Source organism: Hibiscus syriacus, unplaced genomic scaffold (assembly GCF_006381635.1).
Source record: "Hibiscus syriacus cultivar Baekdansim isolate YM2019G1 unplaced genomic scaffold, ASM638163v2 tig00111057_pilon, whole genome shotgun sequence".
NCBI lineage: Eukaryota > Viridiplantae > Streptophyta > Magnoliopsida > Malvales > Malvaceae > Hibiscus > Hibiscus syriacus.
The window spans coordinates 760172-832260 of NW_024062965.1; the positions used below are offsets into that span (position 1 = coordinate 760172).

General features: G+C 37.0%; 2 protein-coding genes, 1 long non-coding RNA gene and 3 pseudogenes across 3 annotated transcripts; 3 read left to right on the plus strand and 3 right to left on the minus strand.

Moving 5' to 3' along the window:
- Nucleotides 1-6191: 6191 nt before the first annotated feature.
- On the minus strand, nt 6192-6934 carry LOC120151434 (nucleobase-ascorbate transporter 7-like). The gene is made up of 4 exons (XM_039163893.1): nt 6795-6934; nt 6654-6713; nt 6355-6539; nt 6192-6207 (listed from the first exon to the last, which is right to left on the minus strand). The coding sequence occupies exons 1-4, from the start codon at nt 6903-6905 to the stop codon at nt 6192-6194; spliced, it is 372 nt and encodes a 123-aa protein (XP_039019824.1). The 5' UTR covers nt 6906-6934.
- LOC120151404 (nucleobase-ascorbate transporter 7-like) lies at nt 6934-8144 on the minus strand. Its single transcript, XM_039163874.1, has 5 exons — nt 7955-8144; nt 7680-7841; nt 7416-7513; nt 7152-7328; nt 6934-7054 (listed from the first exon to the last, which is right to left on the minus strand). The coding sequence occupies exons 2-5, from the start codon at nt 7813-7815 to the stop codon at nt 6950-6952; spliced, it is 516 nt and encodes a 171-aa protein (XP_039019805.1). The 5' UTR covers nt 7816-7841; nt 7955-8144; the 3' UTR covers nt 6934-6949.
- On the plus strand, nt 8136-33724 carry LOC120151402 (annotated as a pseudogene).
- Nucleotides 33725-34502: 778 nt separating this feature from the next.
- Nucleotides 34503-37578, plus strand: LOC120151408 (annotated as a pseudogene).
- On the minus strand, nt 36712-38727 carry LOC120151409 (annotated as a pseudogene).
- Nucleotides 38086-38865, plus strand: LOC120151410. Its single transcript, XR_005518611.1, has 2 exons — nt 38086-38224; nt 38346-38865. It is a non-coding gene; the product is annotated as an uncharacterized LOC120151410 (long non-coding RNA).
- The last annotated feature ends 33224 nt before the right edge of the window (nt 38866-72089 follow it).

A 72089-nucleotide genomic window follows, 5' to 3' on the forward strand; every position in this document is an offset into this window, starting at 1 on the left:
GGGCAGAGCCAAAGATGCTGAAGAGGTGGAGGTTTTAGCTTCTGGTAGAGAGCGTGTTGAACAGGAACGATCTAAGAAATTTTCAGGCCCGATGGAGTCATCAGCACAGTCCGGGAAAAGGACTCGTACTTCAGTCCCTCAGAGAAGCAATACACGTTTCAGGCCTGCAGCATCCTCACCGTTAGTTGGCAGTCGAGGCGGTTCCTCGTCGTATTATCATGGGTTCCTCTGTGAGTTTTGTGGTAAACAACACACAAGAGAGTGTCGTAAGAAGATGGGTCTTTGCTATCAGTGTGGATCTAGTGGTCATTTTCGAAGGGATTGTCCTCAGCTAGCTTCGTTTGAGCAGACCGCTACTCAGACTCCTGTACGTTCTCAGACTACAGTACAGACTCCAATTAGAGATCGTAGCCAAGTAAAGGCTCATGGTTCAGCGTCCAGGACTGACAGTAGAGCCCGACCTCAGCAAAATAGAGGGCCAACAGTTTCTGAGGCTAGACAACCAACTTTGGTTTATGCCACTAGACGTCGGGATGACAGAGATGAGCATGAGGTTATTGCAGGTACATTTACTATTTATTCTATCACATACTTTGCATTACTGGACAATGGCTCCACTCACTCCTATGTATCGAGCTCAGTATCTCGAAACCTTCAGATTCCGATCGAGAACACTGAAAATACTGTTACAGTTACGAGTCCAGTAGGACAAGCGATATTAGTGAATAAAGTATTTCGGTGTTGTTCTCTCGAGGTTCAGGGAGAAATTTTTCTCACTGATCTTATGGAACTTCCTTTAGAGGAGTTCGATCTAATTCTTGGGATGGATTGGTTGAATAAACACAAGGTAAATCTGGATTGCGAATACAAGCGGGCTACTCTAAAGACTTCAGATGGTCGGACCGTTGTGTTAATTGGTGAACGACGTGGCTATCTCTCCATTATAGTTTCAGCGATGGAAATTGATCGTATAATACGGAAGGGGTATGAGACTTTCATTGCTTATATTTTGAACACTAAAGGTTCATTGTCCACGATCGAAGAGATCCGTACAGTTAGCGAGTTTCCTGATGTCTTTCCAGAGGAGTTGCCTGGTTTACCTCCTGATAGAGAGGTAGAGTTCGAGATAGAGACTTATCCGGGATCTGCACCTATTTCTATGGCACCTTATCGCATGGCTCCAAAAGAACTTAAGGAGTTGAAGGTCTAATTGCAAGAATTATTCGATCGAGGATTTATTTGGCATAATACTTCACCATGGGGAGCTCCACTTCTGTTCGTGAAAAAGAAGGATGGGTCGTTAAGATTATGTATTGACTATCGGAAGTTGAATCAGATGACGGTCAAGAATAAATATCCACTACCCAGGATTGATGACTTATTTGATCAGTTGCGAGGAGCTACTGTATTCTCTAAGATTGATCTTCGTTCGGGGTATTATCAATTGAAAGTTAAAGGATCTGATGTTGCAAAGACGGCCATTCGCACTAGATATGGTCATTATGAATTCTTAGTGATGCCTTTTGGTTTGATGAATGCTCCTGCAGCTTTCATGGATTTGATGAATCGGGTGTTCCGACCATATTTGGATCAATTTGTGGTGGACTTTGAGAGAGCATTGCCTATATGCCAAACTAAGCAAGTGTGAATTTTGGCTTCAAGAAGTGTCGTTTCTGGGGCATATTATTTCTGCGCGAGGTATTCAGGTCGATCCAAGCAAGATCCAGCCTATTGTGAATTGGAAACGACCCAAGAATATCTCTGAAATCCGCAGTTTCTTGGGCTTGGCTGGTTATTATCGACGTTTTGTTGAGGGCTTCTCGATCATTGCTTCTCTTTTGACAAAGTTGTTAAGGAAGAATGTGCCGTTTGACTGGGGTAAGGCACAACAGGAGAGCTTTGAGAAATTAAAGGCGGTATTGACTCAAGCACCAGTGTTGATTCAACCAGAGTCCGGGAAGGATTTTACAGTGTATAGTGATGCGTCACACTCAGGACTTGGTTGTGTTCTAATGCAGGAAGGTAAGGTAGTGGCTTATGCATCCCGTCAGCTGCGACCACATGAGGGTAATTATCCTACTCATGATTTGGAGTTAGCAACAGTGATTTTTGCCTTGAAGATTTGGAGACACTATATTTATGGAGAGAAGTGTTACATTTTCACGGATCATAAGAGTTTAAAGTATCTTCTGACCCAGAAGGAGCTTAATTTGAGACAGCGACGCTGGCTAGAGCTTCTAAAGGATTATGATTGCGTGATTGATTATCACCCTGGTAAAGCTAATTTTGTAGCAGATGCTTTGAGTTGAAAGAAGGTGACAGAGTTGAGATCTTTAATGGCCAGGATGAATTTATATGACTATGGCACTCTGTTAGCAGAATTACAAGTTAAGCCGACCTTGGTTGATAAGATCAAAGCTAAGTAGCCCCTTGATAGCTCCTTGCTTTCCATCTTTGAGCAAGTAGAGCAAGGGACAAGCTCAGATTACGCCCTTGATCAGGATGAAGTTTTATGCTTCAAAGGTTGGTATTGTGTGCCGGATGATGCTGAGTTGAGGCAGACTATCCTTACGGAGGCTCATAGTAGTCCATATGCTATGCACCCCGGTGGATATAAGATGTATCGGAATTTGAGAGAGAGGTATCATTGGGTCGGCATGAAGAAGGACATCTCGAATTTTGTGGCGAGGTGTTTGACTTGTCAGCAAGTTAAGGCGGAACATCAACACCCATCAGGTTTGTTACAACCTATCAAGATTCCTGAATGGAAATGGGATCGTATTACTATGGATTTTGTTACTGGTTTACCTATGACTCCTTCGAAAAAGGACTCAATTTGGGTGATTGTTGACAGACTTACAAAGTCAGCTCACTTCATTCTTGTACGGGTAAATTATACGTTGGATAAGTTGGCGAGGTTGTATATTTCAGAGATTGTTAGATTGTATGGTGTTCCGTTATCTATCATTTCAGATCGAGATCCGAGATTTACTTCGAGATTTTGGAAGGCGCTACATACGACTTTGGGTACGAGATTGGATTATAGTACCTCCTTCCACCCACAAACTGATGGTCAATCTGAGAGAGTAATTCAGATTCTGGAGGATATGATACGGGGTTATGTAATTGATTTTCATGGTAGCTGGGAGAACTTTTTGCCTTTGGCTGAATTCGCTTATAATAACAGTTACCAGACCAGCATTCGTATGGCACCCTATGAAGCACTCTATGGGCGTAGGTATCGCACCCCGATTTGTTGGACTAAGTTACGTGATAGGAAGACTTTGGGACCTGAGTTAGTGTGGGAGACAGAGGACACAGTCAGATTGATCCGTGACCGTCTGAAAGAGGCATTTGATAGGCAGAAATCTTATGCAGATCAAATGAGGAAGGATATACAGTTTGACGTTCAAGATCAGGTTTTTCTCAAGGTATCTCCATGGAAGAAAGTATTGAGATTTGGACGTAAGGGTAAACTGAGTCCGCGATTTATTGGGTCGTATCGTATTCTAAAGAAAGTTGGACCTGTTGCTTATCAGCTTGAGTTGCCTTCCCATCTTAGTCGTATTCATGATGTTTTTCATGTGTCTGTGTTAAGGCGATACCGTCCAGATCCAGATCACATCATTCAAGTTGATGAGGTAGAGCTGAGACCTGATTTGTCATATGAGGAAGAGCCCATCCAGATCTTAGAAAGAGATGAGGGAGTTCTTCGGAATAGGCGTATTTCAATGGTCAAAGTTCAATGGAGTAATAGAGGCCCCTCAGAAGCTACTTGGGAGATATTGGAGTCAATGGAGGCTCAGTTTCCTCAACTATTCTCATAAGGTAAATTTCGAGGACGAAATTTCTTGTAGAGGGGGAGAATTGTAATAACCCGAATATTTACAAAATAATATTTAATTGAAATTGGAGGTTAATTGTGAAAATTGGTGAAAATTGGGGGCTAAATTGAAAGATTTTAAAATTTGGAGCTTGTTTTAGAGTTAAAGGAAATTCAGGGACTAAGCCCTGAATATACCCAATAAAATTAGGTAAGTTTAGTTTTAGATGATATATACGTGGGGTGGTTTTCTGTTTCAAAACAGAAAACCACTCCCCAAATCCCCTTCCCCCTACGCCGATTTCCGACTTAGATCCCGACGCCGTCCGAATTCCGATCGTCTTTTTGAAATCACCATCGTGTTCGTTATTGAGTTAGGAACAATCCCCTTAAATTAATTGAAGTAAAACGCTGCCAAACGTTGGGAATTTCAAGTCAAAGCATCGACGTTTTTTTTAGCTCTATCGCCGGGAAAATCTCAAATTCACCGCCGATCGTTGCTCCGTTTACGACACCTCCTGCACCATCGTATTCCTTGTGCCATTTCGAGTCCGCCGGTGTCAACCTTGTTCGCCGTCGACGGCGGCGCGTGAGGAGGTGGAGCAGTCATAGATTCAGCCGAGTTAAAATCGAGCTCTCCGCCGTTCAAAAATTTGAAACGACTGTTGTAAGTATCTCGAAATCGCTCAAAATAATTTTTAGAAATTTTTTCGTAATTTTTAGGGCCCCGGAGGACGTCCCATGCGCCACACGCGCCGCCGTAGGGAGAGTGGAGGGCTAGAAAACCGGTCTGACCGGTTTTCAACCGATTTTGACTCGTTCGAACCGGTCTGACCCGACCCGACTCGATCGACCCGACCCGACCCGACCGCTGACCCGACCTGACTGTTGACCGTTGACTTTCTTTGACCAAAGCTTAAAATGGCATTGACCGACCCTTAAACGACCGTAAATATTTTCCGAGTATACCTATCCTGATAGTTTTCGACGTGCCAAATCCATTTCCGCAGTCCGTTTCACCAAATTCGAACCCGAAGGCCTCCAAATCGACGGTCAAAGTGGTTGACTTTGACTTTGACCAAGAATCTGAATTTTCAAAAAGTCATACTTTATGTTTTTCGACGTCCTGATTCCGATTCCACAATCCGTTTGGCTAAATTCAGACTCGAAATACCCCAAAATGATAGTCAAACCCGAAAAATGCTTATATACTTAAGAATTCTAGCTTTGAACAATTAAGTAAGATTTGGGGCTGATTAATTATTATTGTTTGAAGGTACAAGAGACTCTCCGGATCGTTCGACAGCTCGACCCAACTCTTCTAGATCAGTTAAACCACATATACCAGTATTCACCCGTTCGAAAACTGTAACAGAGCGTGGTGAAACCAACAATCAGTAGATTTACTATTTGAACCCATTATCGAGGTGTGTTCCTGTTTACTATATAATGGTATTATATGTTTTGAAATATAGTACATTGAAATCTATGGTTTATTATTGTTGGTACACCGATTTATTGTTAATGATTTATGGACTTTGATGACTGGTATATGGATATTGATTTTGGGATGGATTGAACTACAATTGTATAGCTCTGATCAAGCTAATAAACAGGCCTAATGTGACTCTTGAGGGCCCCAAGATGTTTCATTAGGTCGGCTTTCCTTTGCTGTGTGCTTAGGGTAAGCTATATGGACTTATTGACTTGGGGTTAAGGATACAAGCTTCATAGCCTATCCTTAAGTCGACTTTCTTTTTGCTATGTGCATAAAGTAAGCTATATGGAAAATAATTTTGGGAACCACTGATGGTGTACCAGAAAAGGGTTTAAACTATGATTTTCAAAAGTTAAACTCTTTTACGAATTTGTGAGATTTACTGGACTATGATTTGTTTAATGTACCTATTGTGATTTTATGGTAATGTTGGGACACACTGAGCCTAGCTCACCTTTCGAAAATGTTTTTCCTCTTTCAGATATTGTTGGTTAGATACATCGGTTCGAGCACTTGGAGGATCAACATATCTTTTGAAGTATATCTGATTGTAATGTTTTATCTTGCAAGTTGACTTTATTTTGGTGACATGGACCTTATTTTAAAATATCGGATTTTTATAACGATGACACTTTTGCTATTACTATTCGGTTTATCGTGATTTTGAATTTGAAGACATGTTTTAAATTAATTTATTATTTATTGGTACTATATTTACGAGTTGGATTTTGATAGTATAATTTGTTTATAATTTCATGTTATTTATAATGTGATTTTATATTGATTGAATAACGGTTTCGGAAAAATGTCTTTAATAATTATAATGTGATCCACTAGACTTAGTCGAAACGCATAGGCCGGGTCTAGGGGTTACAGAACTCTTATCCTGTCCAGAAAATGTAGTACTCAATTAATGAACATTATTGTTCTTATACAGAGAGCAAAACAATGAACTTTTGACTGTCCAATTACAAGAGTAATAGATCCCACAGAAAAAATCATATTGCCTTGCGAATGAAGAAAAGGGACTTACCAAGGAGAACCACCTATAATCCCAGCGCGATTGGTCCGGCAGGTCATTTGAGTTTTAGGTCCAGTGTTCTTATATGCTCCGCCAACAGTCAGCAGGTGAGCATATAGCCAGACAATCACAACAGAGAATACGACAGCAAAGCGCTCAAACATGTGCTGCTCCCCACTCGTAATATGAGGTATATACTGCAAAAAAACTCATAAGGTGACGGTTACAAATTTACAATTGAACAGAATGTTCTTGAATGATCAAGCATTAACCATCTTTTTCGGTATCTTTAAATGGACAACATAAATTACCTGTGCAAAAACTAAGAGAAGGACGATCTGTGGCAACTCGATCTCGATGCAATTAGCAAGCTACAAAAGAGATAACCAGACTTGAGAGACAAAGATGAAACAGTTTTATAACAAATGTTCCCACCGGCAGCTGATGCATACCACAGGAAAACCAAACTCATAGAGCCCAAAGCCAGAGAGAGCAACCAGGGGAACAGCAGATAAAGGACTCAAACACCTGGAAAAGCATTGAAACATATAAAAAACTTGCATAGAGCAGTTCCACTGGAGCTATAAACTAATCTCCAGGCCTTAACTTAGCTTGCAAGATTACGCCAAAGGCCACTAAATCCGAGTACGATCTGAAGGGTGGAGGCAACAATAAGGGCTCCCTGGATTCCGCGCATGATCCTCTCGAATTTCTGCATATCCAATAGAGAATCAACTTTTCAATTCTGGGACTCTGTTAACTTACGTCACAAGTAAGAAACAAAACTGTAGGGTCTTAGTGAAGCTAACCTCCTGAGGATTCACAATGTCAGTATAGCGACCTGCCAAGATGATCGAAATGGTGGTCGGCAAATAGGTATAGGAACCTCCAACCACAGCCGGTAGACGGGTACCGAACAATGTTTGGAACAATGTGTTCACCCCAGCCACAAATAGCAATGTCTGAATCATCTTTGCTTTCTCTTCCTAATGCAAGTGAAGCACATAAATAAATTTAGACAAAAATAAACATTAAAAGCATGAAGAACTAATTGGCTATTTGTGAAAACATACATTTCCACCTCCCATCTGGGGAACTAGAGAGGTTGGTATGAGAACAGTTGTCCCAAGCATCACCAAGTAATGTTGAAAACCCAATAATAGAGCCTCAGCTGCAAATGAAATGAGACATTCATAGACAAGAATGAATAAAGAATAATAGAAACTAAATGAGAATTGACATATTTTTATGAAAAAAGTTGGAAAGTTGACAAAGTTGGGATTTAAAACCAACAATAAGGAATCAAGATAAAGAGTTTTAAAATGAGAGAAACTCACGCCAAGGAGGAGGACTAGTCATGCAATAAGCAACGCCAGGCAGCTGCTCCTTCACTGGATGGGGCAGTAACTCGTCTTGCTTTGGTTTTGGTGCAGCTCCTCCACCACCACCTCCTCCTCCACCTTGTCCTGCCATTTCTCTCTCTTTTCTTAGTTCAAACCTTCTTTAAGAAAACAAAACTTTATATATTCCCCTAGATAAAAGAAAAACCAAATCGCCAAAACAAAGTCCTAATGGAAAATCTTTCAAAACCAACAACAAAGTTGTTTTTTTTAAATCCCCAGAAGAGCATAAAAGGAACTGGGAGAAACCCTTGCTTTGGAAGTTGTATTAACTGAGAGAAAAAAAAGAAAGGTGGTGACCAAGTGCACTGGAATGACAGTGAGAACGAATACGAAAGACAAAAGAGTTACGAGAAGATAAGCATTAACAGTGAAAAGGAGACCAACTTGGGGAGAAAGAAAGAAAGAATCATAACATAAAGAGAGAGTGAGAGCAAAAGGTGTGAAGCGTGAAGTGTGAAGGTGAAGAAAGGCACAAATTCGGCTGTGTGTCTGTGTGTAAACCGAAGGAATCTCTTTCACTTAGCATTGATTTTTTTTTTCTACAGATTCTTCCTTTTCGTTTTCTTTCCATCACGTAAAAGATAAATCCTTTCATAACGTGCATGATAAAAGCATCTTCGCATTATCTTTACCGAAGTTACTACTACAAAACATTCCACATTTCCACCAATTATTATAGTATATAAAGGAAAAGGAAAAGGAAGAAGAAGAAGAAGAAAGATTTATATTTGGCAAAGATCAACATGAATAAAACCCTCTTTTCTCACATCAAAGTAAAGCTGAAAGCTGGCATTGTAGCATGCCTTTTGCATTATCAGGTAAGATACCATTAATATATGATTACAATTTTTCCTTAATCGAGTCTGGAAATTCATAAAGCGAAATATTTTTGCTCTGCATATAGATTGGAAAAGGCACGATTTTATTTATTTTTAATTTGTACTGCTCGAATTTGTTGCGTTGCAGTGATTTTCTCTGAAGCTTCTGAATTCAAACAGTGGAAGAAAACTCCGTCCCTGTCTCACTGAAGATTTCCGTAAGCCGTGATGGCTTGTTCCTTGCATCGTCTTCGTGGACAATATGGTTCGAATACCGTACCAACAGAACAGGACGGGACAGATCATATGTTCAATCGACTTGATGTTCCACTCGGTATCAACCTATTGAGAATAGAGGTGTCTGCAGCCGGAGGCTCGGTTTCAAAAAGAAAAATCAAGCATATTTGTATGCTTTATAATTAAATTTAAATCTAATTTTTTAATTATCTGAATTATATACAAGTTAAATTAATACGTTCAATTGCTTCGAATTCAATTTTTTTTTTGGGATGAAATTGGGTGTTTACACAGACACAGCGAATATCAATGCAAAGAATGATTAATAACATATTCGGATCTCAGAACTCAAACACAAAAAGTTAAATAAACTTTTAACTATAAATTAAATTAGAAAAAACATAATTGAAAGAGAAAATATGAATAATAGAAAAATTATGGCCCTCCTCTCCGGGCTACGAAATAAATATAAGGGTGTAAATAAACAGAGCATTTGATGAATTGTTAGTAAATCATTCATATAACATTCATTTATATTTATTAAGCTAAATAAATGAGTGTGAATAAATTTTGGGTAAATTACGTGTTTGTATCTATGCTATTAGATTTGATCCATTTTAATATATAAACTTTCAATTTTTTCAAAATTATAATCGAAAGTTAAATTTTTGTTTCATTTTAGTACCCATGTTCAAAATATAATGTTAAGGTTTGAATTTTTTTAGAGTTTATGTACTAAGCGCATTAAATTTTTAACGGTGAGATGTATTAAAAATGAAACAAAAACTAAATGTTAGGTAGATTTTTTTAAATTGAAAGTTCAAGTACTAAAACGAACTAAAATTGATAGTTTAGGTACTAATGTGTATTTACCCATGATTTTTTATGTTTATTTGATAAATGAATGAATAGAAATGTGTTTGGTTCGACTATGTTCATGAATAAGTTCGTTTATTGACTCGTTTACTCGGTTCTTCTTTTCTTTTATTTTTTCTACATTTTAAATATTAAAATAGGGACTAAATTAACATAAGATGACCTTTGGAGTTCAAACTATGAAGCCTATAAACTTAAGGACTATTATCGTAATTCACTATTTTCTTTGACTTGCAAATAAAAAAAATAAAAAGATAGTGTTGGTCGTCAAATATTAAATGTACATTAAATGAGCATATTCACGAACATTAAACGAACAAACATAAATACTTACAAAATAAAAAACGAACATGCACATTATACTAAAAATTTAAACAAACACGAATTGAACATGTACACTTTAAAAAATAAACGAATAAATACAAAAATAATTTTATTCATTCAATTTTGGTTCATTTACGCCCTTAACGGAATATATAATAAAGAAATTTAACTAGAAGCTGGTAGAGAAACATGCATTTTCTACAATATTGCTGTCCATTATTTTTCACAAAAACTTTGCCATCATCCTTTTAAGGGAGCTGTCTCAGACATAAAGGAAGATTATTGCTTTACCAGTCCCAAATAAACCAAATAACCAACACAAGAATCACACACCCGTTAGGTACCTTGCAGCCTCCAACAATAAGTGATAGATTCAAAATTATGTTTTAAGATAGGTGTATATATATATTAATAATATAAATCTTTTAAATAAAATGAATATATAACATTTTAAAATAAATATTCAATTAAAATTTTAAATTTTAAAATATATATTTGTTATTATGCGCAGCCTAAAATAACTATGGATCCGCCAATGCTAACAAGTAACGAATGGTCATTACAAGATAGTTCATGTAGATGCTCGATTTGTCCGGGGCATTATTTAAATTCAATTGGGTTTTACTATTATCGTTATTAGGGTTATTAGCATAAGTTTGGTATTTGTTAGTTATTAACATGAAAATATATGACATAAAATTGCAATAAAAAATAATAATAATTTATAACATGGACTAAGTATATTTATTTTTACTATTACAGGGCCTACACCAGAGTTACAACTAAAACGGGCCAGACCAAACAGGCCCAAGCATAAGAGAACCCTAAAACCCGTTAGGGTTTCCAGCTTCTGTTTCCAGCCTGAAGAGTGCCAAGCGCCGCACTATGTGGACCACAGGATCTGAAGGCTCCCAATCTAACGGTTCAGGAAGGAGGATGATAACTTTAGGGTTTTTTTTAGACCCTAATATTCCACAACACCGCTGAGCCTCCTCCATTGGATCTGGCTCCACGATCCAACAGTCCCCAAATCACCGTGATCCCCGAGCCACCTGCAGACTCACGTGAAGCCACCACCACACTGCCAGATCACGCACGCCCAACCGAACAACAGCTCTACTCCCCACTGCTGCCGCCCGTGACTTACTCGTGCCAGTGCCCTGCAAACACACCAAACAAGAGCAGAAACGGACGAAAACAAAACTATAGAAGAGGAGATCAACTAGAAATAACGGAGGGGGAGGAAAAAAGAGGGAGCTCTCTCAGTGATCAGGAGGGGAAGAACGAAAAAACAAAAACAAAAATCTCTTAGACATCAGGAAAGAAAACAGAATAGAACCCAAAAAGAACAAAAAAAACGAAATACCCAGAAGATCATTCATCAACAACCAGAGAACAAAACGAAAACAAAAAGAAACTCACCCATCCAGAAACCTTCGTCGCCATTGCTAGGAACCCACGACCCGTCTGAGAGAAGGTAAACCCTTCGTTTCTTGTTCGTATCCAACAGAGCATGTCGGTTTTAAGCCACGTTCTTTAGGATTTTGAGGGGTTTTCTAGGTTTGTGTCAGGGTTAAGAGAGGAGGCCCGTGGTGGCCACAGGTTGGCTTGATTAGGTTTCAAATGTTTGATTATAACTTAGGTTTTGAGGTCGTGGTTTAGTCCGTGAGGGACTCAAGGAGAGGGTAGGGGTTTCGTCGGGGCATTTCACCGGAGTCATTTGTAGGTGGCAGCCACTGCGGCTGCCACAGTCGGGTTCTAAAGGCAGGGATGAATAAGGTAAAAGGAGGAGTTTTGAGAGGCTTGGCTTAGATCTAGGCCTAGGTGGTTACTCTTGAGTGGAGGAGAGAGCTCGGGCCGCCTTAGACTCCTCATCGGAGCGCTAAACGGCGACGGCTGCGGCGGCTGATAGGGTTTCTGTTAGGGGTGCGAAATCGAGGAAGAAGGTTGAGAGAGGGAGAGGGAAAATGACTGAGATGGGGGTTGTCTGGCTTAAGGCTAAGGAGAGAATGGATGAGGCTTAAGGTTTACCCTAATCACCGTGTGTCTAGTAACAGAAACGGCGTCGTTTAGATGTTTCCAAAACGGCAGCGTTTTGATGGGCAGGGGTGAACCGTGTTTTAGAAGATGGGCTAACATTGTATTAGGTCCTTCCTCCTTTGTTTCGTTCCGTTTCAGTCCCTGAATCGAGCTTTATTATTATTCTAATTTTGTCTCTCAATTTATAGAGCATTTTATTTTAGTCCAGTTACATGTTTTGGCCATTTTTGTGCAAATTTGACATTGGATATGTAATTTCGGAAATGTGCATTGTGATCCTGCATGGCACTTTTGTAATATTATGCTTGCAGTGCATGGAAATGAAATTTTTGTGAAATGAGCCTACTGTTTAGTTTCTTTATATTTTAACCCTTGTTTAACTTTTGATTAGTATGTTTAGTTTTGATTTTATTCATATTTAGTCACTTTTTTAAAATATGTATATATCTATATATATTTTAATTTTGTAGTTTTGCAAGTCATGTTTTTATTATTACGTTTAAGTCATGTTTGTACATTATATGTTAATATGTGTGGTTTATTTTTTTTTTGAAATTAAAATATATGTATATTTTTTCTTTGTATTTCAAATTACATGATATTTAATCATAATATTATTACTCTTTGCATGACATTCAATCAGCATAATTTGCATGATAGCCTCACGTGAATAACTCGATCTAATCACATAATCGGAATTAAGGGTAATGCCCTTTTAATCTAAAATTATCAGAATGGCTTTTCTTAACTTACAGGAAAGTTGTTTTGACGATTTTAAATTAAAATGGTATCCCGTCAGTAACGCCTAATTAAGTTTGGATATATCATTGTAAAATTTGGGAGCGAAAGAAAAGGAAATATTCGACTATTTAAACTTTTCGAGAAAGGTCGTTAGAACTGAACTAAAGATCTGGTCTCGATATTTTAAATAATCGAATATTCTTATCTTTCTAATGACTTGGTAATTTTAAATTAAATCTATTTTGTTGCTTTGAATGTTGCAAATTTGCATGTTTGTTGTTTAAAGGGATCATTGATCAAATTAAATTTGAACTTGCGAAATTCGTTGCAAAGAAATTAATTAATCAACTAGGTACCGATTTAGGGCGTTGTGGGGGTGCTAATCCTTCCCACGCGTAACCGACTCCCGAACTTGGATTTTGGTAACGTAGACCGTAAATTTGTCGTTTTAATTAGAATTAATTTTTATTTAAAATGACAATGTTTTTGGGTGCCCAATCACACCCTAATCAAAGATTGGCGGCGACTCCTCGAACCATATGTTTTTATCTTAAAGGAATTTCCAAATTTTCGAAACGAGAGGTTTTCTAAATATCGCATTGTTTTAATTAAAAATTCAATTGAAAAGAGAATAATTAAAGATGATGCGGTTTTCAAAAATCCCGCCCCGGTTTTAAAAATCGTTTCGACAGCTTGGAGACTCCGCTGGGGACTTTTTTAGAGAGTCAGACCTATAGTCGATTAATTAATTGTCTTTGCAAACGAAAGTTATAAGTTCGCTTTGATTTGGTTCTTGATCCCTTGTTTGTTTGAATTGTTTTGTTTGCATCTTAATTTGTAATTTGGGCTAGTGAATAAATAGTTGTACTAATGTGTTATCTACATGTTTCAGTTTTCTGACTTTCACTTTAGTCTATTGTTTCTCTTGGATCGAGGCAAAGGATTATGAGTTTCCCCACTATTGTTGTAAACCTTTAATATTTAGAGCCTTCTAACTGTGCTCTGTCCCGTTAGGTAGGGGTGAAAGCTACGCTTACGTGAGAAAAATTACTTTTCTCCGCATGGGCTTTAGCTAGTAACCTCTGGGGTACATGCCTTATGTTTACGAGTGAAACATTGAGTTTCCTCGCATGGACATAGGGAAATGTATCCTCTCGAAATTGAACTTGATCCGTTTTAAGCCTATAATGGGTGAGGATCGCGGGTCTGGCAAGCTCAATGGGGCACCAGCAAAGGACAATTCGAGGACCCTTTTAGTGATACCAAAACTCTGCCCGTCTTATGCTGAATCTCTGTCCGCAGACACAAAGGGGAAACTCATTCTAACTTTTCCCTCGAATTTATTTATTTTTGCAAAAAGTATGCGAACTAGAGATCATGTGGTTAGGTTTATTTTTTGAACAGGCATGTGAATTAGATACCACGCGGTTAGGATTTTTTATGAGTAACAAAGCATGTGGGTAAATATCATGTTGGGTAGGATCTACTAAAGCATGATTCGGTAGATGCCATGTTGGGTAGATACCATGTGAATAAGGTTTAGGATGTATATATTTTCTATCTTCATGTTGTTTGTTTATTCTTTGACTATTCATTGTATATACTAACACAGTTTTATTTTTGTTTGTGTTTTATGTTTTATTTATTATTGTTGCATTGCATCATCATTCATGAAGAAAGGTGTTGATTCACAAGGTGGTCATAAAAGTAGAAGGCGGTCATAAAATGGACAAGAGCTTTCATAACAAGGAAATGGATAACGCGGAAGTGAGGTCATGGTCCGAAGAAACTCAGAGGAAGAAAGGCGACAGTTTGACTGAAGATTACATATCAGTACTACCAGAGGTTGCTCTGGCCAGTCTAAAGCAAAACGATTTGCAAGAGTTACGTGAAATTTGGGAAAGTTGGAATTCTGATATGAAATACTCTTTCTGGCAAAAGTATGGTGACATCGCCCTTCTGTTGTATGTGAAAGTAAACGAACCCCTAATCAAAGCTCTCATCTAGTTTTGGAATCCCGCATATAGCTGCTTCACTTTCAACAAGGAAGACATGACTCCCACGTTAGAAGAATACACCTCCTTGTTTCATTTCGAGACGATACACTTGGACCGAATCTACTCAAAAGCCTCAAGGACACAATCCTTTAAGAGCAAGCTCGCAAGGATTACTGGGATGGGAGAGAAGTGGGTTGCTGATCGAATCCAAAAGAAGGGAGAGTCCAATTGCTTCCCTTGGTCATGCCTCAATGAGCTTATCGTCAAGCATAGCGATATCGAGAAGAGCATGGAGATGTTCGCCTTGGGAATTTATGGTTTGATGATTTTCCCGAAAGTTCTTTATCACGTGGAAGCCGCAGTGGTCGATTTATTCGAGCGTTTGGAAAGGAAGATAAACCTTGTTCCTGCGATTTTGGCCAAAATATTCAGAGCACTTAGCAGTTGCAGAAGAGCTGAGATTAGCCGCTTCACCGGGTGTGTCCAGTTGCTTACTGTTTGGATACGCAGTCACTTCTGGAAAATTGATCGAGAGTATAGTCGACGGTTTTCTACGGCCTATTCACCCTTAAACGATTTCCTCACTAAAGAGTGGCCAGAGCATCTCACCAGGAAGGATTGGGTTTCACTCTTCAGAAATTTACAGGAGCATGATATAGTGTGGCGTGTCCCCTGGTTAGCTTTTGTGGATATGTTGTACAAATGCGGGGATTCCGATTGGGTAACCCTATTAGGGTTATGGGGTGGAGTAGGCTATGCGCCACTGATGGTACTGAGGCAATTTGGGGCACGCCAATTCGTCCCAGCTACATCCGGTCTGAAAGCATCTGAATTTGTGTACTGTGGAGATCACTACAAGAAGACTGCTCGTGCAATGTCAGAGGTGTGGAAGTCAACCTTTAGAACTGATTTCATAGCAGCTGAGGTCATGCTGACGCCAGATTACGTGGCATGGAGGGCGGTGCGAAAGAATGATATCCTTCCGTTGGCGGATCGTGACCAAACAATTCCTTTGGAAGCACAGTTTAAATACGTACCGTCTAAGTTGGAGATACTGAAGAGTGAATTCGAAGCGGAAATCGCCAGGAAGGAAGCAGAGTGTGAGGCCCTTAGACAAAAGAATTTCATTTTGGACATCGATAGGGGGTTCTATAATACACAGTTTGAGCTTATGCGCAAGAGAAAGGATGAAGTGGAGGCCAATCTCACTAGTTTACAGAGCGATTACCAAAAGATGAGTCGAGCACGGGCAATTGCTGGCCTCGAGAGAACTTCAGAGCAGTGGCGGTTAGAGCTCCGGGCTGAGAGGGATCGTCGAGTTAGAGACGTCAGAGCCGAGAGAGCACGAGTCAGAGAAGTAGAGACAGAGAAGAAGAAAAGAAATCAAGAACTTGAGTCCGAGAGAAGGTCCTGGGTTAGGGCACTGAAGAGCGAAAGGACAGAGGCTAAAGAGTTAAGACAAATGTACACCTTGAGCAAGAAGCAAGAAGAAGAATTGCATGCTAATATTGAAGAACTCAGAATGAAGGCAAATAACATGCAACTTGAACTTGAGGTTAGAAAGCAAAGAATCAACGAGCTCGAAACTGAGAAGAGGCAAAGCAAAGAAGAGCTAAAATTAGAAAGGCAACATCGGGAGAGTGTGCTCCAAGGCTAACAGGATGAAGTATTCCTCTGGATACAGAGGTGCGGAGCAAAGAACGAACGGATAGAGGTACTCAATCAAGAGATGCATGAAATGGAATCAAGGCATGAGGAAGAGTTAGCTCGAGCCAAGGCAAAGAATGAAGAGTACAGTGCCTACGTTATGCAGCTTGAAAGTTCCTTATCTGCAGAAAACAGTCAGCGTTGCCTAGTGGATCAAAGGGTTAGCCTCGAGGAGAATGCTGCTTTGTAAAAGAAGATTCATGATTTAGAGGCTGCCTTACGAAGCTTCCAGACACAAATCGCTGGTCTCGAGCGCACCGTCCAAGGCACCAGACTGCAATGGCAAAACTCAAACGATCACTTTAGAGACTGGAAGACAAACGTGAATCACGTGATCCGAGAGACCATGAATCAGTTAAGCGGCGTTGCGAGGCAGTTGGGAGAGATGGACCTCTAAGCAAAAGTCATCCAGAGCTACACCAATCCAGCATCAGATGTAGGAAAGAGGGTCGATTGGCTTGTCAATCAGATAGTAGAGCTGAACATGAGAGCTAGGCCTTTTCTGTAATGGACTTTTCTTGTAAAGATGATGCTTTTGTCCTAAATGAAAGTTGTTCTAAGACTGATCGCTTCTTATGAATCAATGCCTTTCTGCATGCATTTGCATTTTATTTGCAATTTAAGTTTTGTGTTGCATTTTTTATCACACTTTACATAATTTGCATTCATCCTCAAAGCATTAAAATTAACAATAAGGGATACATTATAGAATACTGGGAAATTTCAAGCATCACTATAACACAAGGAAGGCCATGGATGATAAGATTGCTCAAATTGAAAGAACTCAACTGCAATTGCAAGATGATCTAAGGAAAATGCAAGAAGATATGCTTAAGGCTCAAGAGGATATGTTGTCTAAGTTGGCAAATATGCTGGGAGGGAGAAATCCATAGCACGGAAAGGCCCATGAGCAAACAAGTGAAGAACCACTTTACCCTCCAGGGTTTACCCCGGTACAGTCTCCGAATATCCAAGGAACATCTATCCATACCAAAGTACACATAAATCCTGACGGCATTGCACTTAATCCGCAACCGGGATCTTGTTCGCATCCCGAAGAAAGCCCATATCACCAGGTCCCGGACCTTGATGAAGAAGCAAAGAAGAGCGAAAACAAGTTTTTGCAGGAGCAATATAAGCAGCTAGCAAATGAAGTACAAGCTATGAAAGAAGATACCAGCTTGTATGGTCTCGACGCTAAGGAACTGAGTTTAGTCCCCTGATCTGGTCCTACCTCCCAAGTTCAAAACTCCTGACTTCGAGAAATACGACGATACCCAAATGCCCTTCTGCCCCTATCACAATGTTCTGCAGGAAAATGACTGGTTACGTAGGGGACGACCAGCTGTTGATCCACTGTTTCCAGGAAAGCTTAGTAGGCTCAGCATTGCGATGGTATAATCAACTAAGGAGAGTTGATGTCAGGACATGGAAAGACCTGGCCAAATCTTTTCTTGACCAGTATAAGCATGTGAAGGACGTCAGGCCTAACAGAATGGTGCTGCAAGCAATGGAGAAAAAGCATAATGAAAGTTTCAGACAATATGCTCAGAGGTGGAGAGAGGTAGCAGTACAAGTCCACCCACCGTTGGTAGAGGAGGAAACGAACCTACTTTTTGTTAATACCTTGAAGGCTCCATTTTTCTCACATTTTGTTGGTAATCCTTCTCGAAGTTTTGCTGATATAGTTACGGCGGGAGAAATGATTGAAATGGCGATTAAAAGCGGGAAGCTTGAGGGAGGAGATTCCAGCAAGAAACAGCCGATAGGAAGAAGGAAAACGAAGTCAGCAACGTAAGGCAGTATGATTCCCATAATATCACAGTGTCCGACCACAGGGAACGGTAGCATCACCCCAAATTGACAATAGGCAAGGGGCAAGAGATCCAAGGAGAGAGAGGCCTCAATTTGATCCGATTCCTATAACTTATAAGGAGTTATTCCACGAATTATATGATCGACATGTAGTCTCACCTTATCATGTGGACCCTATACAACCCCCGTATCCCAAGTGCTATGATGCTAGTGCTAAGTGCGAATACCATGCAGGGGTTTCCGGACATTCTATTGAAAATTGTCCCGCTTTCAAAAAGGTCGTCCAAGCTCTGAGAAGAAGAAACGTCATCAATTTTGGTGACAGTGAACAGCCAAACATAGCCCAGAATCCATTGCCAAACCATGTAGGAGCCGGGATTAATGCAGTCGCTGAAGAGAAAGGAAGAACGACTGTAAAAAATGTTAGGGAGGTGATGTCACCCATGTCTTGGGTGTGGTGCCAAATGGTCAAGGTAGGACTATTAAAGACTAATCTGCCATGTGAACAGTTCAACAATGAAGAGATGTGCCACTACCATAACTGCACAAGACACAGTATACAACAGTGTTCTGATTTCTTAGGGCTGGTACAAGAGATGATGGATAGTAAGGAAATCGAGTTCTTCAAAGAAGTGGCTGAGAAAGAAGAAGCGGAAGTTTACGCCTCTGAGGGATCATCCAAAGGGGTCTATAGTGCTAGTTGTCCCCTCGTCATTACTCCCAAGAATCGAGTGGCTGAGAAGGTAGCTCCAAAGGTGATTATTACACCTCCCTCTCCGTTCCCGTACAAAGACAATAAACAGGTACCCTGGAGATATACTTGTCAAATAGGAGAGGTGGCAAAGCAACAGGAAAAGGTAGATGAAGTGGGACACATGACCAGGAGTGGTAGATGTTATCACAAAGAACCTGAGAAGAAGATTGCTGTCGAGAAAGGAAAAAGTATCGATGTGCAGATAAAAGAAGATGAACCCATCATCAATAAGCCAGAAACGGAGAATGAAGCGATGGAATTTTTAAAATTTTTGAAACATAGTGAATACAATATTGTTGAGCAACTGCACAAGCTGTCTGCCCGTATTTCTGTCCTATCACTTCTTCTGAGTTCAGAGGCTCATCGCAATGCCCTGTTAAAAGTTTTAAACCAAACCTTTGTCCCGAAGGAGATACCCACAGAAAAGCTGGACCGACTAGTTGCCAACATCCAGGCCGATAATTTTTTATCTTTTTCTGAGGGCGAGATCCCTTCTGGGATGATTGGCAATCATAAGGCTCTACACATCACAGTTAGGTGCAAAGGGCATGTTCTATCCAGAGTACTGATAGATAACGGTTCGGCGTTAAATGTGATGCCCTTGGTGACCCTGAAAAAACTGCCAGTGGACAACACCCTGATGAGAAGCTGTCAAAGTGTGGTTCGAGCTTTTGATGGAACGAAGAGAGAAGTTCTAGGCAAGATTGATATCCCTTTGACTATTGGCCCAGCGATATACGAAGTGGAGTTTCTTGTGATGGACATCATGCCTACATACAACTGTTTATTGGGAAGGCCCTGGATTCATCAGGCCGGTGCGGTTCCGTCAACGTTGCACCAAAGGATAAAATTTTCAATTGATGGGAGGCTTATATGCATTCATGCTGAAGAAGACATTATTGCTTCGGTTTCTACTACTGCTCCATACGTTGAAGTGGAAGAGCAAGCTGTTGAATGTTCTTTCAGATCGTTGGAATATGTCAATGCCATGTTTGTGGCAGAAGGAAAGAAGATCCCGAAGCCTAGATGTCAACTGCACGCAATGGGGCTTAAGCTGACTCTTAGAAGAGGAGCAAAAACTGGCAAAGGGTTTGGACGTCAGTTGCAAGGACTGGTGGGCCCAATCTATCCTGTAACTAAAAGAGACAGGTTCGGTTTAGGGTATCAGTCGACTTTAAAAGAAAAACTGAGAAGCAACAAGAAGATTCAGGAATTGAGAAAGGCAAGATTGACTGGTGAGGACCCAAGCTGGGAGCCCATGACATTCCCGCCATTGAGCAGCATTTTCGTATCATGAGGATATATGTTTCAAGGGACTTTGGAAAGCAGTAAAGTGATAGTTGAGAATGCCTTGGAGGACTTGGGCATTAATGTCATAACCGATGAGGAGTTCAAAGAAATGAGAGCTACGGGCATTACCCTGCGCCTCGGGCTTTGTGTTGAACAACGGACTGCGGAGGAATTGCCTGTAGTTTACAAATCTTTGCAGAGTACACTAGAACTCTTCCCTATTGTATACCCTGGGACAATAGGTGATTTGATGTAAAGGGTTAAGTTGTGTGTTTTTACTTGCTCTCAATAAAAGATGTGTTTTGTTAATTCCCAAATGGCAAACATTTCCTCATGCATTTTTGTTTGAATATACGCATATATTATTCTTTCTATTTGTTTATGGGAAAAGATTCTCCCATATGTATATAGTATATATTTCTTTTTCGTTATCCTTTCAGGAACTCAGATATCAATAATACGAATGCTAATGACTCTGACCCGGAGATTGATTTCGAGATGCCCATATGTCAAGGGGAAATCGAAGGTTGTGATGATGATGAGGGATGTGAACCACCCTCAGAATTACTAAAGATGGGGGAACAGGAAGATGAGCAGATTCTGCTCACAAAGAGCTTACAGAGATCTTGAACCTCAGATGAGGATAGAAAGGAAGTAAAGATGGTACCACCTGTCTGCTGAAGGAAGGCAAAGCTTGATAGAATTACTTCAAGAATCAAGGATGTATTGCTTGGTCGTACGAGGACATGCCAAGGCTGGATACAGAATTGGTTGTCCATAAATTACCGATAAAGCCTGATTGTAAGCCCGTACAACAGAAACTGAGAAGAATGAGACCCGAGATGCTGTCAGATTAAAGAAGAAGTGAAGAAACAATTTGATGCTGGGTTTCTAAGTGGCCAATATCCTGAGTGTGGGTAGCAAATATTGTCCCAGTACAAAGAAGGATGGGAAGGTACGAATGTGTGTCGACTATAGAGATCTGAAGAGATAGTCCAAAGGATAATTTTCCTTTGCCACATATAGATACGTTAGTGGACAATACTGCTGGAATTCCTTATCTCATTATGGATGGTTTCTCCGGCTATAATCAAATTAAAATGTACCCTGAAGATATGGGGAAAACAACGTTGTCACTATGTGGGGGACGTTCTGTTATAAAGTCATGCGTTGGATTAAAGAATGCAGGGGCAACCTATCAGAGGGCCATGGTGGCGTTGTTTCATGACATGATGCATAAAGAAATTGAAGTCTATGTCGATGATATGATTTTCAAAGCCAAGACGGAGGAGGAACATCAAGAATTGAGGAAGCTCTTTCAAAGATTAAAGAAGTGCCAACTAAAACTTAACCCAAATAAATGTACTTTTGGGGTGATATTGGGAAAACTGGGGGATTCGTAGTGAGCTGAAAGGGAATTGAAATAGATCCCGATAAAGTAAATCCATTTAAGATTTGCCAGCCCCAAGAACACAGAAGAGGTTCGAGGATTTTTGGGGAGATTAAATTACATCGCTCGGTTTATCTCGCAGCTGACCGAAAATATGATCCCATATTCCGCCTTCGTAAGAATGATTCAGGAGAAATGGAGGATTGTCAAGAGGCTTTGAGGCAGTAAAGAGATATCTTTCGAATACTACGACCCTAGCGCCACCTATCCCGGGAAAGCCTTTAATTCTTTACTTGTCGTTTATGACATTTAATGGGATGTGTGTTGGGGCAACATGATCAAATGAGAAGAGGGAGAGGGCTATCTATTATCTCAGTAAGAAGTTCGCTGAGTGTGAGGCCAGATACTCACCAATTGAAAAATTGTGTTGCGCTTAGTGTGGGCTACCAGAAGACTTAGACAGTATATGTTGTATCATACCTGGCTCATATCTAAGTTGGACCCTTTTAAAGTATCTAATGGGGGTACTGCATTGTCTGGAAGGTTAGCCGTTGGCAAATCCTGTTGTCCGAATTGATATCCAGTATGTAAGCCAGAAGGCAGTTAAGGGAGCGCCATAGCAGAATTCATTGCGAGTAGGGCTTCAGAAGAATATGAACAGTTGAACTTCGATTTTCCGGATGAGGATTTAATGGCTATCTCGGAGGAAGAAGAAACAATTGCTCTCACCGGTAAATGGAAGATGAATTTTGATGGTGCTTCAAACGCCTTGGGGCACGGGATTGGGGCAATCTTGGTCTCACCAAGTGAAGAGCATTATCCTTTTACCAGTCAGCTCAATTTTGATTGTAAAAACAATATGGCTGAATATGAGGCTTGTGTTATGGGTCTTAGAGCAGCTATGAACTCAAAGCAAAAATGCTGAGGGTATATGGGGATTCAGCTTTGGTAATTTACCAGCTCAGAGGAGAATGGGAAACTAAAGATCCTAAACTTGTGGAATATCGTAAATTAGTTCGGGACTTATTGAAGAATTTGAAGAAGTGACTTTCAATACCTCCCCAGAGAAGAAAATCAATGGCGGACGCCTTGGCTACTTTGGCAGCGACCTTTAAGATGAACGAGCATTCAAATATGATGCCTATTGAGATGAAGGCTTATAAGTATCCAGCCCACTGCTTAACATTGAAGAAGAAGATGATGAAGGACCTTGGTACTATGATCTTCCAGTATATAAGATATCAAAGTTACCCGAACAGGCAACTGAGAATGACCAAAAGGACAATTAGAAGAATGGAGCAGGGTATGTGCTTAATGGTGACCTTATAAGAAAAGCATGGATCAGATATTAAGGGTGTGGACACTAAAGAAGCGAAAATGATTCTTGAAGAAGTACATGAAGGAATATGTGGCACCATGCTAATGGGCATGTAATGGCCAGAAGATTATGAGATTTGGGTATATTGGTCAACTATGGAAATGATTGCATCAATTATGCCGAAAGTGTCACAAGTGTCAGATTTATGGGGATAGAATGCACACCCCTCTCATCCGTTGCATGTGATGACAGCTCCGTGGCCGTTTCTAGTGGGGCATGGATGTTTGGGCAAATTTTTCCGAAAGCGTCAAATGGTCATCGCTTCATTCTGGTAGCAATAGATTACTTCACCAAGTGGGTAGAAGCACTTCCTATGCAAGTGTAACCCAGTCAACGGTGTAGGTTCTTGAAGAAGGAAATCATCTGCAGAATGGCTTACCAGAGAGAATTATCTCTGACAATGCATTGAACTTAAACAACAAGATGATGAAATCTGTATGTGAGCAATTCAAAATAAAGCATTATAATTCCACGGTTTATCGCCCAAAGATGAATGGGGCAGTGGAGGCTGCTAATAGAACATTAAGAGGCTTATAGAGAAGATGACTGAAACATATAAAGATGGCATGATGAAGTTTCATTTGCTCTGTTTGCCTAGGACTTCTGTACGGACGTCAACTGGGGGCAACTCCGTTTTCTCTAGTTTATGGGATGGAAGCTGTCCTCCCTATTGAAGTGGAAATTCCCTCGCTCCGGGTTTTATCGGAGGTGAAGCTAAATGAGGCAGAATGGGTACAGGCCAGATGACCAATTGAATCTGATTGAAGAAAAAGAGATTGAAGGCTATTTGTCACGGTCAGATATACCAGAAGCGGATGATACGAGCATGATAAGAAAGTCGCCCTCGAGAAATCCATAAGGAGATTTGGTGCTCAGGAGATATTCCCCATTCAAAAAGATTTCCGAGGGAAATGGATGCCCAAGTGGGAAGGACCCTATGTTGTCAAGAAAGCCTTCTCTGGGGGAGCTCTAGTCTTAACTGAGATGGATGGGTCTGAATTACCTTATCCAGTGAATTCTGACGCCGTTAAGAAGTATTTTGCTTGAAGAGAAAAAAAGAAGTGAAAAAATGAAAAAAAAAAAATAAAAAAAAAAAAAAAAATGAATGAAAAAAAAATGAAAAAAATGAGGGTTCAAGATGAAAACTCGAAAAGGGCGTCTTGAAACCAAAGGAGGTCGAGTCGAAAACCCGCTAAGGGCGACTTGAGTTTTAAATTCAGAGTTCGTGTATGGTGGAGGATCTGAATTATTTTTGGGGAGCAGGAAGAGCTCCTGACATGGGTAACGACAATGGTAATTGGGGTTGAGATCAAAGATTAATGAGTCTCTATGCGGACAACCAGAGGAGGAATTGAATGCACGTGAGATCAATATTGGTTTATGGATCCAAATGGAGATTTTGGGGTTCAGAAAGAGTTTCGCACTCTTAGGTGTCACCCCATTTTGGCTCCTGACATGGGTAACGACAATGGTAATTGGGGTTGAGATCAAAGATTAATGAGTCTCTATGCGGACAACCAGAGGAGGAATTGAATGCACGTGAGATTCAATATTGGTTTATGGCATCCAATAATGAGAGATTTTGGGGTTCAGAAAGAGTTTCGCACTCTTAGGTGTCATCACCATTTTGGAAATCCTTTTGACAGAAGCTCCACTCGAGTCATTCTGACGGCGGGCCAGTTCAAAAGCATTTGTGTTATTGATATTTGAAGACACCTATCCTTTTGTTCTTTTCCGATTAAAAGTTTGTCATGTAGTTGCCTAAAAATTCTTCGCATTTATATAAATAAAGAGATATTTTCCTTTCTTAATTTCCCTTTTACAAGCATCTAATTTTGAAAAAGTTAAAACGCATAGCTTAACTTGTGGTACATGAGATCATTTTGTATTATTATGCAAAAGGTTTTGGAAATGCAGGTATTCTGAAGCTAGCAATGGTTTTACCCATAAGCTTGTATGGTTGCGAAAAGCTAAAACTTTGGAATTCATAGACAATCTTAGCCATTAATAGATGACCCAAAGAAATTGCCATTTATCAAGAAGTTGGTAATGTGTACCGGCAGGTTTCAAGAAAGAAAGGAGTCAAACTCATGTCAAGCCGAAAGTTATGGTCTAGATTATCAGATGGGGTGAACTGGTCAAATGTTCTGTGCCCAAGACAAAACCAAGATCCGTCGAGAGATGGTGTTCCTTTGAAGAAAGTGCATTAAATTGCATAATTGCATACATCGTAGGCATGAATAGGAGCATAGCATTGCATGATGATTTAAAATATCTACAGGTTCCCTACGATCGTTGAAGATTGTTCAAGTCTCATACTCTCTGAAGAAATAGGGGGCGGACACGATCGTTGAAGATTGTTCGAGTCTTATACTCTCTGAAGAAATAGAGGGCAGACGCGATCGTTGAAGATTGTTCGAGTCTTATACTCTCTGAGGAAATAGGGAGCGGACACGATTGTTGAAGATTGTTCGGGTCTTATACTCTCTGAGGAAATAGGGGGCAGACGCGATTGTTGAAGATTGTTCGAGTCTTATACTCCCTGAAAAAATAGGGGGCGGACGCGATCGTTGAAGATTGTTCGAGTCTTATACTCCCTGAAGAAATAGGGGGCGGACACGATTGTTGAAGATTGTTCGGGTCTTATACTCTCTAAAGAAATAGGGGGCAGACGTGATTGAGAAGATTGGGTCTTATACTCTGAAGAAATAGAGGGGGACGAGATCGTTGAAGATTGTTCGAGTCTTACTCTCTGAGGAAATAGGGAGCGAAACACGATTGTTGAAGATTGTTCGGGTCTTACTCTCTGAGGAAATAGGGGGTAGACGCGATCGTTGAAGATTGTTCGAGTCTTATACTCCCTGAAGAAATAGGGGGCGGACGCGATCGTTGAAGATTGTTCGAGTCTTATACTCCCTGAAGAAATAGGGGACGATTGTTGAAGATTGTTCGGGTCTTATACTCTCTGAAGAATAGGGGGCAGACGTGATTGATGAAGATTAAATGGGGGGCAGACGTGATCATTGAAGATTGTTCGAGTCTTATACTCTCTGAAGAAATAGGGGCAGACGCGATTGTTAAAGATTGTTCGAGTCTTATACTCTCTAAAGGACTATGGAGGTTTTTGAAAATGTTCGAGTTCTATTCTCCTGGAGAAAGAGGGAGCGAACCTGTTTTCAGAAGATTTTTTCAACTCTCACTCTCCCTGGAGGAAGAGTGGAACGGATGAGTCTGTCAAAGTTCTCAGGGTCGGACAAATTTGAACATCTAGTGATCTTTGCTCTAGTCTCGTTGCACGACAATGAACAAAGAGGGGCAACTGTAGATGCTCGATTTGGCCGGGGCATTATTTAAATTCAATTGGGTTTTACTATTATCGTTATTAGGGTTATTAGCATAAGTTTGGTATTTGTTAGTTATTAACATGAAAATATATGACATAAAATTGCAATAAAAAATAATAATAATTTATAACATGGACTAAGTATATTTATTTTTACTATTACAGGGCCTACACCAGAGTTACAACTAAAACGGGCCAGACCAAACAGGCCCAAGCATAAGAGAACCCTAAAACCCGTTAGGGTTTCCAACTTCTGTTTCCAGCTGAAGAGTGCCCAGCACCGCACTATGTGGATCACAGGATCTGAAGGCTCCCAATCTAACGGTTCAGGAAGGAGGATGATAACTTTAGGGTTTTTTTAGACCCTAATATTCTACAGCACCGCTGAGCCTCCTCCGTTGGATCTGGCTCCACGATCCAACAGTCCCCAAATCACCGTGATCCCCGAGCCACCTGCGGACTCACGTGAAGCCACCACCACACTGCCAGATCACGCACGCCCAAACTGAACAACAGCTCTACTCCCCACTGCTGCCGCCCGTGACTTGCTCGCGCCAGTGCCCTGCAAACACACCAAACAAGAGCAGAAACGGACGAAAACAAAACTATAGAAGAGGAGATCAACTAGAAATAATGGAGGGGGAGGAAAAAGAGGGAGCTCTCTCAGTGATCAGGAGGGGAAGAACGAAAAAACAAAAACAAAAATCTCTTAGACATCAGGAAAGAAAACAGAATAGAACCCAAAAAGAACAAAAAAAACGAAATACCCAGAAGATCATTCATCAACAACCAGAGAACAAAACGAAAGCAAAAAGAAACTCACCCATCCAGAAACCTTCGTCGCCCTTGCTAGGAACCCACGACCCGTCTGAGAGAAGGTAAACCCTTCGTTTCTTGTTCGTATTCAGCAGAGCATGTCGATTTTAAGCCACGTTCTTTAGGATTTTGAGGGGTTTTCTAGGTTTGTGTCAGGGTTAAGAGAGGAGGCCCGTGGTGGCCACAGGTTGGCTTGATTAGGTTTCGAATGTTTGATTAGAACTTAGGTTTTGGGGTCATGGTTTAGTCCGTGAGGGACTCAAGGAGAGGGTAGGGGTTTCGTCGGGGCTTTTCACCGGAGTCATTTGTAGGTGGCAGCCACGGCGGTTGCCACGGTCGAGGTCTAAAGGCAGGGATGAATAAGGTAAAGGGAGGAGTTTTGAGAGGCTTGGCTTAGATCTAGGCCTAGGTGGTTACTCTTGAGTGGAGGAGAGAGCTCGGGCCGCCTTAGACTCCTCATCGGAGCGCTAAACGGCGGAGGCTACGGCGGCTGATAGGGTTTCTGTTAGGGGGTGCGAAATCGATGAAGAAGGTTGAGAGAGGGAGAGGGAAAATGACTGAGATGGGGGTTGTCTGGCTTAAGGCTAAGGAGAGAATGGATGAGGCTTAAGGTTTACCCTAATCACCGTGTATCTAGTAACAGAAACGGCGTCGTTTAGATGTTTCCAAAACGGCAGCGTTTTGATAGGCAGGGGTGAACCGGGTTTTAGAAGATGGGCTAACATTGTATTAGGTCCTTCCTCCTTTGTTTCGTTCCGTTTCAGTCCCTGAATCGAGCTTTATTATTATTCTAATTTTGTCTCTCAATTTACAGAGCATTTTATTTTAGTCCAGTTACCTGTTTTGGCCATTTTTGTGCAAATTTGACATTGGATATGTAATTTCGGAAATGTGCATTGTGATCCTGCATGGCACTTTTGTAATATTATGCTTGCAGTGCATGGAAATGAAATTTTTGTGAAATGAGCCTATTGTTTAGTTTCTTTATATTTTAACCCTTGTTTAACTTTTGATTATATGTTTAGTTTTGATTTATTATATTTAGTCACTTTTTTAAAATGTATATATCTATATATTTTAATTTTGTAGTTTTGCATGCATGTTTTTATTATTACGTTTAAGTCAGTTTGTACATTATATGTTAATGTGCGGTTTTTTTTTTTTTTTTTTGAAATTAAATATATGTATATATTTTTTCTTTTGTATTTCAAATTACATGATATTTTAATCATAATATTTTTATCTTTGCATGACATTCAATCGGCATAATTTGCATGATAGCCTCACGTGAATAACTCGATCTAATCACATAATCGGAATTAAGGGTAATGCCCTTTTAATCTAAAATTATCAGAATGGCTTTTCTTAACTTACAGGAAAGTTGCTTTGACGATTTTAAATTAAAATGGTATCCCGTCAGTAACGCCTAATTAAGTTTGGATATATCATTGTAAAATTTGGGAGCGAAAGAAAAGGAAATATTCGACTATTTAAACTTTTCGAGAAAAGGTCGTTAGAACTGAACTAAAGATCTGGTCTCGATATTTTTAAATAATCGAATATTCTTTATCTTTCTAATGACTTGGTAATTTTAAATTAAATCTATTTTGTTGCTTTAAATGTTGCAAATTTGCATGTTTGTTGTTTAAAGGGATCATTAATCAAATTAAATTTGAACTTGCGAAATTCGTTGCAAAGAAATTAATTAATCAACTAGGTACCGATTTAGGGCGTTGTGGGGGTGCTAATCCTTCCCCACGCGTAACCGACTCCCGAACTTGGATTTTGGTAACGTAGACCGTAAATTTGTCGTTTTAATTAGAATTAATTTTTATTTAAAATGACAATGTTTTTGGGTGCCCAATCACACCCTAATCAAAGATTGGTGGCGACTCCTCGAACCATATGTTTTTATCTTAAAGGAATTTTCAAATTTTCGAAACGAGAGGTTTTCTAAATATCGCATTGTTTTAATTAAAAATTCAATTAAAAAGAGAATAATTAAAGATGATGCGATTTTTAAAAATCCCACCCCGATTTTAAAAATCGTTTCGACAATTCAACTGATCTTGTGGACCGCAAAGTGGTCATTACATAAGTCCATGTTATCCTATCAAACTCAACCTACTTAAAAAAACATTATATTAAAATTACTTGTTAAAATGACACCAGAGCTTACTGTTTTCTATTAGGTTAGCAGCTCTGTTAAAAAAAAAAACATCGTGTTTGAATATTTTTATTTTTTAATTTATATTTACTTTTTAAAATTACTTTAAAGTAGACGGGTCAAAAATTTTTTTAGGGTGGACACACATATCGATTATTGAAGTTTTCATATGAGTCGATACAAATAAATTTTTAGGGTGGATTTTCGTGATAAAATGAACAACTAATATAAAATTTCAATTCGAATTTCAAAGTGATATGTGTTCGTCATGTATATGCTTTGCATCCGCCACTGTTTTAAAGAGTCATTGTTGTATTTTAAAACGTAACATAAGTTTTTTTAATATTATTGACTGGCATGAACCGAGTGAACATCAGTGGTAAATGAATTGTTGTTATTTCTTGAGATTTTGAGTTCGAGCACCAGAGATGTTAGGGATGCGAGCGTTCGATGTTAAATGGTTGAAAGTTATCTTTGAACATATAATGCATTGTACTTATCACATATTAAAAATAATAATAATAATAATAATAATAATATCGACTGAAATGTGCAATGAAATAACAGTTTAGTATTAAAATAAAATAAAAATTGATATATTTCAGAGATCAAACTGTTCATTAAACCAATAAACCATAATAAATTTCAATCTAACGTCATTGTGGTTCATATCGTATAATTGCTTTGTTTTTTCAATCCTAAACTACGCTTATTTTGTTCTTTGAAAAAAAGCAGTAAAATGGCGTGGGTGGCTAAAGCATGTATTAAATGTTTGGTTAACAGTTTGAGACAACGATACAATGGACAAGGAATAGAACCGCGTTAGAGCAAACGAATGAGAGATCCAGAAACCTTGTCCTGAATGTACCATTAGTATTGGATCTACAAATAGATTGTAACCCACCCCCCCAAATTTGACATTTCTTTAACATTGTACATGTTTATTCAGATTCGATGTTAATTCTCATTTTAATTTTTTATTCTCTTCATTCAGATTCGGTGTATTTACATTTATTGATAATTTTTTTATATTTGAGTGGTAAAATATAAATAAATTGAAAGTTTATTTTAAAAATATGAATCATGAAAAAGTTTGTTTAAAGAAAATATTAATGCGCAGTAAGGACCAAGCCTTGGGAAAATATAATTTTTTTTGTATTTCTTGAGTTTAAAATTGAGAAGAAATAAAAAATATAAGAATTGAAATGAAAATTTTTGTAATCAATGGACGTCGGTGAGGAGGGGTTTTGATTGTTTAAGGTACGGATGATACGAGAGAACACTGGCCATTGAAACCCCTTAACCTCCATAGTCAACCCATCTATCCTTACATGTTTAACACTTATTTTTAACAAAAAAAAAATCTTTAAAAGATTAAAAATTAATTAAAAATATAATTTAAATAATTAAAAGTGTATTAACTAACATTAATGAATAATGTATAAAATTATATTTAATTGCATAGCATAACATAAAAATTTATATCCCATTATAAATTCACCATTCATCATATAAATTTAGTAATCATTAAAGAATAAGACAAAACTCGTGAGAAGTAGTGGCAGTAGATACACAAGATTCGATGCACATCTCACTCTCATCACCAGGCAATGGACACGCCTCTGTCACCTTCTTCCTATTTCTTTTACATTATTCATTTAAAAAATATATACACTTTGAATTTGTAAAAATGTATATTTTTATTTATTATTTAATAATTTAATAATATTACAAATTATTATACCTCTTCCCAACTTCTTTCAAAAACAAATCTTTATGAAGTCTCCGAAATAGGCCTCTAAAATAAGAAGAGATTTTTGTCATAAATTGGCAACTCTCACATCTTCCAACTACTTACATGTTCTTGACATAACTTCTAATATGTATATGTAATTTATTAGAATTAAATTTATTGTAAGATAATTATATTTATTTATTTCATTAATTTATAAGTAGTTAGCATGACTTTAATGTCTACATGAATAATAAGGTTTATTATAAAAATCTTCGATCAAGATTAAGAGAGAATTTTTGACAAATATTTCTCTTCTTTATCTTCCTCTTCTCGAGTTATTTTTTAAGTTTTTTTTATTAAATAACTTAAATTGTTTTAAATTTCATCGTGAATCATTGACTATAATTTTCTATCACCCAATTTAGATATTACCATAAACATAAATAAAATTAAAATACAAAATAATTGGGTTGTAATTAGATAGGTAGAACATGATTATCACCTCTACCTACTGGTTATCCATGGCTATCCATCTCCATTATGACTTTTAGGTGGGATGTCATCATGATAATGCGCAGTGATAAGAAAAGGTTTTAGTCTTTTCCTTTTCTTTAAAACGTTCACGTTTGTGACTTCTGCGGTCACCGCCAAGAGTCGATATAATTAATTAGCAGAATTTAAAATGATAAATGTCCAAGTTGACAGAGTAGCACACATGTCTAGCTTCTACGAGAAGGCGGTGCTAACTAAAACAATGTTTTTGCAATTTAAATTAAAAAGTAAAAAAATTGAGGGACTAGAAAGATCATTATGCTCCTCTTCTTTCTCTCTCTGTTCGGCCGCTACCACAAAAACTCTGTTTTGATTTCCACATTTCTTCTGAGGTGGAAAATGTTCTAGTTTGAGACTTGAGATTACCCAGAAAAACACTAAGCAATTTTCGTCTTTCGAAAAATGGGTGTAACGAGTCCACTCAAAGGCCCAACTCGCTCTCGTTCGTTCACCACTATGTTGTTGCCTTATGTTTTTATGCTTCTCTCAATAGCTCTCTTTCGCTTCTACTTTCATTCTTTCCCTTTCCTTGTATCCACCACAGATCAGCTTCCTCACGGCAACCGCATCTTCTCACTTCTCCTTCGCCTCCCTCTTTATCTTTCCAGAGGTATGTAGTGAAGAAACTAAAGTTGTCAGACTTTTTTAAATTTTTATCACTTTTTCGATTAGGGGTGTTATTATTATTGAAAAGTTCCATCTTTATATATTCTTGCTTATTTTGCAGAAGAAGAAATTGCTTGAGACTCCATGTAACTACACCAATGGAAAGATGGGTCCATGACAAGATGGGGCCTTATACAATGGCACAACCTGTGATACTATCAAAGACGGCAAAATTGCATCTCACATGGGAGACCAGACTTGGGTTACCTTTACTGGCGATGGCAACCGAACCAATGTCAACTCCCGAGGTTTGATCCCAACACTTTTTTCAACCTTGTTAGCAACAAGCATATAGCTTTTGTAGGTGACTCCATGGCTAGGAACCAATTGGAATCACTCCTTTGCATGCTGGCCACCTCCTCGAATCCCAACTGGTTACACAAACGGAGAGGATAACAGTTTCGTACATGGCATTTCGATTCTCATAACGTTACGGTATCGGTTATTGGTCGCCGTTTCTTGTTAGAGGTGTTGAGAAATCGAAAGATGGTCCGGATCATAATGAATGTTTGTTGATGTTGTTGATGAGAGGTGGGGATCTGATTTGGACCATTTAGATATGGTTGTACTCTCAATAGGCCATTGGTTTCTTCATCCGGCTGTTTATTATGAGGGTGGTTCTGTTTGGGTTGCCATTACTGCCCGGATTGAACCACACCGAGATAGGCTTCTATGGTGTGATGAGGAAGGCAATAAAGACTGCTCTCAAGACGATAATTGAAAGGAAATTGGGTAGTGGAATCGATGTGTTTTTAACCGGATTTTCTCCTTCACATTTTCAAGGCAAATGGGATAAGGCCGGTGCTTGTCCCAAGACAGAGCCTTACAAGGAAGGAGAGAAGATGGTTGAAGGAATGGATGCGGATATGAGATCGATCGCGGTCGAAGAAATTGAAGCTGCCAATGTGAATGCAAAGCAATTTGGAGGGTTGAGACTTGAGATATTGGATGTGACCAAATTGTCATTAATGAGACCAGATGCTCATCCGGGGCCTTATATGTATCCGTTTCCATTCGCCAATGGAGTTCAAGAACATGTTCAAAACGACTGTGTACATTGGTGCCTTCCGGGTCCGATCGATAGTTGGAATCAGATAATGTTACATGTTATCAGAAGATGGAGGAGAGGAGACTGAGGGGAGGGGCAAACACGATACGAAATTCAGGGTTTCGATTTCATTGTTGCTGTTCTGGTGTATTTTTGATTGGTGTATATGGTTCTTTGGGGTGATAAAGATGGGGATTCTTTTGGATCATACGTTGATTTTTGTTATCAGATCTGTATATATGAAAGCAATGTGAAAATGCGTGGTGGAATTTAAAAGATGGTTTGGAATTTTCTGTTTGTTTCTTGGGAAACAAGGTTACCATATTGGCCACTGCCCCTGAAATATGCTCTTTTTGGTGTCTACTAGAATTTTCATTGAATTTGAGCAGAGGGGATGCCCTTTGACGTGAACTTAAATTACAAAAAACACAGTGAAGAAGGTAACTTAGTTAAAAGCTCAATTTCAAAAGTAAGTTCACTGGTAGAGGTAAAAGGTTAAAAGGCGAGCACTTGCTCTTACAAATCAAAGTATCTCAAAAGAAGCGAGAGAAGAGTCAAACCCAAAGTTGATATATATGGCGGTCCGAAAGGGCAAAATTATATCCATGTCAAAAACAGATGGTGATATCAGCACAACAATTAAAATACAATATTGAAAGTTTCTTTAACTACATACTGATATTAGAGATAATAATCAAAACAAAATGTTGCTTGAAAATTCCAGTCCCACTTTCCCTCTTCATCAACTTCTTTTAGAGCAATGTTCGCAACCGGAGAGGAGGTATATAACTGTAGATCCGCCGGTGGTCCTAACCCATAATACAATCGTCAACGAATTTGAAATTTTATAGTGGACAGGACCGCACTCAATATTCTCTCAATCCATCTTTATCTTGAACTATATATATATATATATATAGTATTTAGGTTTGAAACGAATTGAAAACCAATTTTAAGATATATATATATATATATATTGAATAATTGAATATAAGATTAATAAAAGCGATTCATCATTGATGTTTTATCGTGTTGAATATAGGATTAATACAACAAGTGCCTTCAGGAAACATGGCTGGATTTGGTTCGCCCGTCAACTGATCAGATTGGTCATCTATTTCGTGTTCTTAGCCAGATCACAAAATCGCAAACGAACTCTCAAATGAAAAAAAAAAGAAAAAGAAAACAGGAATGCTTTCAGTTAAGAAAATGTTTTCCTCCACAATTATTCGATGATGTTTTCCAAATTTATCTCATCATCAACAGATTCTGATCTCAAATAAGCTCACAATTTCCATGGCAACAGCAGCAGCAGCACTTAAACTATCTACTTACTTATATCTCCAACCACAGTGCCAACGCTTCCAAACCGAATTAAAACCCACCAAAGTTCAATTCTTTAATTCATATAGAAACCCTCTCCTTCCCCTTCGCAAACTCCATCGTCACAGCTTCAAATGCTGTCTTCCTTCTTCTTCTTCCTCCACGAACTCCATCACTCCCACTCAGTACTTCTCCTTCCTAGACGAACCCTTTAGGGGAAGCCGTGTTTTAACAAACGAAGAGCTCGAAAAGCTCATAGCTTTGGAGTATTTCGTCTATATTCAGCAGTTGGAATCTGGGTCGTTGTGGGTTCGGGTCATGAGGACTGAAGAAATGGATTTGACCGTCGGGTTGTTGGCTTTGTCATTCGCCGAGTCAATGTTCATGTCTTTGCAGTACGAGGCTTTGTTGAGATTCTTCGTGAAACAATATTTGATGGAGAGGAGAGCTTCCATGCCACATGCTGTCACTCTAGTTGGTTCTATAGAGAGGAAGGTGGGAAGAGAGGAGAGAAACTGGCTGGAACAGTGGAGGTTTGCTTTGACAAAGGGGTGCTAATGCTTCTCCTCCTACACCTACAGTCCCAGAATTCTCCATATATTTGTAACATGACTGTCACAAAGGAGCTTAGAAGGTAAAAAGAAAGGGTTTTTTTTTTAATTTTTTTTATTGTACTTTTGTATTAGTTTTCTCTGTTCCTTATTTGGTGGATATTAGTGGAAGAGAATAATGACATGATGTTGGATTTGTGATGTTAATGTGTTCAATAAGTTACAGGTTGAGTTTTTTTTTTTCCATTTGGATAATGGTGCTACACACTCGTATGGTGAAAGGTTATTGTTAAGTTAACCACTAAGTGAAAATAAAAATGTGGTATTTGTAATGTTGAAGCCATTTTAGGACTAAAAATTTACTCTTGTAGTCAACAAGCGCTCTCATTGCAGGTTGAATTTAGCAACAAAGGCCACTTTTTTTTATTATCTTATTCTTGGTGTTTTCATTTGAATCATTTAGGAGGGGCATTGGTTGGCATCTTCTCAAGGCAAGTGAGGAGCTAATATCTCGAATGACTTCTTCAAAAGAGGTGTTCTTGCATTGTAGAATGATCGATGAGGCTCCATTCAACATGTACATAAAAGCAGGATACAATGTTTTTCAGACGGACAGTATCTTTATCTTGCTGACATTACAGAGACGTAAGCATTTGATGTGCAAGAAACTCCCGGTTTCTAGCAGTTTCTTAGACTCGGACATGTTGGAATCCGGTGAGGAACTTCTCTCATAAATGTATAAGTTGAAATCATACTGTAATCATAACCGTTCGAGATAAGAGCTGTTCGAGTCACACATAAAACCCATGTTTTTTTACTGAAACTCTTACTCGCTCTTCTACTTTTGTTGCTCTTTGTCATAAACCTGTCATTTTTTTCTGCTTGTTCGAGGAGATGATTTTGTTCTTACATCTTTTCTGCTACTCTGTCTCTTTTCGTAGCCCTAATGGAGTTCAAAAAGCTTGCTAGGATCATCCATTTCGGTGGATGTGATACTAGGTATTCGATGGCTACTTAAAATATCTCATTGTGTTTAGTTTATGACTTATGTGCATGGTAGAGCACACTTGAAGGGTAAACTGCATCCAGCATATCCATTGCTTTTGTCACTTTTTCTCAAGTTATTGTCTTATGCAAACTTCTAATGTAATTCCTCTCTCTTGCTTTGTTAACATGTTTTTGAGCACGAACTTATGATCAGGGAAGGGATAAAATGAGATGTCTTTATATGTGCTTTCGTTATAGTTGGTGCAAACTAAATCAAAGATCACTACTTGTTATCATTTTTGTGTGTGCAAAATACTTGTTTAACTGTGTTTACAAAATGTACAGTACATAGAATTAGCTGCAATAAGCAAAATATTAACAAATAAACTGGTGATGATAACTAGAACAAATACGGGAATATATTATCTCTTCAACATGAATTCTACTAATATTTCTTTTGTTTCGACTCATAGATGACTCAAATACCTTGTTTCTTTGAGTCCTCTTATCAAATTTACCTGGTAATCTTGTTTGCTCTTAACTCATGGTGTCCTTATTGTTGATATGATACAGTTTTACTGCTGGTTAGAAAATTGCATTTCTCAATCCATCCTAAAAGGCATGCCCTAGGCCTTTTGCATTTGCACAGAAAATCAGTTGCAGTTCTTTCACACATTCTGGCATTGAGGGTCGCTCTCTGCTCTCAACACGGATACAGCGCGATGCTAGGTTTGCAAACATTGCTATAGATTCGATGGTGTATGAACTTCGAGCCATTTCTGGGTCAATCACCTTACGTAATTTCTTCCTATCATTCAGTATGTGCTTAACCTGTAACACATAGACCACAACCGCCAACTTATTTGTTGCAAGTCCTTGAAACCTTAGAGCCATAACCTCTTTGAATTATAAGCTGTTACCTGGGCTACAAGGTTTCGGTCACTTGCTCCCTGGTTTAAGTCTACAGCCCTGCGTCCCGTCAAAAGCTCTAGAAGAACACTCCAAATGCATAAACATCACTCTGTAAAGTTAATTTCCTGTCTGTCATAAGAGAAGACAAATGAAAAACCGAGATCATGCTTGCTGTTGCTAACCTAATTTTGTTGAACAAAATCTAACATCTAGTATTTTTTCTGATGGAAGTTAAAGAATGAGATATTTGTTGTATAAGAGTTTGCTTTCCTAGTATTTTAGACTTATCTGTACTTTTTGTTAGGAATTAGAAGAGAAATGTAGGGAATAAGTTTGTGACATGAAGATGCATACTGATGTATACTCAGGATCGAAATATCCAAATGTGCCAAGAACTCTTCCAGTCACATCAATCTCTTGACCCTCTGGCATCAGTTTGGCTAGTCCAAAGTCTGATATCTGCAAAAAGAGTAGTAAATCGAGTTTTAGTGATGAATATGCTTTATAATGTCAATTCTGGCTGAAAAGTTTGTAAGTTTCTTACCTTTGCTTCGAAGTTGTCGTTTAGTAGGACATTTGTGGACTTGAAATCTCTGTGAACTATAGGAATTCCAACTGCAGAATTAGAATGGAGATAAGCAAGTCCCATAGATGCACCGATTGCCACTTTGAGCCTTGAAGGCCAATCCAGTTTCTTTTCACAAATACCTATTTTAGCAGTTTAAGATTTGATAGATGTTAGATGAATGAGTGACTGGGTTGGGAACAGACTTGAGTAGAAGCCTACCATTTAAGTGATCTTGCAGGTTCCCTTTTTGCATGTATTCGTAGACTAGAAACCGGTGCTTCCCGTCTGCACAATAACCTATCAACGAAACCAGGTTCGGATGGTCAAGTCTGCTCAAGATATCAACTTCAACACGGAATTCACGTTCTCCTTCAGCTACTTTGTATGGTGGCAGCTCCATTTTCTTGATTGCAACAACCTTCAGAATACAGAAAGAGAACATTTGTATGTTTTCTTTACACTTTGGTTCATTACCGCCTATGGAAGCATAACTTATGCATGGAACAAACAAAGCTATTGCCACACAAACATTAGGAAAAATGATAAATACCTCCCCTGATCGTAGAGTGCCCTTGTAGACTCGGTCAAACCCTCCTTTCCCGAGCAGATTCTTGTCGCTGAAAGAATGCGTTGCCTCCTGCATCTCCTTAAGGGTGAAAATTGACGAACCTTGTCGACGTTTTGTTTGCTGGGGCATTTGACCCTCAATTCCCCAGTACTCTGCAGGTTTGTAAGTCCCTGAAAGTAGGAATGTAGGATGTTGAACTTTAAAAAAAAAAAAACACTGCCAAAGGATGAACAGGTTATCATGTGAAGGAAAATAACATACAAGGGTCGGTATGATCCCGGGTGTTGCATCTCCGGCGTTTTCTCCATGCTGAGACGAAGCGGAGAGGCATCGTATCCCCTTCCTCGGATGGAATCTCCTGTGCTTGATGAATGAATTGACAGATTAATGCTTGAACAATATGAAGAGAAATGATTCTCAGGATGTGCCTGAAAAGAGGTATAGACCATATTTTACAACAAACATATATCAGATGGAGAGTTGGTACCTGAAGGAAAAGAAAAGGCAGGTGAAAGGGAAAAAGGAGTTGGTTTTGAAATTGAAGCTACTATTGCTATTACTATCTCTTTCTCCATGCAGTTTTCTTTTGCCTTTATTTGGGTTTTGAAAGGAGATTTTGAGGGTAGCCGTTGAGAGGATGCTTTCATTGATTTATTTTAGTGGCATTCCCCATGATTATTTTCTTCCAAACTAAAATCTCTCACTATCAATTTTACAAATTCAGACACATTACTGCTGTTATGAAAATGACAACCTAAGGGATTGGTCCTTTTATTTCATTTTTACAGCAATGTGGGGGCCTAAGATACCACCAATTCTTCCTTTCAGGTATGCATTTGATAGCGTCATTATATCATGTTAAACTGAGTTCTTACATCTTACAAATATGTGAAAATTTTCAAATTAATTGAATTTATAAATATCATTTATCATTCAGACTTTATTTATTTATTTCAATCTAAATTGAATAAATTTATTTGAGTTTATATTGAAATTCAAATATAAGTATTTGCAATAGCATGGTAATATGGAATCTCTAAAAAATATAGATATATATTTTTATATGGATAAATAAGTTTATAATATTATTTATCAAACTAAATGTTATATAAAATTTTATAATATAATCATAATGTTATTTTTTTTGTAGTTGACGGAATTAAAGAATTTGTAAAAAGTTGTAGCCATAAAACTAAATTGAATAAAACGTAAAAATTAAAGATAAAATCGAAGAAATATATATTATCCAAAAGAGGGATTGAAGTTACACATGCATTCTATAATGAGTGAGGAGCATATGATTTAAATTTGATAAAAAGAAAGACTTAAAACAAAAGAAGAATCGGGGAAATAAGGGAATAACAGACTTCAACTAAAGACAAACAATCTCATTTTAATTTTTAGTTTTTTTTTATTATTCAAAATCTACAAATTTAAACTCGATCAAGTTTAAAACTTAAATTAAAAAATAAATTAAATATATTAATTTAAATTTTAAAAAATAAATTATTTTAAATCAAATGAAATTTTATAGACCCTATTTTCAATCTCGTGTAGTGTTATTCAAGATGCTTTTGTTTCTTTTACCGAAATAGAACAAATTGTCGTTTATGTTTCTCTGTTTGTTACTTTTGATTCTTTTATTAAAAGGAAATATTCAATTTAGGGACGTGTGCTTTTCCCCCCAAGTTAAATTGGAGAAGGAAAAGATAAGAAAGCATTAAATAGGAGTGAAGAAACGAAGGATGATGCCAAAACTTGAAGCAAGGTTTACGAAAACGTATGGGAAGATGACCATAATAGCATTTGCATTAACTTCTTTTGCATATTAGATTACGACATTTTACCTTAACCACCGATAGGCTGCTCATTATCATTCAATCATTTCGAGGAAAAGAAATCTGATCATGAAAATTTATCTTGCCGCTCATTAAAAATGTTTATGGAAATAAATAAATTATACTGATTTTTCTTATATAAAAATTTATTTTTAATTTTTGTTTGAAAGGATAAGAATTTTTGTATGTATTAATATAACACACATACAAAAACTTGACCACAATGAAAAAGTCCTCATTAAAAAATCTTCCTAAATTTAAGTGGAGAAAAAAGAATGCACCTAATCAATGTCAACACTACACAATTCCGAGAATGAAACTACACCTATAACAAGGGCGATACAAACATACACCAGTAGAGAAACCATAGCGAAGAAACGCCAAGGCTGCAGTTCCCCATCCAACTCAGATGAGAGCACACTGCAGAATCACGAAACCTGGGACCCTGATTTGATTCTACCAAATCCCAGCCCAAAACAGTCCTTGCAGAAACCTCCACAACAAGGCAACACAAAGACTACTTCATCTACACAATACTTCAGCAAGAAAGCACATGAGTAATCTTGCTCAAAAAAGGCAAAAACACAACATACATTCACACCATGAACCAAACAGTTGATAGCCCTCTGCAAAGGCACTAGAGCAACTAATGAAATCGGGAGAAACAAGATGATGGCCATTTGCACTTATACCATAAATTTATCCTTGTCATAGTCATACTAAATAACAGATCTTCGCAGTAGATTTTCTTACAAAAAATAACAACGTTTCTACTCAACCAAATAGACCAAATAAAACCGAAAAAGATAGATTTCATATCCATTTCGATTGCCTTACCCACGCTGATAAAAAGGCTCTAACATTTCAGGGGAAACAAAGGAGTGATTCCACCCGAGGCCCATCTTTGTTAGATTCTCCACGTCACCTCACAATGACAAAATAAAGTGATTAATCGTCTCCGGCTCCTTGTGACACAGAACAAAAAAAAAAAAAACATCCGATTTGATCACTCCCTATTTAGTTAATTCCACAAGCGATGGTACCCTTTGCAGGACAGCCTTCCAGGTACACGCCTCAACCTTTTGAGGGGCTAACTTAGCTCAAACAAGGTCCTAGAATTTGTTGGACTTAGCCCAACTATTTATAACTCGATTGCAATAGCTTCTTGGAGATTACAAACTGTTTAGAGACCCGAGCCAAATCACACTTCATGATAACCCCGCACAACCCTGCTAATCGTGCACATAAATTCATCCCGGATTTTGCACTTCCAATAGAACAAAACTCTCATAATATCAATGTTCCAAGTCCACGACATGTTAACCTTATAACCAAAATCGGAATCTTTCCAGTCTTTCAAACAACTACCCGAAAAATCCTTGGGAAGGACAACCTTAAATATGGAACATCGGTCCAAAAGTCTTCCAAAAAATTAATATGATTTCCATCACCAACGGAGAATCTAATATCCTTAATGAACATGTCATCATCAATGGTCATCGGATGTGATATATTCATCTACACCCATGACGCGTTTCTCAAGGGAATTAAGTATAGGGAGCAATGCATTCTAGACGTAACCGTACTTTGCTATTACTATCGTCATCCGCAGGCTATTTGGTTCTCGCCCGAATATCCAGATCCATTTATTGAGGAGGGATCTATTTCTCATATGCAAATCGAAAAAGCCCAAGCCTCCCTAATTCTTTGGTCTACATTTTGTAACAACTCAAATTATGGGTTAGTAATTTCGGGTTTACCTGAGAGGTATGTGGATCACATAGAGTCCGTAATTAGAGTCGTTGGGCTGAGGGAGGGCTAAATTGGATGAGAATTAAGCCCAATTAGCCTAAAAAAGAGATTTTTGCATAATGGAAAAATGGGAATGACATAAAACGTAATTATCTCATTTTGAAAAGATGAGAAGCCTTTTTATCTTCCTTCATCTTCTTTTCTTCATTTCATCCTTTCCCATTTCCTTTTCCTCCTTTTTTTCTCCAAGTGTCATAGCTAAAGGTAAGTTCCTTGAGCTCTTTTATGCCCACTTTAAGATTTAAATTTGTCCATAATACATGTAGCAACCTTGTTTTTTAAGATTCAAACTTGTATCTCATGTTTTGCTAGAAAAAGTGGGGGTTTATTATCCAAGCCTCGGAGGAGAGTGATAGCTAGCAAAAGGAACTTTATTTCGGGATTTTAATAGCAATATAATGTATTTTAATCCTTTGTAGTATTAAGGCTTTCATAATAGTGAAGATTTGTGTAGATTTGGGTATTTAAGTAATTTAGGGTTTATGCTTGATTTCATAATTAGATTACGCTTTTAGGGTAAATCATGTGTTTTTATGGTATTTTAAGACCATATGTAATTTCCTTAAGCTTTAGCACATGATTTGTAACCAAATTAAGACATTTAAGATGATGTTTGGGTGTTTTTTGAGCTTAAATAAGGTAGTTCTTGGTTTGAGTATTGACGTTGATAAACAATATCAATATTGTACGAGCTGGGATGAATTTTGGACAGTTTTAGCATGGAGTATCAATACTGAGGGAAAGACTATCGATACTACCCCTATGGTATCGATATTGGTATTAGTACTCGTATCAATACCAGTATTGACAACTGACGTTTCGGTGTCAAAATAAATTCCCTTTTCTTAATTAATAAATAAGGAAATACGTAGTATAGAGAAATAAGGGTCGAATCCTCAGGGACTTAGAAAATCACAAATTTATGTTTGAATGGTTTTTAACCATGTGAAAAATAGTAAAATGGGGGGGGGTTTGCAATATGAGATTTAAATAGTAAAAACGAGTAAATAAATTAAACCAATTAAAGTAAAAATAGGATGGTGAAGATTGTGAATAAATATGGTAAAAATTGCATCAAGCTTCGATTTGATTTAATTTCTTTTAGACCATCGAATAAGATTTTATCTTCGGGATTCACGTCGGTTACTTTGTCTACAAGAGCTATCCCCGTGACTCTATCTTGTATACCGAACACCCAATGCAATCTTTGATTCCGGCTTCGATAATTGATTCTAACGACATCAATTGTCGTAGATCAATTACCGTTTAAGTTCGTAGCGTCCGACTCGGATTGTTGCTTCTATAACCGTCAATTTCGATCTCAATTCCCTCTTGGAGAAACTATCTCGCCAAGTGTGTTCCCAGGAAGTCGAATTGCTTTCTATAATCCGAATATTCTTCCCACACATTTAATCGCAACAACCTCTTGACCAAAGTCAATCTTTAATTTTGAAAACTGTTTTGATTTTGAAAAATAAGCGCAGAGATTGAGAGAGATATTCCGAAGATATTAAGGGACCGTTTCAATTCTCCCGTTGGAATTGAATCATCGCGACAGCTCTCGGCTTTTGAAAAGTTTAGCTAAGCATGACAAAAGTCATACTTAGCATTTTGAAAACAAAGCTTGAAAATAAAAGAAAAAAGGGAAAAACTTGAAAAGTAAAAAGAGAAAACTTTAATAAAACTAGAGAGAAAAGAAGAATGTAATTTGAGTGATGAGTTTAGGCTTACCCCAAGTGGGTATTTATAACTTCTCAAAGCCTAAAGGATAAGCAAAGAAAATAATAAAATAATACAAAAGATAATTGTTTTTAAATTTAAATTCAAACTTAAACTAGTCTCCTAATGCAACTCTACTTGTCAATCTTCAAGAAGGCGTACGGATGAAGTCTTCTAGAAACCGTCGCTGACTAGATCTTCTAGAAACTGCCACATCAGACCGCGCCGTGCCCAGAGTCGTGCCCATATCTCCAGCCGTGACCAAATAATAAAAAAATGCATCGCCTGTTTTTGTCACAAATTCTGGAAAGCAAGGACCTGTACAAAAATAAGTATAACAAGACCAATTCAGCAACAATAATTTCACAAAATCGAAGAAATAACAAGAAAAGATTAACGATTTTGAACACTCATCAAATTCCCCCTCACTTATCTCATGCTTGTCCTCAAGTATGATTAATCAAACTAGTCAAAAATTTCATTTACCGTTCTTTGTCAAGTTTCACATTCAAAGAAGCAAGGTAGAGACCACAATAACTATTCAAGTCAAGAAATCAATCAATTGAACATCACCAATTGGAGCAAGTCAAGTGCAATTGTAATATCCATTCATTCATTAATCTCAATGCTCATAACTCAACACCTTATATGGATTCACTCAAATCACTCGATGTGTTTGGGGTAAAGAAACTCTCAATGTCAAAATTGACACGGTATTACCATAAGCCTGTAAGTAAATCAAATCTCCACTACTAATAAGAACAAAATGCATAAATCAAAGGGTCTTTTATTGGTTGTAACGGGGCTTAGGTAAAGGTGGGGAAAAGGCTAAAAAATATGGCTAAAAATTCAAGGCAATGAACTAACAAATAATAATCTCAACTCCATCAAAACATTAAGCACAACAAGATAAAAAGATGACATATCAAACAACAAATTTCTTGTCGAAATGCATTTTTTCTTTTTCACACTTTTGTTGTTTTGTTTTCCATTTTCTTCTTTCATCTCTTTTTTTTTCTCTCTCTCTTTTTCTTTCGAACAACTCTTTTTTTTTCTTTTTCGAACTGCTGTTTTTCTTCTTCTTTCTTTCATTCAACATTTTTTTTTCAATGGAGAATACAACGGTAAAATTATTCACTTGCCCTAAAAAAGGTAGAAAAGAGGGATAAAATAAAAAGGCTCGGGTTTATGAATATGGTGAAAACAAAGAAACGGGAATAGGCTCAAAAGTGGTTAGCTAAGGGGAAAATGCATAGGTAGGCTTTTTAGTGGGGAAACAAAATGGTTAATCCTAAGGTGTCCAAATCATATTTAAGCATCATGTTCATGTGTAATCTCGACAGTATTTTAACATGCAGGTTCTAGAATACCAATGCCAAATTCGACACACTCAATCCAATAAAATGAGAGCGAAAATGATATGCTCGTTAAGGCTCAAATCTCACCAAATTGTTTCATACATTGAGCTAATCACATTTCAACCAACAAAGTCATGGAATATCACAAAAACACCAACTTATCACAATTCATGCTATTCACTATCAAGAACATCCTAACTTAAATAATCATGTATTCCCAAACAAGCATATCATTCCAAAAATTTTCAACAAGATAGACAATCAATGAAATTTTCGACAAATCCAACCAACACATACTAGCATAGAAACATAAAGATAATCAAAGGGAAATTCAATCCTACACTCTACTCCCCCTACTTAAAGAGTTTTTCCTCAAAACGAAAATTAAAGTGCAAGAGAAAAAATTAGAGTACTCCCCGGATTTCATGTCGGTTTTACGTGCGCACCGTCGTGGAGTAGAGAGGAGCGAGTGGCGTGGAAACTCGTTAGCAAAGGTGTAGGGGTTTAGTGATGTCGTCGGCGGTGAGGAGAAGAAGGGGTGACGGTTTAGCATTTTATTTGGGGATGGTTATCGAGTTGATGGAGTTTGATTTCTGTCGTGGGTGTCTGAATTGGAAGTAAATGGGGTTTTTGTTTTGTGTGTGGATAAATGGGAGTTTAAAAATTAAAAGGTGATAGAGATAGGGATGGTGGGGTCTATGGTAAAAGGAAATTGAAAGAGAAGAGACAATTGGGGAATGGTGGGCGGCAGAAAGATAACAAAAAGGAGAAAGAATTTTTCATATGGGTTTTGCTAACATGCGTTGACCTTCAAAGGGTTGTGCTAACGTGCGTCGTTTAATGAAACGGTGCGCACGGGTCTTTCCTTGTTCCACTATTCTGTTTTTTTTACCACTGCTCATGGGGTTCTGAAATTAGCATTATTCGACTGAAATTTCTGTAATTCTTCGTCGTTTAAGTTTGAATAAAATTATTCGGTTCCTGTAAAAATAAAAATTAAATTAAACATGCTTGAATGAATAAAAATAAAATGAAACGAAAAGTAAAGATAAAAATAAAAATATAACGGAATTGAAAACAATGGGTTGCCTCCCATGAAGCACTTTTGTTTAACGTCGTTAGCTCGACGACCTGATTCATACTACAGGTTTCGTGACAGACACTTCCACTTCATTCGCTTTTTCCAACTAAGAAATTCTTTATGAGAAATTCGAAAATTCTCATAAAGATTTCTTCAGATTTTTCCCAAATTTAAATTCTTGTCGAAAAGAATGTCCGTCACAACATTTTTTTATACCAAAAATTGATTTCTTCAAACGATTCCTCTATGGTTTCGACATAATTTTTAGTGCCTACAAAAGGGAAGGTGAATATTTAGTGTTTAAAGGAGTTAAGATCAAATTCGAATCAATAAATGAAATATTTTTCAACTCCCTTATGTCGTCTTTTTTATCATCCGATTTCTTGCATAAATAATCAACAAAGTTAGATTCATCATCAACAGGTTTAATAATGCCAACAAAATTAATAATATGCACGTTATCCGGATATCTCATTGCTTTATAAACATCAAACTTTATGATCTCACCGTCAAACTCTATTGTAAGAATACCTCTTCAAATGTCAATTTTTGTATTTGCCGTGCTTAGAAAGGGACGACCGAGGAGGATTTCAGAACCAATGTTGCTACGATCATTTTCCATATCAATTACTTAAAAATCAGCAGGAAAAATTAAGTTTTCTACCTCTACTAGAACATTTTCTATGAATCATTCAGGATAAATAATTGATTTGTCGGCTAGCTGAAGTGTAACTCTTGTCTTCTTCAAAGGCTTGGTGGAAATTAAATTATAGACGGATAGAGGCATTACATTGATAGAAGCACCTAGATCGCACATAGCTCGCTTGATTTTAATCTCACCAATTTTACAAGGTATTGAAAACATACATTGGTCTTTATACTTCGGTGGAAGCGGTCGTTGGAAAACTGCTGAGACGTTCGCACCTAAATCCACTTTCTCGACCCCGGTAAGCTTCCTTTTAGTCGTACAGAGATCCTTCAAAAACAGACAATACCTTGGAACTTTCCGGATAACCTCAAGGAGAGGTATATTAATTTCCACCTTCCGAAGTACGTCTAATATTTCATTTTCCTCAGCTTTTTTATCCTTTTTGTCTAACCTCGATGGAAAAGGTGGTGGCACGTCATAGGGAGATGGCGTCAGATCGTCCATTTGTTCTTTATCATTCTATTTCTGGGATCCTACGTCATCAGTCTTCTTCTCTTTTGGATTGCTTGGTCTGATAGAATAGGTGGTGCTACTACCGTACCACTCCGAAGAGTGATGACACTGACGTTCTCCCTCGGGTTTACTTCAGTTTGAGACGGAAGCTTACCTTGTGATTCCATGCGACTTACGGTTTGAGCCAGTTGGCTCATATCTTGTCTAACTCTTGTAAGTGGGCTTCGATGCGATTCTAAAATTTTTCCTGAGAAAGTGCTAACCTCTCGACAATCGATTCTCGTGATGTCTTCTGCGACTGTTGTTGTGGTGGAGGTGGTCTCGATTGATAGCTTTGATTTGGTCTTGGGTTCTGAGCATAGCTGAAATTTAGATGATCCCTCCATCCTGGGTTGTATGTATTGTCAGAGAGATTATAAGCTCTTTGGGGAGGTCCCGGGAAATTCCCAACTGCATTGACTTGAGCTGTTACGTCATCTTGAATCAGTGGACAACCGTTTGTCGGATGATCAGGCAATGCACATATTCCACATACTCGATTTTGCCCTATATTTCCTGAAACAAGAGAGTTACGACTTTAGTTAGCTTATCGATTTTATTTTCTAAGGAATATGAACTTATCTCATGAACCCTCCGAGAAGGTTCATTATTTGTGCAAAATTGTTGGGAATTTGTAGCCATTGTCGATATTAAGTTCCTAGCCTCATTAGGAGTCATATTCACCAAGGCTCCACCGCTGGCTGCATCGATCATCTTCATTTCCAGGGTAGATAATCCTTCATAAAAGTATTGAAGGAGTGTTTGTTCAGTTAACCCATGTTGTGGGCAACTAGAACATAACTTCTTAAAACGCTCCCAGTAGTTGTAAAGTGACTCTCCATCAAGTTGCTTGATTCAAAGTATTCTCTTTCGTAGTTCACTTACTTTTGCCGCAGGGAAAAAGCTGTCAAGAAAAAGACGAGTCATTTGAGCCAATGTAGTAATAGAATTAGGAGGAAGATAAAATAACCAATCCTTAGCCGATTCGGCTAAGGAAAAAGGAAAAGCTCTAAGTTTTATTTGGTCATCGGTTACTCCCAGTGACGTCATGCTGGAGCAGACCATGTGAAATTCCTTGAGATGTTTGTGTGGATCATCGTTTGGCAATTCACGGAATGTAGGGAGGAGATGAATAAGGCCAGTTTTCAACTGGTATGGAGTTTCGCCTTGGGGAAAATCAATGCTCAAAGGCACTTGTTCAGTAGGTGCCGCAGCTAACTCCCGAATAGTAAGTTCGGCCATCGGATTTGTATTACCTGAATTTGATTCTTCTTCTGGATTTGTTTGCTATCTCTTTCTTTCCCGAAGTGTCTGTGCGTGGAGTCTCATAGCTTTAGCTTCGATCTCTGGCCGTACTCCAATAGTGTGCCCGGATTAGTCCTGGTCATAAATCACAAGCAAACAAAAATTAGTAACTTTGGCGAACTCCTCGGCAACGGCGCCAATTTGACAACTGTCGTTTCGGTGTCAAAATAAATTCCTTTTTCTCAATTAATAAATAAGGAAATATGTAGTATAGAGAAATAAGGGTCGAATCCTCAGGGACTTAGAAAATTACAAATTTATGTTTGAATGGTTTTTAACCAGAAGAAAAATAGTAAAATGGGGGTTTGCAATATGAGATTTAAATAGTAAAAACGAGTAAATAAATTAAAGCAATTAAAGTAAAAATAGGATGGTGAAGATTGTGAATAAATATGGTAAAAATCGCCTCAAGTTTCGCTTTGATTCAATTTCCTTTAGATCATCGAATAAGATTTTCTCTTCAGGATTCACGTCGGTTACTTTTTCTACAAGAGCTATCCCCGAGACTCTATCTTGTATACCAAACACCCAAGGCAATCTTTGATTTCGGCTTCGATAATTGATTCTAACGACATCAATTGTCGTATATCAATTACCGTTTAAGTTCGTAGCGTCCGACTCGGATTGTTGTTTCTATAACCGTTAATTTCGATCTCAATTCCCTCTTGGCGAAACTATCTCGCCAAGTGTGTTCCCAGGAAGTCGAATTGCTTTCTATAAGCCGAATCTTCCTCCCACACATTTAATCGCAACAACCTCTTGACCAAAGTCAATCTTTGATTTTGAAAACTGTTTTGATTTTGAAAAATAAGCGTAGAGATTGAGAGAGATATTCCGAAGATATTAAGGGACCGTTTCAATTCTCCCGTTGGAATTGAATCATCGCGACAGCTCTCGGCTTTTGAAAAGTTTAGCTAAGCATGACAAAAGTCATACTTAGCATTTTGAAAACAAAGCTTGAAAATAAAAGAAAAAAGGGAAAAACTTGAAAAGTAAAAAGAGAAAACTTTAATAAAACTAGAGAGAAAAGAAGAATGTAATTTGAGTGATGAGTTTAGGCTTACCCCAAGTGGGTATTTATAGCTTCTCAAAGCCTAAAGGATAAGCAAAGAAAATAATAAAATAATACAAACGATAATTGTTTTTAAATTTAAATTCAAACTTAAACTAGTCTCGTAATGCAACTCTACTCGTCAATCTTCCAGAAGGCGTGCGGATGAAGTCTTCTAGAAACCGTCGCTGACTGGACCTTCTAGAAGCTGCCACGTCAGACCGCGTCATGCCCAGAGTCGTGCCCATGTCTCCAGTCTTGACCAAATAATAAAAAAATGCAGAATTCGCCCGTTTTGTCACAAATTCTGGAAAGCAAGGATCTGTACAAAAATAAGTATAACACGACCAATTCAGCAGCAATAATTCTACAAAATCGAAGAAATAACAAGCAAAGATTAACGATTTTGAACATTCATCAAGTATCAATACCAATATGAATACATGTATCAATATCAGTATCAATACCAATATGAATACTCGTATCAATACCAGTATCAATACCCACATCAATACCATTATCAATATTATACAATACTAATAGATTCAAAACATCGCTCATCACATCCAAATGTCTCTAGATGCTATAAAATATACAACTAAGCTTGGAAAATGGTCTTAATTTATGAAATGAATAAAATGCCCCTAGGTGGTGTTACCAAAATACCTTAATGATAGATAACTTCAGAACTACCTTTAAAAGTGCACGTAGCGAACGATCGCAAGTGAAAAATCATTGAGAAGGACATGTTTGTAGGTGAAGTGACGTATTATATGAATAATGTGATAGAGAAACCATGTATCATGTGAATATTGATAAAATGATGGTGCACAAGTCGTCCATTCAATTCAAGGGTAAATTGAGGGAAAACGTGATTAGACTAAAGTATCGCTACCAAGTAATAAAATCTAGTCAGGTATCAGTCTAGCAAATAATACAACAAGTGAACAATAGAATCAATAATCATCGTAAAATCAGGAAACACATATGGATATCTTTAGAGGCATAAATAACTAAAATACCTTTCAGTGTTATGTTAGTGTGTGGTGAGGCTACCTCAATTGCCCTAGTGGGAAATTGTCTGTAGTGTGTAGCTAGGCTACCTTAGTTGCCTTTGTAGGGGCATTGTCAGTGTTTTATGGCCTTGAGCCCTCATTCATGCATGTATAATTACATCAATCCAGTACAACAGATATCCTTGACAACTGTGTGAGATCGAGATAATGCTTCAATTGAGTGACAATTGTATCAATGCTATATAACACAAGGTTTCCCCTCCATGATCTATCTAATTGCTATGTGAGACTGAGAGATCATTCAGCAATTTAATGGAAATTTTACTAACTCTATGTGATTAATGGGTTCCTCAATTAACTAGTACATGATGGTTACATCAAACCAGATACTAGTAGTATGTCGCATTCAGATAATACACACCAGTGTCAGTGTCACATTCAGATAATGCACAATAGTGTTAGTGTCACATTCAGATAATGCACTATAGTTTCAGTGTCGCATTCAGATAATGCACAACAATTACAATTAGTATGGTTAGAGACCAAATATAGGTGTACTTACGGCGAGGCCCTTAGCAGAGGATTAAGGAAGGCTTAAGACTCTCATTTTAACGATAAAACAGTTGAACCTTAAGTATGTAGCATTTGATTAAGACCATGCATGTACCTACTACATGTTTATATTTATGAGACTCATAATGTCGCTCTAGATTAACGATTATACTGTTGGGTTTTGTAAGCTTAGCGTTCATATGTTTTCCACCGCCGCAACATGACTACCACATCTCTTCTAAAGTAATGTATTGTAGCTTTAGTGGGCATGTGTATTCACAAAACCTTACTCATGTATTTGGTTTATCAAACTTTGAGTTGTATTATTTGTTTTAAACTATGTGTCACACAACTTCAGTTTATAAGGGTTTTTATAACTATTATATATATATATTTTGGTACCATTCAATATGTTTTGAAATGAAAATGAATATGTTTTGAAGATAAGGGATTGTTTTGATAGCCTAATGTGGCACTTTAGGCATAATCGGGTTTAGGTTGTTACACATATACTATCCCACTTTACCAATTGATAGCTCTATTAAAGCAAGACCTCTATAATAAGCTCGTAATGATTTTATTTAGCTTATAGGTCATGATAGGAGGCATCTAGAACAACGATAGATAATAGAGTGATAAGTTTGCAAGAACATATTATACTAGTGTTAAATAGTCGCCAAAAGATAACATCTTGCCCTTCCATCCATCAAGGTGAGCAAAAAATTTATCCACAATGGGTTTCTATAACTTAGACAAATTTCTCATATAACCAAGTGGAAAACCGAGATACATAGTTGGAAATTTCTCTCAGTCGTATTTGACTTATTTCGCTCATGTCGAGATGCATCTATCATCCATCTTTATTCCATAAAGTTTTATATTCCTTGAACTTAGACTTAATTCAAAAACTACTTCAAACACTTTTAGGAGTCTTACAGAAATTCTCATTGATTCCAAATTTGCATTAGAAAACACAATCAAGTCATCCGCGAACTAAATATGTAACATGAGAAAAGTTTTAGTACCCACCCAAACTCTATTGATCAAACCTAATTTTATCGCATTCTTAAACATACCACTCAATGCTTAACCTACGAGATTAAACAATAGCGGTGATAACAAGAAACCTTGGTGAAACCATCTCTTAATCTTGAATTTGCTCGATGGAGAACCATTCACCAATACTGAGATGGACGTAGTGGAAATACAAATTTTGATATATTTCCTCCATCTTTTTTAACCCTATTTTCCTCACAATCAAATCTAAGAACATTCAATCCACCGAATCATAAGCCTTCTTGAGATCTTCCTTGAAAACTACCATTTTTTTTTCATTTGGTTTAGGTCATCAATAAGTTCATTTGTGATTAGAGAACAATCCATGATTCATTTTCCTGCTAAAAGTGAAGTGTGTTCCACCCACAATTTCGTTTATAAACCTTTTTAACCTCTTGGACAGGACTTGGGCCAAGATCTTGTAGAGGCTACCCACTAAGAAAATAAGTTTATACTCGTCGATACTCTTAGGCGCACTCCTCTTCGGAATAAGTGCAATAAATGAATATTTAATGGAGACATTAGTAAAGATCCCTCTATATAACACATTGAAGAAATTCATAATCTCCTCTTTGATTGTACGTTAGAATTTCTTAAAAACGTATAAGTTGAAACCATTAGGGCCAGGTGCCCTAGAGCCATCTGTTGAGATAATAGCCGACCATACTTACTCTTATAAGAAATGTACCTTAATTGCTCTTCTAGAAATCATGTCTAATTTCTTCATAAAAACATCAAAACTTTTCATTGGGAGTGTATTTACAACATTATAAGAACCCATGAAATGATTTTCAAATGCTTTAGAAATCTGGCTCAAATTTAAAAGCTTAATATTTTGAACTCGCATACGAGATAAAAAATTTGATCGGCCTCTTAGAGATGTAGTTAAGTGAAAAAATTGTGTTTCTATCTCCCTTCTTAAACCACTTAATCCTTGACTTTTATAGCCATTCATGTTCATCTTTCTGATACCTTATCCATAATTTACCTTTCAAGACCCAAATATCGGTTTGCATCACACTGCTATTATCATTGTACAACATGAAAACGTCCAATTTTTATTATTATTTCAATATCAACTACATACTTGAAGTCTTTTGCTCTAGTTTTGGACACCCACGTCTTGGAGACAACTTTCACATCTCTCAACAAAACACTAATCCTTTTTTTCCTCATAGTTTGTCATTAATTCTTAATTCAAGGCCTAAATAATCGCAATAAAATCTCAACATTTAATTTCCAGCTCAATACCTAAACATTACCATAATTACCACTTAAGTCACTAACTTTTCTAATATATACTTAAACTTTGCCAACTTTCCAAAATGGCCAAATTTCACATTATAATCTCAATTTCAGAACTCAAACAATAATTTCCAGAAATTTACATCAACTATTGAGTAATTACACATTCAACTCATAACTTTTCAAAATTGCCAAATAGGTCCCCTAACTTTTAAAAAATTACAAAATGGCCCAAAAATTTCTAAGGCTTGTATAACCTTCCAAATATCATATCTAGGCCTCAGGAATTTTTTCATAAATTTTCCCCAACATTTCCTTAAAGGTTGAATACATTAGGAGTGTAAATCTCATGATATTCACTTGATTCAAGCATGGAATCAACATCTATTCAATATTTCTAAGCCCTTTACAATCAAACCCTTAAATTAATTTCATCAAAACATAATTTTCCTCATAGGTTAGGGTTTGACCGAAACTTCATAAGCTCGTATGGTCATGTATAAGTGATTTTAATCATGAATCATGCTTGAAAATGATTTTACAACTTCAAAAATATCTAAATCCTTCATCAAATCATGAAAACCTAATATGAACATAAACCCTAGAATTTGGGGTTGAGTTAATCAATCGACGAAATAGCCAAGGGGGTGAATTGGTAATTAAAATTTTGGTTGAAGCTTTTGCAGAAAATAGAAAATAATTTCACAGCGATTTAGAGTGGTTCGACTTTCTCAACCAAAGTCTACGTCAAGGATTTTCCAACAATTCACTAATTTGTTCTTTCTTTTGAGGACAAAGAGTAACCTTACAACTCCCTCAAGAATTATACCTCAAATTCTTGAGAACACTCTCTCCCAAAGAGAAGAATACAAATTTTGCAAACTTACAGAAAAACCTCACAAGGCAAGATGTTTGCATAATTCTAGAACAAAGAAAGAACATTGAAAATAATACAATTGAGTACAAAGGGTGTTCTTGAAAGAAAAAAGAATATTGAATGAAAAATAGGCTTGAAAATGTTTAAACGATAAGTTCAAGGCTTTCTCTTTGATTCTCTCACAATTGTTGTTTCTTATTGTTGATCAATGGCTCTTAAGCTTGTTTAAATACACCTTGAATCACTTCTGAACGTTGGGGATCATTGGTGAAGTCAATAGAGTCGTTATTGTGTAATTATCATTTAAAAATCTGGTTGGGAGCGTAGGTGCATCGTTACAGTGTGTGTAAAATTTAAATATTTCGACCGTTATAAGACCTAGTGCATCGGTACACTTGGGGTGCATTGGTACAATAATTACATTCGATGTTTCAAAGGAGCAGAAGTGCATCGATGCATGGTATGTGCATCGGTACATAAAATGCATTCGATGTTTCAATAAAATCAGGAGTGCATCAATGCATGGTTGTGCATCGGTACACAAAATGCATTCGAATTAGGGTGTGCATCGGTACATCCCTTTATAAAATTGATTTTTGGCTTGGTTTTGGTTCGAAATACTTTGTTTTAAAAATATTTTAAGTTTAAAACACAATTTTACACTTTAGTAAGGATTGAAATTGACCTTTGAAAAACTTGGAGTAATATTTTTTATATTGAATAATTTAATCGAATATACTTTAAAAATGATTATAAAATCTTAAAATTCAATAACACTTAATTTGTTATATCAAAACATCAAAATGTTTTTAACAATCTCCCCCTTTTTGATATAACAAAACATTTAAATAATTTTAAGATTTTCTTTGAAAATCATCTTTGAAATCAATTTTGAAAATTACTCCCCCTTACTATGTTATCCCCCTTTTGTTAAATCAAAAAGACTCTAAAAACGTTTTTAAACAAGGTTTTGAAAATTTAGCCAATTGATATTTAGATAAAGCTTAAGCTGCTAAGATCACAATCAAGAGAAAGATTAGCCATTAGTTCCATAAATCAATATTCATAGATAATGTGTAATGGTAATTGGTCATAAATTACATAAAATGTAAATGATGCAAAATCTAACATAATGATTCAATTTAAGTTCAAAAGACTAATAATCATTCAAACAAACCAAATATCCAAAATATATTCAAAACAAACAATCCAAACTAAATATTCAAAATCCAAACAAACAAAGCCAAATATTCAAAATGTTTTTAAACACAATGTTAGGATCCATTATGTTTCATCCTGAGAAAAACTAGCAAGCGAAGTTCAAGCATCCGTAGGAGGATCGGGACGAGATAGATGTGCCCATATATTAGCCACATCTCGTATAAGTGCATCGAGTCTATCGTTCATAGCATTGAATTGATTATCTATTACTTCGTGGTTAGCTCGAATCTCTCATTGATTCTCCAATTGTTGAGTCCCTATAGCAATCAAATGGGACTCTAATGATGCAAACCTCGTATCCAATGTCTCCATGAATGAGCTAAAGTATGGAGGCATCGAACTCTCTTGCTGTGTAGGCTCATCCTCGGGTACGTGATCGTCAATATCTTGCATAAGTTGCTGAAGCTCTGGATCATCGTCATCTGCCGGTGCCGGAGGAGCTCGTGAAGAGCTAGCTCCCGGTGTTTGCTCAGTGGATCGAACCCATTGGTCATTCTCCTTCTTCCATCCTGATTTCTTTAAAGATGTGAGATTTATTTGGTTCTGGAGAGGGATGGGAATATCAAACGAAACCTTAAGCCCGAGTTTGATAAACATATTACTAAGGAGACAACCGTAAACTAAAGTTTCGACATTTTTTGATGGGATAACATTTACGCTATCTACTAATTCACTGAAAATGATCTGTGGCAAATTTATTTTCTTGTTATGTTGGATACAATGTATCCACCATAAATCTAAGACTCTAAGAGAGGAGTACCTACCTCCGGATGGTCTAAACCATCAAGAGATCATCAAGTGAAGAATCGCTTGTGATGAGTTCTTAAGGTACTTACACTATCCTTAGCTTTATAGGGTGTAGCCACAATCTCTCTCTCGTTATCTAAACCTTCATTGTCTAGTCCAAAGGTGTTAGCAATAGTGTCAGAGTCAATATAAACAAATTGTCCCAGAAGATAAGATCGAATTCCTATAGTTTCAGTTCGACGCTCATTTTGGACACACACCGTATTAGAATAGAAAATGCGGACTAATTAGTGATAGACAATCGGTTTAAGGTGAAAGAGTTTATCAAATTTTCAGGATGTAAGGGTAGGAAGATATTGCAAATTTATATCAACCATAGCTTGAATCGAGGGGATGCGTTCTTCCCGGATTTTTTATGACTCAAAAAATTATGATATCTATGGTATAGATCTTGTCTGCGACTAGGCTCATTGAAACAGGAGTTTAGAATAGTCATATTCGTATCGTTCGGGTTTGGATTTGGATTGGGTAGAAGAATAGGAGGTCGTTTTGAGGTTGGTTTGAAGACAGACTAGAGGATGACCTAGGGTGTTTAGACATGATAAAAGGATCGGAATGGGTATGGTTACCTTCAAATTTGAAACACATGTATGCAATATAATCAATCCCAAAACTCAAATGAGTCCTCAATATTTCAAGGTTCTCTAAAATAAATCCTAATGGGCAATTTTGAAAACTATGTTTGAAAACAATGTTTGAAAATCAATATGGAGTTTTCAAAACAACATAATTAAAACAACATAATTAAATTAAAAACATCAAATTTTAAAATCATTTATTTTTATTTTTTTATTTCGAATTTAAAGAAAAATTGACAAAATTGTTTTTTTTTACGAAATTAGTTGTAGAATCTAGTTTTGAAACATAATGTAAGTAATGCCCGATATATAATTCATCCTAGAACTAATTAAAACTAGTCCTAAGTTCAAAAATAATAAAATAGTGGTTTTAGAAAAATTATCTTGAAAAATTTTGGATTGAGAGGAATGTGATGTTGTTTGCACGGATTTGTTAACGCAAGCAGGATTAGGAGTTGAAAAACAATAAAATTCTGACTAGATTTTGTTGTTTTAATCAAGAATAGAGATTAGGGGTTGAGAAGAGGTGATCAATGGGTGTGTTTGGGTTTATAAGGGTTTGTCAAAAATATGAATTTTAGGGATTTAAAGTCTAAAACCTGACGAGTGTATCGATGCACATTCAAGGCATACATCGGTGCATCTTCATAGTGCATCGATGCATATTCAAGGAATGCATCGGTACACTTTCATAGTGTATCGATGCACAATGCACAAAAATGTTAAAATTCGTTTTAAACACTTAAAATGCTAAATTAATTAGCTCTAGTGGTATTGGCAACTCAAAGATAAAAAATTAACAATGTTCAATCAATTAAGACTATCCTTAAATTTTATTTGAACATATAATTAATTTTCACTAAAGATCATAAACTCCCCCTAACTATTAGCAAAGAATGCAATCAAAAATATTATTCTTATATGCATTTTTCAAACATAATCAAAAGTGCTAAAATTATTTCAATATATTCTTTATCATAAACTCAAAGGTAGGTTTGTTAGACCTAATTCTCTTGTAAGTGTCCAAAATCTTTCTTTATCTAAAGGTTTTGTAAAAATATCCGCTAATTGATGCAAAGTATCAATATATTCTAGAACTATATCTCCTTTTGTGACATGATCTCTAATGAAATGATGTATAATTTCAATGTGCTTAGTTCTAGAGTGTTGGATGGGATTCATAGTGAGATAAATAATACTAGTATTGTCACACTTGATAGGTATAGTACCTACTTCAATTCCATAATCTAAAAGTTGTTGTTTCATCCATAAAACTTGTGCACAACAACTACCAACTGAAATGTATTCCGCTTCAGTGGTAGATAATGCAACACAATTTTGTTTCTTTGAAAACCATGAAATCAACATATTTCCTAGAAATTGGCAAGTACCAAAGGTGATTTTCCTATCTATTTTGCATCCTCCATCATCCTCATTAGAGAAAGCAATCAAGATAAAGCTAGGTCTCTAGGATACCAAAGTCCTAAACTAGGAGTGTCCTTAAGGTATCTAAAGATTCTCTTAATGGCTTTTAGATGTGATTCTTTAGGACATGATTGAAATCTAGCACATAAGCAAACACTAAACATAATGTTTGGTCTACTTGTAGTTAGATAAAACAAAGAGCCAATCATGGACCTATATAAGTTAACATCTACACATTTACCTCATTCATCTTTGTCAAGCTTTGTAGATGAGCTCATTGGAGTGGCTTGGGGTTTTTCATCTTCTAATCCAAACTTTTTGAGCATATCCTTGACATATTTTACTTGATTGATGAAGATGTCATCTTTTCTTTGCTTGATTTGGTGTCCCAAGAAAAATGAGAGCTCCCCTATCATGCTCATCTCGAATTCACTCTGCATTAGCTTAGAAAATTCTCGGCAAAGAGCATCATTAGTAGAATCAAATATTATATCATCAATATAAATTTGAACTACTAATAAATCTTTACCTTTTCTCTTTAAAAACAATGTAGTATCAACCTTCCTTTTTGAAAAACCCTTTTTGATTAAAAATTTTGACAATATTTCATACCAAGCTCTAGGAGCTTGTTTTAAACCATAAAGTGTTTTTTTTTCAATTTAAAAACATGATTTGAAAATTTTGAATCTTCAAAACCTGGAGGTTGTTCCACATACACTTCTTCTGATATAGTCACGTCTACATCAGATCTGGAGGTCATGCCGCACGGTCCCATTACTAGGTCAATGGCCAAACAATTCAGGGAAGTTCTCTTAACTAAGTGTCTTGAAGCTTTTGATTCATTTGATAACTTAACACTCTCTTATGTTATGTTATATAATGTTTTAATAGCTAAAGAATAACTTAGTATGAACACATCTTACACATTGTTATTTTTAATATGTTAAGCATGTTAGGATAGTTTTATTATCATAAGCATGATTATTATATACATCAAGGCAGCATACTTATAATGCATTTCATTAGTTTATTTGCATTCATATTATCTTAGGCTTTATACATTATCTTACACATATTAGGAGATGATGTACTTAGCTCATGACCATTATACTTAGCTCACATTACCTAAACAAACATGGCAGCAAGGTATTAGCTCGTTTTAGCTCAATATCATGAACTTACCTTGTTTCCTTGCACATATAGGTACAATGGAGTGTGATGCACGTTGAGGTAGCTTGGTGAATGATTTGGACGTCATATATAGCTCACAAACAGCTCACAAAGTACAAGGCAGCTCATGGAAGGCTAAGGGAAGCTCGATTCAGCTGGAGAAGCTTCAGGCTAGCTAACTTAGCTAGTTGGACTATTTGAAGCTGAGTTGCTAAAAGTGATGACAAAGGTAGCTGAATGTAGCTGAACATGCTGTTATGGAGCTCAAAAGGACTCGGCTAGGAAGATCATTCACAAACAGCCCCATGCTTGCTAGCTAGCTCAACACTCAAGCTAGCTTGGAGGACACATGCACGCCTAAGAAGAAGCACATGACCAGCCATCATCCAATGCACATGGGTGCACCACAAGGATTCCTAGAACACCCATGTGCCGTGCATATGACCAGCCCTCATGTGCCTTGCATGTGAATCATTTAGGCGCCAAGATGAAGAGCCTCTCCCTATTCGGCCAAGCATCATCTCCCATCCAAATTGGCGCCAACTTGAGGAGACACAAGAACTATTCGGCCAAGGATCATTTCCTCCATCTAGGGCCGAACCATCCTCTCTTTTAGCATTTAAATTATGTCTTTATAGGGAGATACATAGGCTGGCCGAATCATCTTGTATTATTCGGCCATGTCTCTCCATTTCCTATAAATAGGAAAACATTACATCATTTGTAGGTACACCTTTTTATTCAATTAAAGTGAGATATCTCTTCTTAAGTCCTGGTGACTTTTTATCGACTTATCAAGTATTTTATACTTGTGGCGTCAACCCCTTCCTTCATCTTGATACTTCTGGTTCCTAGTTCATAACTAGTGGGTCAAAGTACTTAACACCATCCTTGAAGAAACAATATAAAGATTGGGTTTCGCTCTATATAGCATTGGTTCTTCTTTGAGATTTCTTCAAGATACTATCCTCACAACTATCCTTTATTTCATCACCATAACCATAGCCTATCAACTATCTTCCGCTTCCATTACTCATTATTTAAATAGCCTACCAATTCACCCATAGTCTACCACCCTTAACCATTCTATTTTGAGCCATTCACTTTGCAGGTTGTTTTGCTTCCTTCCTAGATCCACAATCATTTGAAAAGGTACAAGTACCTTACATCAAGCGGTAATCAGAGCTTTGGTGGAAGAAGCAACGTGCAACAACAACAAAAGAAAAATACAAAAAGAAGTGCAAAAGTGAAGTGCAAAGTCAAAGAAAAGAAAAAAAAATCAGCAAAGAAAATTGAAGGACTCAAAAGTCAAAGCACTCAAAACAGAAAAAGCAAAGAAAAGAAAGAAAAGTTGGAAGCACTCATCAACAATTCTCATCACCAAGCATTTTCAAGTAAGCCTTTAAAATTGATTGTGGTGATAGAAGGTTGTGAAGTGACTTGTGTAAGTAACCTTTCATTCTCTTCTTTCTAATTTCTAAGCCACCTTTTCAATTATATTTGCTTTCCATTCCTACAAACCATTTGCAGTCGACGCCAAACAAGTGAAATTACTCGATATAGTCTTGAGTAAAAGTTCATTAGAACTTGAGACAAGAGAATTGAGGGAAAAAGGCTGGAGCGTGTGTGAGATCAGAAGAGGACAAGTAAAGCCATTAAAGTCCTAGAGTGCAAACACGAGCGGATTGAGTGACATCAAGTTTTCTTGGAGGACTCGTGAGGCTTTGTGAGAGTATATTCTGGTAAGGTCCTACACACATTTTAATTTTTCCTTATTTGCTAACATGTCTCTTCCATCCAACATTTTTGTAGTCAAAAGGACTTTGAACATTCAAAGTCAAGATGATGAACAAAGAGAAAACATCTTCCATACCAAATGTCACGTGGGAGATAAAATTTGTGTGGTGATCATTGATGGAGGAAGTTGTACCAATGTAGCAAGTACTCACATGGTGGAAAAGTTGGGTCTCAAGACTTCCAAACATCCTCATCCTTACAAACTCCAATGGCTCAACGATGTGGGAGAAGCCAAGGTAACCAAGCAAGTGATTGTACCTTTCTCAATTGGAAGATACAATGATGAAGTCCTTTGTGACGTGGTGCCCATGAGTGCAAGTCACCTTATACTAGGACGTCCTTGGCAATATAATAAGAAATCCACCCATGACGGATTCTCTAACAAGTACTCATTCCAACATCAGGGAAAGAAAATCATATTAGCACCTTTGTTACCAAGCCAAGTTCAGGAATGTCAAGTGACCCTCAAATCACGCATAGAAGAATGGAGAAAGAAAAGAAGGCCAAAGAAATCCATACTCCAAAGATGAATACTATGCCAGCAGAGGAGATATTAGGAAACATTTATCAACTAAGAAAGCTCTACTTATACTTATGTATAAGGAAAGTTTTCTTTTACTAACCCTCCTAAAGGTTGCCTTCTTCTATTTCTAATCTTTTGCAGGAATTTGAGGATATGTTTCCTGAGGAAATTCCCGATGGATTGCCACCGATTAGAGGAATTGAACATCAAATTGATTTCATTCCTGGAGCTACCATTCCTAATAGACCAGTATATAGGAGCAATCCTGAAGAAACAAAGGAATTGCAAAGACAAGTCAAAGAACTCCTAAACAAAGGTTACATTCGAGAAAGCTTAAGTCCATGTGATGTCCCCGTTTTGTTGGTACCAAAGAAAGATGGAACTTGGAGAATGTGCGTGGATTGTAGAGCAGTGAATCAAATCACTATCAAATATAGGCACCCTACCTCGGTTGGATGATATGTTGATGAACTTAGCGGGGCCAATATCTTCTCCAAAATTGATTTGAAAAGTGGCTACCATCAGATAAGAATGAAGGAAGGTGATGAGTGGAAATCTGCGTTCAAGACCAAACAAGGTTTGTATGAATGGTTAGTCATGCCTTTTGGCTTGACTAATGCCCCTAGTACCTTTATGCGTTTAATGATCATGTCCTTCGGCCTTATATTGGTAAGTTTGTGTTGTTTACTTTGATGATATATTGATATACAGTAAGTCATTGAAAGATCATGTTGAACACTTACGATCTATTCTTAGCACTTTGAGAGAAGAGCATTATATGCTAATCTCAAGAAGTGTGATTTTTGTACTAATCAAGTTACTTTCTTAGGCTTTATTGTAAGTTCACAGGGATTATCAGTGGATCCAGAGAAGATTAAGGCAATACAAGAATGGCCAAAACCGGTTAATGTCAGTCAAGTTCAAGTTTCCATGGATTAGCCAGTTTTTACAGAAGGTTTGTACCAAACTTTAGTTCCATTGCTGCACCCTTAACAGGGATTATTAAGAAGAATTCAAACTTCTCTTGGGGCAATGAACAAGACAAATCTTTCAACGAACTCAAAGATTGTTTGACAAAGGCCCCATTACTAGTCTTGCCAAACTTTGAGAAAACATTTGAAGTTGAATGTGATGCTTCCGGAATTGGAATTGGTGCTGTTTTAAGTCAAGAAGGAAAACCCATTGCCTATTTTAGTGAAAAACTAAATGGTGCAACTCTGAACTATCCAACATATGACAAAGAGATGTATGCACTCATTCGAGCATTGGAAACTTGGCAACACTATTTATTGCCAAAGGAATTCGTGATACACACTGACCATGAAGCATTAAAGCATATCAAAGGACAACACAAACTCAACAAGAGACATGCCAAATGGGTTGAATTTCTTGAGTCTTTTCCCTATGTCATCCACTATAAGAGAGGAAAGGATAATGTCGTGGCAGATGCTCTTTCACGCAGGTATGTCTTACTTAACACTTTGGATTCCAAACTTCTTGGTTTTTCATTCATTAAGGAACATTATGCTACTAATTTGGACTTTGGAGAAAGGTATAAGTTATGTGAAACAGGTGCTCATGATAAGTATTATCAGCATGATGGATATCTTTTCAAAGAAGAACGATTATGTATTCCACAAGGTTCCATAAGAGAAGTGTTAACCAAAGAAGCACATGAAGGAGGACTCATGGGACACTTTGGAGTTGAAAAAGACTCTTAGCATTCTGAAAGAACACCTCTTTTGGCCAAAGATGAAAAGGTATGTTGAAAAGGTATGTGAAAGGTGTTTAGTATGTAAAAGGGCAAAATCAAGAGTCATGCCTCATGGATTATACATGCCTTGCCAATACCAACCATGCCATGGATAGATATTTCAATGGACTTTGTTTTAGGTTTACCAAAACAAAGAGTGGAAAGGATTCAATATTTGTGGTGGTTGATAGATTCTCCAAAATGGCTCACTTTATACCATGTCACAAGACTGATGATGCTATTCTGGTTGCCAACTATTCTTCCGAGAAGTGGTACGGTTACTGGACTTCCTCGAACCATTGTCAGATAGAGACGTTAAGTTCCTAAGTCATTTTTGGAGGACTTTGTGGAGTAAAATAGGCACAAAACTACTATTCTCTACTACATGTCATCCTCAAACGGATGGTCAAACTGAAGTAGTTAATAGAGTTTATCAACGCTACTACGATCCATCATCAAGAAAAATATTAAGACATGGGAAGAATGCCTACCACACGTGGAATTTGCATACAACCGAACCATTCACTCGGCAACTAAACATTCTCCATTTGAGGTAGTGTATGGTTTCAATCCTTTAACTCCTTTGGATTTACTTCCTTTACCTTATGATCAGATAGTGAACAAAGATGGAAAGAACAAAGCAGAATTTGTTAAAAGACTCCATCAACAAGTCAAGGACAATATTGAGATAAGAACAAGACAATATGAACAACAAGCAAACAAAGGAAGGAAGAAGGTAACTTTTGACGTAGGAGATTGGGTTTGGGTACACTTTAGGAAGGAAAGATTCCCAAACCAAAGGAAGTCTAAACTAACCCCGAGGAGATGGTCCATTTAGATTATAGAAAAGATCAACGACAATGCCTATAAAATTGAATTGCCCAGTGAGTTTGGTGGCGTCAGTGCTTCATTAAACATCACTGACTTATCTCCCTTTGAGGATGGACACGATTTGGGGACAAATCGCTTAAAAGAAGGGGGGATGATATAGTCACGACTACACCAGATCCGGAGGTCATGCCACACGGTCCCATTACTAGGTCAAGGGCCAAACAATTCAGGGAAGTTCTCTTAACTAAGTGTCTTGAAGCTTTTGATTCATTTGATAACTTAACACTCTCTTATGTTATGTTTATAATGTTTTAATAGTATAAGAATAACTTAGTATGAACACATCTTACACATTGTTATTTTTAATATGTTAAGCATGTTAGGATAGTTTTATTATCATATTAAGCATGATTATATATACATCAAGGCAGCATACTTATAATGCATTTCATTAGTTTATTGCATTCAATTAACTCTTAGGCTTTATACATTATCTTACACATATTAGGAGATGATGTACTTAGCTCATGACCATTATACTTAGCTCACATTACCATAAACAAACATGGCAGCAAGGTATTTAGCTCGTTTTAGCTCAATATCAGAACTTACCTGTTTCCTTGCACATATAGGTACAATGGAGTGTGATGCACGTTGAGGTAGCTTGGTGAATGATTGGACGTCATATATAGCTCACAAACAGCTCACAAAGTACAAGGCAGCTCATGGAAGGCTAAGGGAAGCTCGATTCAGCTGGAGAAGCTTCAGGCTAGCTAAACTTAGCTAGTTGGACTATTTGAAGCTGAGTTGCTAAAAGTGATGACAAAGGTAGCTGAATGTAGCTGAACATGCTGTTATGGAGCTCAAAAGGACTCGGCTAGGAAGATCATTCACAAACAGCCCCATGCTTGCTAGCTAGCTCAACACTCAAGCTAGCTTGGAGGACACATGCACGCCTAAGAAGAAGCACATGACCAGCCATCATCCAATGCACATGGGTGCACCACAAGGATTCCTAGAACACCCATGTGCCGTGCATATGACCAGCCCTCATGTGCCTTGCATGTGAACTCATTTAGGCGCCAAGATGAAGAGCCCTCTCCCTATTCGGCCAAGCATCATCTCCATCCAAATTGGCGCCAACTTGAGGACACAAGAACTATTCGGCCAAGGATCATTTCCCTCCATCTAGGGCCGAACCATCCTCTCTTTTAGCATTTAAATTATGTCTTTATAGGGAGATACATAGGCTGGCCGAATCATCTTGTATTTATTCGGCCAGTCTCTCCATTTCCTATAAATATGAAAAATTACATCATTTGTAGGTACACTTTTATTCAATTAAAGTGAGATTATTCTCTTCTTAAGTCCTGGTGACTTTTATCGACTATCAAGTTTATACTTGTGGCGTCAACCCCTTCCTTTTATCTTGATACTTCTGGTTCCTAGTTCATATAACTAGTGGGTCAAAGTACTTAACACCATCCCTTGAAGAAACAATATAAAGATTGGGTTTCTGCTCTATATAGCATTGGTTCTTCTTTGAGATTTCTTCAAGATACTACCTCACAACCATCCTTTTATTTCATCACCATAACCATAGCCTTATAAACTATCTTCCGCTTCCATTAGTCATTATTTAAATAGCCTACCATTCACCATATGTCTACCACCCTTAACCATTCTATTTTGAGCCATTCACTTTGCAGGTTGTTTTGCTTCCTTCCTAGATCCATAATCATTTGAAAAGGTACAAGTACCTCATCATTTCTTTTAAAAACCATTTAAAAATGCATTTTAACATCATTTGATAAATGCTAATAATATTCTAATTTCTTCTATCCTAACTACGAGGGCATATGTTTTATCAAAATCTATTCCTTCTTCTTGAGTATACCCTTGAGCAACAAGTATAGCCTTGTTCCTCACTATATTACCACTTTCATCAATCTTATTCCTAAATACCCATCTAGTATCTACAATAGATTTATACTAGGCTTTCAACTAATGTACTTTACTTCTCTTAAATTGATTTAACTCTTCTTACATAGCCATTAGCCAATTTTCATCATCTAATGCTTCTGATATTCTTAGGCTCTATGTATGAGATAAATGCAACATAATTACATATATTTCTAAGAGAAGATCGAGTGTTATCCCTTTGGATGGATCACCTATAATTTCACCATCTTTGACATAGTTGTACTCTCTTGGGTAAAAGACTTCCCTTTCTTCAATGGTTGGATTCTCGAGAACATCATGAGTTTCCTCATCTTTCACTTTTCCTTTGATGATGGTTCTAAAGTCATGTCTAACGTCATTTTTGTTACAATACTACATCATCATTCACACAAGAATCCTTCCTAGAAAGGGAATTATCATCGAAAATAACATGTATAGACTCTTCTACCACTAAAGTTTTATTAAATACCCGATAAGCTTTAGAATTTAAGGAATAACCAAAAAAAAATCCTTCATCATTTTTACATCAAATTGCCAAGATTGTCTTTACGTGTTTAAAACAAAACAATTACATCCAAAAGGATGAAAATAACTAATGTTAGGCTTTTTGTTTTTGAAAAGTTCATATGAAGTTTTCTTTAAAATTGGCTTAATCATTACTCGATTTGTAACATAACAAGCGGTATTTGTGGTTTTTGCCCAAAAATATTTTGGCAAATTGTTTTCACAAAGCATGGTTCTAACAATTTCTTCTAAAGTTTGATTTTTCCTCTCAACAAATCCATTTTGTGAGGGGTTCTAGGTGCTGAACAATTATGGCAATAAACCATTGAATGAATTACAAAAATCAGTAAATCCAAGATTTTTAAATTCAGTACCATGATCACTCCTAACACTTGTTATGGAGTAACCTTTTTCATTTTGGATTACTTTTGAAAACGTGATGAATTTTTCTAATGCTTCATCTTTAGTACTTAAGAATAGAACCCAAGTATATCTAGAATATTCATCTACCAATACAAAACAATATTGTTTTCCACCCAAGCTTACAGTCGTAATTGGCCCAAAAGATCTATGTGGATCAATTGTAAACTCCACTAGTTGATACATCATTAATAGACTTAAAGGAAGCTCTTCTATGTTTTCCTTTAGCACATGCATCACAAATTTTATCATTATCAAATTTTATCTTTGGAAACCCTCTTACTAAATCTCCTTGAATTAGTCTTTGTAAAACACTCTCCTATGCCATAACCAACTATCATGTTCATCCTTAGCAACTAGGCATAAATAGTCATATTTATAGAATCTAAATGCACCATGTAAATGTTTCCTATTCTATGACCAACAAGCATAATCCGATTAGATGCAATGCCAATGACTTTACAACCATTTGTTTTAAAATAAGACATTGTATCCTTTATCACATAATTAACTAATACTCAATAGATTATGCTTTAATCCATTCACATATAAATATTTTAATTTGTATGGAAGAGGTATTACCTATAGTACATATACCTTCAATGTAACCTTTTGAGTTATCACCAAAAGTCATCACTCCTCCATTTTTGTCGTTTAGCTCTATGAACCGGCTCTTGTCTCCGGTCATGTGTCTTGAGCATCCACTATCAAGGTACCATGAGTTTGAACTTGTATTTTGCGCCTTGTAGCAATGTTCCTTTTCCTACAAAATATTCATTTTTTTTTGTTACCCAAATTCTTTTGGGTCCATATTCATAGTCTCCAAAATTTAGTCCCCTTAGGTATCTTTGTGTAGGATATCCTTATCTTTATTAGTAATGAGTTCTTTAGGAACCCATATTCTCCTAACGATTTTACCATAAGAGGTTCTTGGGGCCTCTGTGATTGCAGTTTTTAAAACTTTTTCTAACAAAGTTGGATTTTGAACTTTCTCCATTTTCAAAACGTTTTGTTCCAACTTTATCAAAAGAAGCTTTAAGATCATTAATTTTCTTTTGATGATCGTCATTGACTCTTGAAAGTAAGTTATGCAAATCAGTATTTTTCTTTTCAAATTCATCTAATTTGATTTTCAATTCTTTGATCTTACTCTCAAGATTTTTGGTTGGTCTTAGATATTAGATTATTTTTCATTTTTCAATTTTGAAATATCATTTTGTTTTTTAAAAATAATTATCATAATTCGAGGCCAACCCAGTATATTCCTCTAATATATCAAAAGAATAATCTTCGAATTAAATGAGCTAGAGGTTACCTGAGAGCTTTCCCCGATAGCCATCAAGCACAAGTTTGCTACTTCTTGTTCCTCTTCATCGGATTGTTCATCATCGCTTCGTGTAGCACAACCTTGTGTTTTTTCTTCGATTGACCCTTCTTATTCAATTGTGGGCAATCGTATTTGACATGACCAGTTTTTTTGCATTCGTAGTAAATAATCGGGTCTTTCTCCTTCGATTCCGTTTGAAGCCTTCATTTCGTTTGAATTTTCTTCTCGGTTGGGCTTCATTAGTTTTCTGAACCGTTTGGTAAATAATGACATTTCCTTGTCATCGTCATCTTCATCTGAATCACTCTCATCTTTTGTAGATTTGAGAGCAACTCCTACATTCTTCTTTTTCGTCTCCTTCTTTGCCTCGTTTGTCTTCGAGGTCTATCTCATATGAAGCATCATTTCATGCGTTAGGAGAGAACCAATTAGCTCATAAAGGGTTAAGGATTTTAAGTTGTTAGCCTCGATCGTCGTATTCTTTGATGCCAAACTTTTGGAAGAGAGTAAACTAACTTCCTCACAAGCTTCTCGTTTAGAATGATCTCTCCATATGATTTGAGACCATTGAACAATCATGGAAAATATATCCGTCATAGCTTTGATATCTTCATATGGTTTCATCCTGAAATTTTCATAACTATGAGTTAGAATACTAATTTTAGATTCTTTTACCTCGTTGGTGACTTCTAGTTTATCCCATATTTCTTTGGCGGTTTTACAAGATGAAACTCTCTCGTATTCATTTGGTCCAAGAGCACAAAATATAATATGAATAGCCTTTGAGTTGAGCTGGAACATTCTTGTCTCTTCTTCACTCCACGATCTCGAATGAGTGGAATGTATTATGTATTCGTCTTCTATGATATTATATGCTCCCATGTCACTTGCTTGAATGAAGTACCTCATCCAATTCTTCCAATAATCATAATTAACTCCATTGAAGAAAGGAGGCTTGTTGAGGGCATTGAATCAAGACCAAATTCGAAGTTTGAAGTGGAGGTCATTGATGACTTGAATATCAATATAACTCTTCCCGACGACTTAAGAGGCGATTAAATCTTCAAATGAGTGAGGCTCTGATACCAATTGTTGAGTTAATCAATCGACGAAATAGCCAAGTGGGGGTGAATTGGCAATCAAAATTTTGGTAGAAGCTTTTGCAAAAAATAGAAAATAATTTCACAGCGATTTAGAGTGGTTCGACTTTCTCAACAAAAGTCTACGTCTACTACCTTAGCTATCCACACTAAGGATTTGCCAACAAATTCACTAATTTGTTCTTTTTTTAGGACAAATAGTAACCTTACAACTCCCTCAAGAATTATACCCCAAATTCTTAAGAACACTCTCTCCCAAAGAGAAGAATACAAATTTCGCAAACTTACAGAAAAACCTCACAAGGCAAGATGTTTGCACAATTCTAGAACAAAGAAAGAACACTTAAAATAATACAATTGAGTACAAAGGGTGTTCTTGAAAGCAAAATGAATATTGAATGAAAAATAGGTTGAAAAATGCCCAAACGATAAGTTCAAGGCTTTATCTTTGATTCTCTCACAATTGTTGTTTCTTGTTGTTGATCAATGGCTCCTAAACTTGTTTAAATATACCTTGAATCACTTTTGAACATTGGGGATCATTGGTAAAGTCAATAGAGTCATTATTGTGTAATTATCATTTAAAAATCTGGTTGGAAGCGTAGGTGCATCAGTACACTCTCAAGGTGCATCGGTACATTGTGTGTAAAATTCAAATATTTTGACCGTTATAAGACCTAGTGCATCGGTACACTTGGGGTGCATCAATACACTAATTACATTCGATGTTTCAAAAGAGCCAGGAGTGCATCGATGCATGGTTGTGCATCGGTTCATAAAATGCATTCGATGTTTCAATAAAATCAGAGTGCATCGATGCATGGCTGTGCATTGGTACACAAAATGCATTCGAATTAGGGTGTGCATCGATACATCAAATAGTGCATCGGTACATCCCTTTATAAATTGATTTGACGGTTTTGGTTCGAAATACTTTGTAAAATTGTTTCAAAAATTTTAAGTTTAAAACAATTTTACATTAGTAATGATTGAAATTGACCTTTGAAAACTTAGAGTAATTTTTGATATTCGAATAATTTAATCGAATATACTTTAAAAATGATTATAAAATCTTAAAATTCATAACACTTAATTTATATCGAAACATCAAAATATTTTCAACAAACACAAACCAAATTAGCATGCAATAATGGTACCAAATGATAGCGTTTTTCGAATAAAACATTTTTTTATTTCACGTCTTAACCCAAAATCCAAAGAAAATTGTTCAAAAATGGGAAATAAAATTTTCCTTACCTAGGGTTTGGGTTACACGGCCAAAAGCTGAAAAATCACCAATCTTTCATGAAATTTCTAAGTGATTTCATGTTAATTTAACCTTTATTAAGCTTAATGAATAAAATATTCATTTAATGAGAAATATCCATTTTGCCATTAATGAAACTTGATATTTACCTTAATACCAAGCTAAATAACATTTATCTTCCTAAAGTCAAAGATGAACAAATTAATTCATCCTTTACAACTTTGCCCATGCAATCTTTTCAAAATTTCAATCTTGCCATTTTTCATCCAATGATCCAAATTAAACATGGAAATAATTCCTCACATCCAATTGTCAATTTTATTTTCATCATTTAAACATGTGGAAATAATATATTTTAAGCTTAATTTATCATCTTCAAATTTTCCCAAAATTTCTATTTTATATGATTTATCGAATTCTTACTGGACTTTAACACCTTCTAGATTTTAAAATAATTTCCAGATCAAACATCTATTTTCCATAAAACCCTAATCTCGAGAATAAATTATCCATTTATGGAATAAAAATTCTTTTTAGAAAAATTACCACTTTAATCCCTAAACTTTTTTCAATTTTATACTTTGGTCACCAAACTTTCAAAATTTATGTCACTTTAATATTTATTACACATATCATATATTCGTCATTTAATTTTATATTAATTTTTATAATGAGATTAATATATATGTGTGTGTCTACAGTAATGAATTTAATATATCAAATGGAACAAATTAGGAAAAAGGGAGATTGGCACAAATATACAGAGAAAGAGTAAGAATAATGAATGGGAAGGAAGTGAAGGTCAAGATCAATGAGTTGGCAATCCACATGGTGAGTATGGGCCGAGGGGTGCAATAAACCGTTTGTGTGAAGGTGGAGGGCATGGGGCCCCTCCATATCGTATCAGTTGCTCATCATCCTGCCTTCGTCATACGTATTTATATA

Bases quoted from the DNA above. Each gene is read 5' to 3' on its own strand.
- LOC120151434 (XM_039163893.1), bottom strand. From the start codon at position 6,905: ATGCAAGTTTTTTATATGTTTCAATGCTTTTCCAGGTGTTTGAGTCCT. The intron at 6,714-6,794 runs GTATGCATCAGC...TCTCTTTTGTAG, and splicing joins ATGAGTTTGGTTTTCCTGTG to CTTGCTAATTGCATCGAGAT. The intron at 6,540-6,653 runs GTAATTTATGTT...GTTTTTTTGCAG, and splicing joins TTCTCTTAGTTTTTGCACAG to TATATACCTCATATTACGAG.
- LOC120151404 (XM_039163874.1), bottom strand. From the start codon at position 7,815: ATGGCAGGACAAGGTGGAGGAGGAGGTGGTGGTGGAGGAGCTGCACCA. The intron at 7,514-7,679 runs GTGAGTTTCTCT...TTTCATTTGCAG, and splicing joins GACTAGTCCTCCTCCTTGGC to CTGAGGCTCTATTATTGGGT. The intron at 7,055-7,151 runs GTTAGCTTCACT...TTGGATATGCAG, and splicing joins ACATTGTGAATCCTCAGGAG to AAATTCGAGAGGATCATGCG.